The sequence below is a fragment of the Mus caroli genome, unplaced genomic scaffold, assembly GCF_978045245.1.
Source record: "Mus caroli unplaced genomic scaffold, Mus_caroli_1 scaffold_4, whole genome shotgun sequence".
NCBI classification, from domain to species: domain Eukaryota; kingdom Metazoa; phylum Chordata; class Mammalia; order Rodentia; family Muridae; genus Mus; species Mus caroli.
In genome coordinates this window covers 119,543,401-119,605,233 of record NW_028227259.1, presented here as the reverse complement: position 1 = coordinate 119,605,233, position 61,833 = coordinate 119,543,401, and the positions used below count along the sequence as shown (strand labels likewise).

The 61,833-nt window shown below is 50.7% G+C and overlaps 1 protein-coding gene and 1 long non-coding RNA gene across 5 annotated transcripts; one reads left to right on the top strand and one right to left on the bottom strand.

Annotated features, from left to right (window-relative positions):
- Positions 1–1,795: 1,795 nt before the first annotated feature.
- Positions 1,796–28,562, bottom strand: Msi1 (musashi RNA binding protein 1). 4 transcript variants are annotated; one of them, XM_021162672.3, is made up of 15 exons: positions 28,361–28,562; positions 28,150–28,190; positions 27,463–27,544; positions 27,279–27,363; positions 24,287–24,328; positions 22,589–22,681; positions 19,375–19,423; positions 17,558–17,640; positions 16,708–16,825; positions 12,108–12,188; positions 10,466–10,522; positions 7,349–7,417; positions 6,587–6,774; positions 6,058–6,121; positions 1,796–3,674 (listed from the first exon to the last, which is right to left on the bottom strand). In XM_021162672.3, exons 1-14 carry the CDS (start codon positions 28,417–28,419, stop codon positions 6,080–6,082), a joined length of 1,089 nt encoding a protein of 362 aa, XP_021018331.1. In that variant the 5' UTR covers positions 28,420–28,562; the 3' UTR covers positions 1,796–3,674; positions 6,058–6,079. The 4 variants fall into 4 exon arrangements, with proteins under 4 accessions (XP_021018331.1, XP_029332787.1, XP_021018335.2 ...); XM_029476927.2 differs by having other exon boundaries at positions 6,587–6,741; XM_021162676.3 differs by lacking the exon at positions 10,466–10,522.
- A 78-nt stretch (positions 28,563–28,640) lies between these two features.
- On the top strand, positions 28,641–37,948 carry LOC147005341 (uncharacterized). The gene is made up of 3 exons (XR_015046853.1): positions 28,641–28,857; positions 34,524–34,763; positions 37,488–37,948. It is a non-coding gene; the product is annotated as an uncharacterized LOC147005341 (long non-coding RNA).
- The last annotated feature ends 23,885 nt before the right edge of the window (positions 37,949–61,833 follow it).

The following is a 61,833-nucleotide window of genomic DNA, read 5'->3' as shown; positions in this document are numbered from 1 at the left end:
CCACTGGGTTCTTCTTCTCTCTTCAGCGCCTCAAGAAACTTTTTATTATGGGGGGGGATAAAATCATCTTTGTTTCTAGTTTGATGGCTCAATTGTATGAAATATATTCACATTGTTAAGGTTTCACCCTATACCTCTGAAATGCTGAACCCATTAGCCACTGGCAACTGTTGTAGTCTTGGAGGGGCTTTGCTTCTGTCTTTGTGAACCTGGGGGACGAGCCCACATACCCCACATGGTAGGCAAGACCTCTGTCACCGAGTTATATCATGGGACCCATTACTGCAATTTAGTTTTGTTTTGTTTTGTTTTGTTTTGTTTTGTTTTGTTTTTTTTCGAGACAGGGTTTCTCTGTGTAGCCCTGGCTGTCCTGGCACTCACTTTGTAGACCAGGCTGGCCTCGAACTCAGAAATCCGCCTGCCTCTGCCTCCCGAGTGCTGGGACTAAAGGCGTGTGCCACCACGCCCGGCTTGTTTTGTTTTTTTGAGACAGGGTTTCTCTGTATAGCCCTGGCTGTCCTGTAACTCACTTTGTAGACCAGGCTGGCCTCAAACTCCCATTACTGCAATTTCAAAAGTTTGATTAAGATCCTTCATATAGGATCCTCCCAAATAGGCTATCCCCCTAGCCCAGCCACTGACTGGGCTGACATTCCTGTCAGTTATGTGAACAGTCGGTCCAGGGCTCATCTCAGTCTCCTTCATCCCTCTTTGCACGTCCTGACCAAGATGCTGGAAACAGAGTTGGGTCAAGTTGGAAAGCAGGACCATTCCCAGGAGGAAAATAGGTCAGGATAAGTTAAGAAATGGTGTGTTGGGGGCTGGAGAGATGGCTCATGGGTTAAGAGCTCTTCCAGAGGTCATAAGTTCAAGTCCCAGCCACCACATGGTGGTTCACAACCATCTGTAATGGGATCCGGGTTTCTTCTTCTGGTGTAAGCCTCATGGGGTCAGTTCTCCCTCCATCTTTCCTCTAAGGGATCTAACTCAGGTTACCAGGCCTGTGTCACAACTGAGTGTCATTTAATGTTTTCAATTGGGCAAATGAGATGGCTCACAGAGTAAAAGCGCTTGGCTCATTAGCCTGATGTCATTAGTTCAACCGCCACAAACCACGGGAGTTCAAAACAAGACTAACCAACCAGAGCCGGGCGTAGTGGCGCACGCCTTTAATCCCAGCACTCGGGAGGCAGAGGCAGGCGGATTTCTGAGTTCAAGGCCAGCCTGGTCTACAAAGTGAGTGCCAGGACAGCCAGGGCTACACAGAGAAACCCTGTCTCGAAAAACCAAAAAAAAAAAAAAAAAAAGACTAACCAACCAGGGGTTTTATTTTCGAGACGGGATCCTTAACATGTAGACCAGGTTGGCCTTGAACTCAGATTATCTCTGTCTCTAGAGAGCCAGAACCAAAGATGTTGTACCACCATGCCCTAACCCCAAAATGTTTTATGGTTGGGGCTTTTGTTTGGAGTGGGAGTAGGGACCTGTGTAGCTCTGGCTGGTTTGGAACTATGTGGCCCAGACCTACCTTGAATTTGCAGGGAGCTTCCAGTCTCAGCCCCAAATTCTGGGACTGTGGTCGCAAACCATTTGCTGGCTTTTTCATGTTGGTTTGAGACAGGGTTTCACTATGGAGTCCTGCTAGGTTGGAGTTGGATTCTTTTGCTCTGGCCCTGATTGCTGGGATTACAGGCACACACCACACCTGGCCCTATGAGTTATAAACATTACTTTTGTATTATTGTGTGTGTGCCTGCACTCTCGTACACACATGAATAAAGGCAAGTTATTTTCAAATAATTTATTAGGAATTTAAAACAAAATAAAACCTGGAAAAAGAAGTTACAGATGCGGAGGGAAAAAAGACACCAAGGGTGGAACTTGCTGGCTTCAAAACGCCATGTAACATCTTCAAATGAAAGTTCGTTTTTTTTTTTCCTCAAACGAATCAGAAGTGTAAATCCAGGTCCACGAACCCACAGTTAGGCCCAGTGGGGTGAGAGGGTCCAGGGAATGGGGGGTGGGGGGAGAAAGGAAGCCAAGGTCTCCTGAGGCTTCCCTCAGATGTGTAGAAAAATTAAAGATAAAATCCAGTAAAATGTAGCTTCTCTTTTATTAGGAAATATTAAAAACAAAAACCGAAAAAAAACCAAAAAAAAAAAAAAAAAAAAAACCAAAACCCAAAAAACAAAAACCAACAACAAACGCTAACAGCCGCGCATCTTGGTAACGAAGATTATTGCTTTGAGTTCTTGGGACTTATTGGTTGAGTGAGTGCCTCACACAGACAGTTAACTCTCCAAAGGGGGCTTTGAAGGCGGGGAGGGGGGGTCTCTGCTGGGGAAGGGAGCTTGAGGCCCCTCCCCAGCCTCAGGAAGGACAGAGAGGGGCTGACAGCAGGTACGACTCAGCCCTGCCATGCCAGGTCTCACCTCATGTTCACACCCTGAGCCCCCGTCTCTTCTCCCCTCCCAAAGGGGCTCCAGGGTGGGGGGGTGGGGGTTACCAAGGGCTCTGGTCACGGGATCATCCTGGTGGGAAGCTTCAGTGAGGATGTGGGGGTTCCCTGAGAAGCCCTTTGCTTTCCTGGTATCTACTCCTTGCTGAAGCGCTTCCCGATGCCCACTCCTGGGTGGGGGGTGGGGGGGCTCAGAGCAGAAACCATGAAGGTCCCACCTAGGTGGGGGCCAGGAGGGGCCTTTGGAGAGCCAATTCCTTCCCAGCAGTGGCTCTGGGCAAGCCCTCCTCTCCCCTGGCCCCTTGCTCCCCTAACCAGGGGGTTTCTTGGGGGAGAGTCCACCCAAGGCCTTGAACTCGGGGAGGGCCTGAGAGTATGGGCCTGCCGTGGCCAGAGCTGAGGTCTGCAACCTTACAGTAACGGTGTCTGAGGAGGAAGGGACAGAGACAGGGAGAAGGGGAGGGGGGAGGGACTTTTGCCCTGTGGGGTCAGACAAATGCTGTCACCCCAAGGGGGTCTTAGGGAAGGGTTGGGTAGGGCTTTACCTCACAGTATTTACATATGATACAGGATGGGGTGGCTCCAGGGGCTCGGCCTGGCCTACCCCACAGCCCTGCCCTCCTCTCCAGGGTTGGGAGGGAGAAGGCCAGGAACCCACACCCACAGACACTACGTTCTCAGCTGGTGTGGGGGGCACCTGGCCCCTTGCCCCCTGCGGCCTGGGGCTTCACATTCACAAACCTAGAAATAGTTTAAAAACAGTTTCTTAAAAAAAAAAAAAAAGTAAAGAGCAAAAAGAGGGAAAAGCCAGAATTAAAAACAAACAAACAAACAAAAAACCGGGTTGGGGCCTCGGTCTGCAGCAGGCCCCTTCTGCCCGCCCTCCAGCTATGCCTTTCTGGGGGGGGGTGCCATAAAGGGGGCAGCAGGAAGGGATGGGGCAGACCGGAGAGGGCAGATCTGGTGTGGGGGGAGGGCAACTGGCTAATCCAAAAATAAATAAAAGTGACCAGGGAGAAAGGCAGGTGGGAGCGAAGAGACAAGGTCAGAACAGGGAGGTTAGTAGGGGAGCCAGATGTGAGGGGGCTGGGCCCAGGGGTTGAGGGACAGGCAGTAGCGGTCCGAGTGGCAGCCAAGGGGCTGGGCTGCTGCGGCTGAGGTGTCCCAATCCCCTTGCTGGCTCAGTCCGGTCCTCAGTCAGATGCAGGCTGGGGTGCTGAAAGACAGTGTGAAAGATAGTGTGGGACCCGGCAGAACAGGCATGCCCGCTGTCTTTCCCAACCCCTTTCTTTCTAGATGAATTTTGTTCAGATTTTGCACTTCCTGTTACATGTTGGGACGACACTGGGCACTTTCCCCAGATCTTGAATAACTCGATTTCCGTTCCCTGCGAAGCTTTATCTGAGTCCCCTGAAGATTTCATTATTTTATGCATGAGACCACTGTAGCTCTCTTCAGACACACACCAGAAGAGAGCATCGGATCCCATTACAGAAGGTTGTGAGCCACCATGCGGTTGCTGGGAATTGAACTCAGGACCTCTGGAAGAGTGGTCAGTGCTCTTAACCGCTGAGCCATCTCCCAAGCCCCTGAACCTCACAGAAAACGGCACCATCTCATGTTAGTTTTATTCTTCTTATGTTTTCATCCCCTCATTATTATTTATTATTGCGTGTTCAACTATGTTTACTGCCGGGCGTGGTGGTGCATGCCCTTTTAGGCCGAGGCAGGCAGGTCTCTGACCTGAGGTCGGCCTGCTCTACACAGCAAGTTCCGGGCCAGCCATGACTTACACAGTGTGATTCTGTTTAAAAATAAAAATAAAAAAAATGCTCATTTGTGCGTGCGTGTGTGTACATGCACACACAAGGGTGGAGGAGACTGTAGAGGAGAGAGCACTGTTGGATTCCCAGGGGCTTGGAGTTACAGGTTTTGAGCCGTCTGATGTGAATTCAGCCCTTTTCAAGAGTTGTGTGCGTTCTCTATCACTGAAGCAGCTCTCCAGGACCCAGGTATTTTTACACCTTTAAGAAGATTTACTGTGTGTGTTGTGGGCTGGACTCAAGGCTGTGGCACTCCTCCACCATCAGCCTCTTGAGTGCTGGGATTACACATGTCAACCTAATTTATATCCTATCGTATAAGCTGTCTAATTTCCTACAGTATCCGTATATTCTGTCTAGCTACACTTTTCTTCCTCTTCCTCCTTCTCGTCGTCCCCTCCCCCTTTCTTCTTTGAGACAGGGTCTCTCTGTGCATCCCTGGATGGCTTGGAACTCGCTCTGTAGATCAGTCAGGACCCGGGTCCCCAGCACCTGCATGGCGGCTCACGACTGTCTCTGACTCCAGCTGCAGAGGCTCTGATACCCTCCTCTGGCCTCAGCAGGACACACACACACACACACACACAGAGTGGGCACACACATTCACAGGTAAAGCTCAGTATAGATCATGCCAGGCATGCAAAGCCCTGCCTGGGTTCAATGGCAGCACAAATTAAAAATCTCCACATGTAACACTGTCCCTTGGGAACTTGGAGCCAGTTTACACAGAGAGCAATGTTGGGCGTCATTAATTGTAAAAAACAAAACAAAACAAAAATAAAAGAACAAATCTTTGTTAGTCCAATGTTATATGATTAATTAGTATTTCATTTACATATTAGTTAATATTTTGTTTCTTTTCTCTCGATCTTGTTTTTTGAGACAGGGTTTCTCTGTGTATCCCTGGTTGTCCTAGAATTCACTCTGTAGACCAGGCTGGCCTCAAATTCAAGGGGATCTTCCTGCCTCTGCTGACCATGTGCTGGGATTAAGGGCTATAACACCACCACCACCGCCGCCGCCACCACCACCACCGCCTTGCCTTGCCTTGCCTCGCTAATATTCAGCTTTTTAACACAGGGTCTTGTTATGCACATCAGGCTGACTGGCAGCTCACTTTGTAGCCCAATCTGGCTTTGACTTTGTAATCTACCTGCCTTTGCCTCCCGTGTTCAGGGCTAATGTATAAATATTATTTGTGTAGATGTGTGTACTGTATGCATGTATACGGGAGGATATAAGTACACGTGTGTGTACGTGCACGTGGAGGTCAGAGGTTGATGGCAACTGCCTTCTCCAGTCTCACTTTTTGAGACAGGTACTCCCAGGGAACGTGGGCTAAATGGCTGGCTAGTGAGCATCAGGGACCCAGCCACCTGTCAGTGCTGCGGGTCCCAGGTCCGGGACGCTGTGCTCATCTTTCTGGGGGTCTAGGGTTCTGAACTCAGATCCTTGTTGGTTAAGCAGGTACTTTACCAACTCACACATCTCCCCCAGAGCCTCACTCTGTAGCCCTAGCTGGCCTAGAACTCAAAGTAATCCTCCTGCCTCGGCCTCAGATCATAGACAGGCAATGTGCCACCATGCCTGGCTTAACTTAAATCGGACTGTGGCAGGCTAAGCATCTTCTCTTGTGTCTGCTGGCCACTGCTGGCATCCAGGCCCGCCTCTTGTCCTGGTCTGGGAACTCTATGAAGTGGAGATGGGGCTGGCATTCGAGATAGCATAGCTGAGGGTTGGCGGCCCAGTGCCCCCCACATCCCCCCATCTCCTCACCTCCTGCTACCTCCTCCCTGTTTCAGTGGTACCCATTGGTGAAGGCTGTGGCAATCAAGGGACCCTGAAAAGAAAAGAGTTAGACTCCGAGGATCCTGGGTTGCATTCAGGCAAACCGTGGGGGGGCTCCTGCTCTCCCCGTGGGACCCCTATGGTGAGACACAGGTTCTTCTGGCTGGCACGGGTTGCCCTGGTACAGATGGGCTAACGGGGCACAGATCTACTTGTGTACAAGGCGGGGCCTGGGGACCTGTGTAGAGCCAGTTCCCTGGTTAAAACTGGGATGCTCCTGAGCTGGACTCTGACCACACAGAAAGGAGATGGCATTGCATTTGTACAGCACCCTGGGGCCGCTGGACAGAGTCCAGGATAGAGCTTATCACAGGACACCCTCTAGTCCTTGTGGATACTTTCTTCCTGTCACCCTCCCTCAAGCCCCGCTCGCCCCTCCCCAAGATAGACAAGGCCGCTCCCTCCCGCAGTTTCAGACATCTCCCAGCGTGAAGGGGGTGAGGTGGAGGCCACTCACCCCAAGACTGTGGCCGAAACCAGTGCTGGGGGCGGGGCTGGCGGCACTGATGTAACTGCTGACCCCTGAGTCCTGGTTGGCTGCCCCGTAGAGCTCAGCCATGGGGCCGGGGCTTGTGGTCCCTAGGAAGCCCCCTGTGCGGCTGGGAGTGGAACCTGGAGGGGGAGCCATCGTCCAGGGGTGAGAGCCTGGCAACCCAGAAAGAACAGAGTGATAGCCGGGTGCCCAAGGCCACCCCACACACCCGCTCCAATTCCCTCCCACCCAGCCCTGGACCGGAGACTACCCCCACCCCCACCCCCTGGAGATCGCGCTGGCTCCCGTCATGTCCCGTGTGACCTCTGAACAGCCTCCTCTCCCTCTGAGCCCATTCAAGTCTTCCTCAACCTAGTACATTTTCTAAGGCTGGCGTACGTCACTATTGCTTCACACTCTGTTGGCCCACTGCCCATTCCTGTGCAAACTGGCTGTCCCCCTGGGCTACAACAACCCTTGTTCCTTCCTTCATCCTCCTCCTGTAAGCCCTTCCTCAGCCTTTCTTAAAGCAGCAGCTGACAACTAACTCTTCTAGTGCCCAATGTCCCCAGAGCGGCAGGGTCATGACCCTCTGCACTCGGACACCCAGCAGCTTGTATGCTCTGGGGGACACAGCATCACTCTTGGCTGGCTCGTACACTCAATTCAGTGAATGCTTGTGTAATAGACAAACACCCTCTGGACTCCTCTGTCCCCTCCCTGTGCTCCCTTCCCAGAAGGTCTCACCTGTCCCTCGAACTACAGCTGCCGCCGCCGCCGCCGCTGCCATGGGCCCATAAGCTGTGAGAGGGATAGCTGGAAGACAAAGGGCGTGCACTGAGCTGGAGGAGAAGAAAGGACCCTACCGTCCGGTAGCGCTTCTCCCACCTAGACCTCGTGTGGAGGGGGGGGTTGTCAAAGCACAGACAGGGTGGACAGCCATCCTGAACCCGACCTAACGCGTCCCAGGGAGCAGCTGCGCCTCAGTCTCCATACCAGACCCTAGGACACACTTGAGTAATATTCCTGACCCGCTGTGGATAAGGCACCAGTACTTTCTCCACAGGGCAGGACAATGGCTGTCTGGCTACAAGGGGCCTGGGGCTGGGGGGTGAGGTTCCTTTTCTTTTCATTTTGAAATTTATTTATTTATTTATTTTATTATTTATTTATTTATTTATTTATTTTGTTTTTCGAGACAGGGTTTCTCTGTATAGCCTTGGCTGCCCTGGAACTCACTTTGTAGACCAGGCTGGCCTCGAACTCAGAAATCCGCCTGCCTCTGCCTCCCGAGTGCTGGGATTAAAGGCATGCGCCACCACGCCCGGCTGAAATTTATTTATTTTTAACATATTCACTTTACATCCCGCTCACTGTCCCCTCCCACAACCCTTCCTCATCCTCCCTCTACTCCTCTGAGTGGGTGACCCCCCCCCCCCCCCGCCCTGAGCATCCCCCCACCCTGTCACTTGAACTCTCTGTGAGGCTAGGTAGTTCTTTTCCCACTAAGGCCAGACAGGCAGCCCAGCTAGAAGAACGTAACCCACGGACACACAACAGATTTTGGGATACCTGCACCCCTGTTTCCAGTTGTTCGGGACCCACATGAAGACCAAGCCGCAAGTCTGCTACATATGATGGGGAGGCCTGGGTCCAGCCCGGGGTCTGCTCTTTGGTGATGGTTGAGACTCTGAGAGCCCCAAGGGACCAGGTTTGTTGACTCTGCTGGTCCTTAGGGCCTCCCTGACCACCAGGCTAAAAATGACCAGTGTCCCCTCCAAGTCCCTCAGCCCATCTCCTGTCTTCCTGTTTCTTTTCTTTCTGTTTTTGTTTTTTTGTTTTTGTTTGTTTTCAAGACAGGGTTTCTCCGTGTTAGTCCTGGCTGTCCTGGAACTCACTCTGTAGACCAGGCTAGCCTCAAACTCAGAAATCGACCTGCCTCTGCCTCCCAAGTGCTGGGATTAAAGGTGTGTGCCACCACAACCGGCTTGTCTTCCTGTTTCTATTCTGCAGTTCTGTATACAGTAGGTCCTTAATAAATACTACACTATCCTCTACTTTTTGTTTTTTGTTTTTGGTCTTCTTTTTGAGACAAGGCCTTGTTATGTGTAGCCCAGGCTGGTCTTGAACTCACTTCTAATTCCCCTTTTTCCAACTCACAAGGGCTGGGATATAGCCATGTTCCATTGTAACTGACTGGTACTATATATACAGTGCTGTGGCCTGAAACCAGGCTTCTGTGCATATGAGATAAGCAGACCACCAGATAAACGCGACACCCCCGACTGTCCATCCCCTGAAAACCTTTAGTCAAGTTGTGCTGCAGGAGACCCAAACCCGTGACACTGTGGTGTCTGAGGTTTGGATTCTCCTTTTTGTAACCGGCCATCCAACTGGCTTCTTCTCACTGAGACTCCGCCCCCTCACCTTCTCCTTCTCCGTTTAGTTCTTCCACCAGCTTGAAGCCCTAACCACTCAGTTCAGCCTTTATCTTCCCAGGGATCTTCCATTTACTTAACTAATCCATGCGCCTCTGTTAGGAACCAGCTCCTGCTGGGTGGGGGACCTTATCTGTGTCTGTGCCCCTTAACCTTCCACCCCAGTGCCTGGCCAAGCATCGGCACAATAAATATGTACTGAACACATAAAAGAAATACTCTGATCTCCGTTCCAAGACAGGAAAAAAAGTTCAGACGCCACATTCCAAAAGGGCTGCAGAAGCTGGAGTCCATGGGCCCCTCTGCCAAGACACCTTTGGCATTGACTCAGGCCTACAGGGTGGACACTGGGCACTAAGGTCTCAGGGGTTCTAGCCCTTCACACGGCAAACTCTAGCCAACCTCCATGAGTTCTTATCAGAAAGAATTATTCTTGGTATAATAAATATTTGCTAGCCTCGCTAGCCTGTACATTTGGCTATGAGTAGGTAAGGTCTGGGTATACCCCTGCTTTCGTGCCTGGTAGCCTGGTGGTACATGCTGCACACAGTAGGTACTCACACAAGGGTCTTACATGAGGAGAGAGGAAGCCCTGCCCCCTGCCCCAAGTGCCAGACCCTTTGATCCTTGCGGTCCCTTACATCCACCACCGCCAGGACCCTGCTCCCTCCCCTCCCCCCCTTCACCCCAGTCTCTCTTCTCCCGCTGCACCCTTGGAAGGAAGATCTGAAGCAGTTTCCCCACACATAGCCAGGGTGGGGGGGGGGGCAGAGTCCGCAGGTAGGGTGGAAGAAAGCGGGTTGGACAGAGAAGCCCCTCATGGCCCACCTCATGTGCACAACCACTTGGCCTGACCCAGCTCCAGAGCTGAGTTGCGCCTCCCTCGTGGCCAAACGTTTTTGTCCTTATTTTCCTAGGAGGAGCCCACGGGCATCCCTGGGGTCCAGATGGGGCCATCGGAGGTATGTCGCTTGGGCCCCAAGTTATCTGGGTAACTTGGGGTGTGTTAACGAGACAGAACGAGGACTGCAAAGTTCTTACAAGATGAAAGTTGGGGGGTTCTAGTTTCTTGGGGGAAATTAGATGAGAATGCTGCACTGGGTACAGGCACCCCCAGTTCTGCGTATAAAGTCCCTCTTAGCCTGCTGTGCTCCAAGTTCGTGACCCTGGCCTGTTCACCACTGGGCACCAGAGCCTCCACGGTGCCTGGCACACAGGAGACACTAGATAAGTATTAGATGAGTGACTTTACCTCCGTCTGCCTGGCTTGGCCTCCCGCCCCACCCTCGAGGGCCATTAGCTGAAGCAACTGGCCAGTGCCCAGGTACAGTCGTTCTGCCAGCTTTACCCTGGGGAAGGGGACAGTCCCTCTCCCCTCCTTTCTCCCCGCGTGGCCTATGAGATGCACGGAATCTGAGCCACTGACCTGTGAGCTCGGGGAGAACTGGGGCGCTCGGGAGAGGGCTCCGCTCTACACGGAATTCTAAAATGAAACGTAAGACAGCTTAGGAAATCGCAGGGGAGCCCCTTTGGCATGGCCCCTGGCAGGGGACGGGGGGGGGGGGGCGGCAGGGAGAAATGCACCCACGGGGACCAGGGGCGAGGGGACGGGTCATGCATGGGACTCAAGAACTGGGAATGGAAAGTGCACAGTCTCAGTAGGTGAGGTGGGGCAGAGGGGTGAAAGAGAGAGAGAGAGAGACGGACAGACAGAGGATATGAAAGGGAGAATGAACGAAACTAGAGATGCCGCCTAATCCTGCGCACGAGGCACCACCAGCAGTGGGATTCCTGAGGTTTGGTGCTGAGAACTGAGCCCAGGGCTTTACACAGGCTAGATCAGTAAGAGAAGCACCTACTCATCTGCACCCCGGGGCCCCGTTTCTGTTCCGTTTTTTAAAGGCTTATTTATTTTATGTGTATGGGTGTTTCGCCGACAGGTGTATATATATATATATATGCATGCCACGTGTATGCCTGGGGCCTTTGGAGTTCTGAAGGATGTTTTAAATGCTCTGTAAATGGAGTTACAGACAGTTGCAAGCCACCATAAGGGTGCCGGGGACTGAACCTTTGTCCTCCAGAACAGCCAGGATTCTTAACTGGGGTCAGTCCCTAGTGACACCACTTCCCAGTCGAATCTTTGTAGCAACTCTCCCGTCCTCTGAGCAGTTTCTCATCTCTACAACAGGATCCCCGAGAGGGCTAGGGGTCTGTGGTGTGTACCAAGGACTGCAAGCTAAACAAACAGCCCAAGGGCAGGGGAGGTAAATGCTTAGGGACCCCTCCAGGAAATAAGACCCAAACGGACTGGGATGTGTAGCTCAGTGGTAGAGGCCTTAACATCCCTGAGGCCCTGGGTTCAATGCCCGTAACCAGCCACAGCACGGAAAAGGAGTAGGTGGCTACATGGTGAACTTGAGGCCAGCCTAGGCTCTACCTCAACAACAGATGAACAACACTTGGGACGTGGCTCTGGCGGAGCACATGTGAGGTCCAGTCCACTCCCAGCACTACAGAGACAACCAACCAAGGGTCTGGAAATGATTTGATACTTAACAGGAAACAATGCTAAATACTGACACAACAGCCCAGGGTTTTGTATTTCTGTTTAAAAAATAGGCCTAGTGTTATCTTTATGTTGCAGCTTTAAGGTTCAGCAGGTAAGCTCTCAGGCTCTGTACAGCACTTGGTACCCCGTGAAGACTTAGTACAGCACCTTTAAGTACCTTTGTGAGGACGTGAATCCCAATAGCCCTTGGAGAACCCCCCCCACCCCCAAGTCCAGGGCTGTCTTTGGAGGGACTGGCAATTCTGAAGTCGGGCAGGGATGGAGAAAGTCAGAAGACAGGCAGAGAATGGATGGCCTGGGCAAAATTGTACCATGCAGGGCTACACCAGGATCCCCATACTCTTGGTGGAGGGGGTGGGAGAAAGAGACTCCTCGGACACGCCCTTCCTTCCAAGCATCTGGCCATGCACTCTAGATGCCCGCCATCCTGAGGAGGAGTCACACTGTCTGGAACTGGGGACATGCTGGTGGTGGAGAGACACCCAAGGGGACTTACCGGGGAACTGGTAGGTATAACCAGGGGCAAGGCCTGTGTAACTCCGGCTGGCGTAGGTCGTGGCTTGGAACCCTGGGTAACCTGATGGGACAAAGGGGCGGTGTCAGAAACCTTGTTGCCCTCAGCGGGAGGGGGGGGGGCACGGCCAGCTTGGATCTGAGAGTGCTCATAGTCTTCCTACAGCTAGCTTGTCACAGATAAGCCTTAGGTTTCCAGAAGTCTTCTATGCACCAAGCCCCAAGCTGGGCACTGCGTTTATTATTTTACGAGACCTCCCAAGTGCTGTATCAGGGAGGCCTGGCGAGGGGCTCACTGTACAAACATGGAAACTGAGGCACAGAGAGCTGAAACTGGTTAAGAATAACACAACCCCGCTACCCAACTCTTCCCACCCGGGCTCCCATCTTCCTCTGCTCCCGATCTCTCACACAGCTTTCTCTTCCCGCCTCTACGCCCCGACTCGCTGTTTCTCATCGTTTGCAGAGATCAGACCAGGGCCCTTGCACACAATGCCATCTCTGCCCGTGGCACCCACACGAGACCACTGAGGCCTTGTTACACTGGTGTCAGGCAGGTCTCTCCTCTCTCTGCACGGAGGCTACAGTTCCTCCTGTGTCGTCCCACGATTCCTCTGAGGGTGGGCATTCTATTACCCAGAAAGAAGAAAGCCCTCTGTCAGTGCTCATGGAGCACTGGAATTCGGGTTCAGATCCGATTAGCTCCCTGGTTCTCCCCCACCAGCCCTTGCAGGCTCAGCATGTGTGGTGCATGGGTGTGTATGCATGCAAGGTCTCAGTAACTCGAGAGTGTCCTTTCCTGTCGCTCTCTGCCTCATTTTATTTTGAGGCTGGGTCTCTCCCAGAGCCTAGAGCTTCCCCACTGTCTACACTGGGTGACCAGGAAGGCTCCAGCCCTAGGTTCCAGATGTCGCTTTCACAACAGCGCTGGGGATAAGAACTCTCTGTGACTGGGTAGTGGATGTTCTACCCACTGGGCATCCCCGCAGCTCCCAACTGACTGCATTATTTATTACTTTTTTCTATAGTTGTTCGAAATCACTTAAGCCAAAAACAACTGACCGAAGACAAAGGTGTTTCTCAAAGTGCTGGATGGGTAGACAACAAAAGAGAGGCAGTGAACCACCTCATTCCAGCCCCAGACGGTCTGGGGAGGACCAAGACCTGCTTTGAGAGAGCTCCACCTCCAACACACCCTAAGCTGGTCACCTCAGCGAGATTGAGAATTCATCCTTGGTTACGAACCGAGTTCTAAACTATCCTGGGCTACATGGGTCCATCTCAAAAAAAAAATAAAATAAAATAGAGCCAGGCATGGTACCACATACCTTTAATCCCAGCCCTTGAGAGACAGAGGCAAGTGGACCTCTGTAAATCTGAGGCCAGCCTGGTCTAGTACAGTTAGGGCTAAGAAGTAAGATGCTGTCTCAAACAAACAAACAAACAAATAAGCTGGCAATAGCAAAAAAATTTTCGGTCAACTAATAATAGTAGGAAATAGTACATTAGATCTAAATATTTCATCAATATAAAACTATAATGCAAAAAAAAAAACCAACTATAATGTGCTAACACCCCCCGCATGTGCCCACAATTATAAAGATTAAAAAATACGTTAAGGCAGTTGAAGGGAGAGGCAGAGGCAGGCAGATCTCTGTAAGCTTAAAGCCAGCCTGGTCTACAGAGCAAGTTCCAGGTTACCCAGTTACCAACAGATCCTGTCTTTAAAAAAAAAAAAAAAAAAAATCATAGTTTTAAGGAAAAGAGCTTTTCCTCAAAAGACCCAGAAAAAACTTACACATACTGGGCTGGAGAGATGGCTCGGTACTTCTTTATAAAATTTATTCTATTCCTATTACTATTATTTAATTTTTTGAGGTAGGGTCTTACTATGTAGCCTTGGTTATACTGGAACTCACTCCGTAGAGCAGGATGGCCTCCAGCTTACAGAGATCTGCCTGTTTCTGCCTCCTGAGTGCAGGGATTAAAGGCATGCGCCACCACCACCAACACCTGGCATAATTTATATTTTCATATTTATACTTACACTTTATATTTTAAGATTATAGTTTAATTAGCCTATGTGTGGTGTGACTGGGGGGAGGGGAGCTCTGTGATCTCCACAGACGTCCCTAGGGAGGTCAGAGTCACAGGCATGAGCTGTTAGACAACCGGGAATCGAATTCGGGTCCTCGGAGAGAGAAGATTTAACTCATAGGCACACACCCATCTCTCCAGCCTCGTCCTGGAACAGGCTAGCCACTAACTCCCCCTGGCCGTATGTTCATCTTCTCAGTGTTTGTCTTTACCCTTGATTATTTGTATGTATATGTTTATGTGCATGTCTGGTCTATGCATATCGCCTGCATGGAAAGTGAGGAGCTACAGGATTCCCTGGAACTGGCGGTGTGGGTGTGGGCAGGCATGAGTCCAGGGAGTGAAACCCCGGTTCTCTACAAAGGCAGTTACGACTTTTAACTGCTGAGCTGGCTTTCCAGCCCGTTGTCTGTGCGTGTGTGTATATATGTATCTGAGTATGTGTGAGTGTGTGTGCCTGTGTCTATGTGTATGAGTCTATGTGTCTCTATGTGTGTATGTATACATATGTGTATCTCTGTATGTATGTATATCTATATGTGTATATGTGTGTATGTGCTCGAGTGCCCTCTCATGTGTGCTCCCTAAGGAATGAGCATACATATAACACCTCATGATCTAGGTACTTTTCTTTGTGAAATTCACCTTTGTTTAAAAAAAAAAATTAATGTGGCCGGGCATAGTGGCGCACTTGGGAGGCAGAGGCAGGCGGATTTCTGAGTTCGAGGCCAGCCTGGTCTACAGAGTGAGTTCCAGGACAGCCAGGGCTGCACAGAGAAACCCTGTCTTGAAAAACAAAAAACAAACAAAAACCCAACCAAACAAAAATTAATGTATGAGTATCTGCACATACACCTGCTCGCCAGAAGAGGGCATCAGATCCCATTACAGATGGTTGTGAGTCACTCCATGTGGTTGCTGAGAATTGAACTCAGGACTGCTCTGGAAGAAGACACCAAGCATTGTCTTCTTTAATCCCAGCACTTGGGAGGCAGAGGCAAGCGGATCTCTGAGTTCAAAGCCAGCCTGGTCTACAGAGTGAGTTCCAGTCCAGGACAGTCAGGGCTACACAGAGAAACCCTGTCTCAAAAACAAACAAACAAACAAAAAACAACCCAGCACTTGCAAGGCAGAGGCAGGTGGATTTCTGAGTTCGAGGCCAGCCTGGTCCACAAAGTGAGTGATTTCCAGGACAGCCAAGGCTACACAGAGAAACCCTGTCTCGAAAAACCAAGAAAAAGAAAAAGAAAAAGAAAAAAAAAAAAAAACCCTCTGGAAGGGGCTGGTGAGATGGCTCAGGGGGTAAGAGCACCTGACTGCTCTTCTGAAGGTCCGAAGTTCAAATCCCAGCAACCACATGGTGGCTCACAACCATCCGTAATGAGATCTGACTCCCTCTTCTGGTGTGTCTGAAGACAGCTACAGTGTACTTATATATAATAAAAAAATAAATCTTTAAAAAAAAAAAAAACCCTCTGGAAGAGCAGTCAGTGCTCTTAACTGCTGAGCCATCTCTCCTGCTCCCCCTTCCTTTAATTAAAAAATATTTTTATGTAATGTGCACAGTGCCATGCAGAATAGGAGCCAGAGCCTCTAGAACTAAGGTTGCAGGTTGTTCTGAGCTGCCATGTGGGTGCTAGGGAATTCAACCTGGGTCCTTCAAAAGACCAGCTAGTGTTCTTAACCACTGGTCCATCATCCCAGTCCCTTGGATGCTTTTCAAAGCACAGCTGACTCTTGGCTGATTTCAAGGCTCATGGCCAGTCCCATCACCTACTCCAGGGAACCTCCGTGGTTGTTTAGGTGGCTCCTTGGACCTCCATGGCCCCCCGGATCCCTCTATAGAAGACACTCCTGTCTTTCAGGTGAACCACAGCCCAGTGACAGCAGATCCTACCCCTCACACAAAACACAACAAAGACAACAATAACAACATGAGAATTAGCTGAGTGAGACAAACAAGCCGTCCTCAAGCCTCTGGACCTCTGTCAATGCTACTCTCCCTGTTGGTATGCTTCTCCCTACTTCCCCATGACTGCCCGCAGACCCAACCTACAGGCTCAGTGTAACTCTTGTGTGGTTCCTGGTTCTCCAGAGTCTTGGTCCAATTATCTCTGCCCACACTCTCTTGGCAGCCTATACTTCACCCTGAACTCAGGAAAACTATGGCTGGAAATCCCTAGCATGCATCAGGCGCTCAACGCGGGATGGATACACATACCCCAAATAATCAGGAGACCAGATACTATGGAACGTCTGCAGTATATCAGAACCACCACAAGAGGGCAGTGTTCCACACCAGTCTGCCCACTTCGGGCAGGTCTGTCAGATTGGAAGCACAGTTTTTGCCTTTACTCTTGACTCAGACAGAAGGGCAGACCACGAGGAGAAGTCACACCCACCCAGCCTGCCCCCCTCCACCCCCAGAAGCCTCAGGGGCAGGACTAGGCAAGAAAAAAAGCCACAGGTGTAGGCCTGGCACGTACCCAGCATCCCAATACCCAGCATGAAGGCATCCATTCCGTAGGGCATGACCCGAGACCTGCCCCGGGCCGAGCCCGTCGGGGACATCACCTCCTTTGGCTGGGCTTTCTTGCATTCCACCTGCAACGAAAGCTGATGGTCAGAGGCTGCTACAGCAGGCCTCCTTCTCCTTACTTCAATGACCGGTTAAAGAGCGCTCACTATGTCTGAAGGGCTTTACAGATGCTAGCTCGGTCACGGGAACGATCGCACCGGACCAACCGTGAACATGCATTATGATTCCTACATGACTGATTTTTAGTTTTAACTCATTTTAATTTTCTTACGGTGGGGTCTTAGTGTAGCTTTGGCTAGCTTGCAACTTGCTATACAGATCAGCTATACAGATCAGGCTGGCCTTGAACTTGTGACAATCCTCTGCCCAGAGAGCTGAGATTATAGGCATGTTCCATGACATGGAGCTGAGATTCCCATCTTTCCATCCTCGCCTTTTCCCTTTTTTTTTTTTTTTCAAGACAGGGTTTCTCTGTGTAGCCCTGGCTCTCCTGGAATTCACTCTGCAGACCAGGCTGGGCTGAAAGGCATACCCCGCCATTGCCACCAAGGTAGGGAATCCCATATAAAAGTGGACACTTGGGCTTTGAGAGAGACTGTCCCAAGGCGTTCACTTCCTATTTGCATCCTGAACTGTTCGGAATGACAGACTGCTGATTTCTGAGAGAGCCCCACCTCTACCTATTTACAGAACCCCAGAGCTCCCCTGACTGCCTCCTCCTGGAGTCCCGGTCTCCCCGACCCCACCCCCCCGACCTCCGACCCCTGACCTCCGACCCCCGACCGATCCCAGCTCACCATTTTGTTGTTGATTTCATGGAAGTGGATCTCACACACTTTCTCTACGATGTCCTCGCTCTCAAACGTGACAAATCCAAACCCTAGAGGTTGGACAAGGGCGAGGCCAGGTCAGAAGCACGGGTGCACACATACCACGGCTCATCTCTTGTGGGCAAGTGTCTGAGAGTTAATGAAAGGCTCTGCCCATAGCCTAAGAGAGCAACCCAACTACTGTCTGAGTCAAGGTTTCAGGTCCCAAATTACAGAAGAGCAGGCAGAGGCTCAGAGAGGTGGACTAATGTGCCCAAGGTCGCACAGCAAGTTGGAGAGCGGTCACAGAGGGGCTGGGGCTGTAGGGGACAGTTCAGTAGCTAAGAGCACTTGCTGCTCTTCCAGAGGACCCGAGTTCTCATCCCCCATGATCCCATGGGGCAGCTCACAACAGCCTGTAGCTCCAGTTGTCCTCTCTGAGGGCACCCACACACATACGGCACACGTTCACACAGACACACATACATAAATACGAAGTTTTTGGTTTCTCAAGACAGGGTTTCTCTGGGTAGTTTTCTCTGTCCTGAAACTCAGTTCTGTAAACCAGGTTGGCCTGGAATTCAGAGATCTGCCTGCCATCTGCCTTCTTACCTCTGCTGGGATTAAAGCCCTGCTTGGCCACTGCCTGGCCAATCTTTTTTTTTTTAAAGTGGCAGAGCCGTCATGAAATGCCATCCTTGGGAATCGCAGCACTAAGGGTCCTAGGTGCTTCACTGTGACCCCCAAATCTGTGTCTATGCTGTGCTCAAGTTGCTTATACAGAGCCGCACATTTGCAATAGAATCCATGCCTACCTGTGAACTTCTAATCCCCAACACCAGTGCTCCATACAGCCTATTATTACACTCCACAGTTCAGGGAATGGATGAGAGAAAAACATCTGTACCTGCTTGGTACAGATGTGATTTAGGTCTCTGTCTCTGTCTCTCATTATTTTGGCTGAAGATAGAACTAGGGTCTAGCATCTCTAACATTCTCAGCCCTTTAGATACCATATTTTTGGGGGAAGGGGAGTCATTTCAAACCAAGGGTTTGCTTGAACCCAGAAGAGCAAAACCCACAGAAACAGGATGAGCTCACACCTAACAGACGCTTTATTCCCCTCAGCTGCACACGCAACCCCCTTTCACAGACACTGGGGGACACTCTGCAGGTATGCTTGCCCTGGCAAACCAGGCACATTTAGCACCCCACCCCACACACACTACACCTCTCACACACTCATAGCCACTCACAGCCCACACCGTTCTGCTCACAGAAGCTAAGAGCGCCGCTGAAGCCATTGAGAAACTGCCCCAACTGCCTGTCTCTTCAGGGAGTCCCCCAAGGGCTGGGGGGAAAACAACTAGGTAGGACACACAGGTTCAGGGCCAAGGAAGGGGTTTGTGAAACCTGGGCTCAGCTCAGAAGCGGTGGTGAACCAGACCGCCTGAGGCTGTAGAGCCAGCCTGACCCCAGGGCAGCCTGGCCCCAGCTCTGGTTTCCAGGGATAAGGTAAGCCCAGGCCAGGCCGGAGCAGACACTGGCCAAGGGAGGGGTGCAGGGCACCATTGGGGGGGGGGGGGGCGGGAGGGTGTCCTCGGCTCCTCTGCAATTGGCAAAGTTTCTGATGCAGGAAAGGAGAAGACAAAAGCCTTCTGTAAGGCCAGGCCCCGGAGAGGATGCGGTTCCTCAGGGATAGGATGTCAGGAGGCAACATGAAAGGGCAGCTGTGACCTGCAGCCCCCTGGCTGACCAGGGCCCTGGGCCCAGCCTGGGAAGGAAGGGGGAGGAGCCGCACTCACCTCTGTGCCTGTTGGTGGTTTTGTCGAACATCAGCATGGCATCATCCACCTGAAACACAGACTTCTGTGTTAGCCCCACAGACACCAGCCTCCCCCCACCCACAAAAACCAAATCAAACCAAACCAAACCAGAACCTACAGCCCTCTTGTCTACTCCCCGGAAGCACACCAGAGACAACCATCAGATTCTCAGCAGCTCAGTCTGTATTTATTAAACTCCGAATGTATGCCCCACACTCTGCCTCTATCATCCCAACATTCCCTATCTCCATGGTATAGCTTAGGAAACGGAGGGGCTCAGGGAGGTGGGGTCACCTGCCAAGGTCATACAGCAAGCCCTGCACAAAGCCAGGGAGGAAAGGGCACACAAGTAGGTGCTAGGGAAAAGAAATGCAAGATTACGAGGTGGGGAAACCAAAGCCTCTCCTTCCCTTTTTGGAAAAGGCCAGCAGCCAGACTCCCTTCTGTTACAGCCCGGTGCTCTAATTGAGGTTTCCTTTGGCTAGAGGCTGTAATTAAAGCAAGCAGAGTTCACTGCCTGGGCTGCCTGCCTTGCACTGGCTGGGGGAGGGGAAGAGGGGAGGGAGGGGGAGGGTCTACATTAGCCACACTCCCCTGAACCCCAGACGGGGCTCCTTGCTACCCTCCCTCCACTCCCAGGCATCCTCTCAGACACAGGGACAAGCCAGGGCCTCCTGGGCCTCCTTCTTGGGCTACATCTGACCCTCTGGTCTCCACATCCCACTCCAACCACTGGCCTGACTCCCAATGGCTGGGGTGGGGTGGGGGTTGGAGGGAGAGGCACAGCCTAGCCCCACGGAACTCCGGGCTCCTCATCTGTCTTCTGTCTCTCATGCCTCATTAAGGCAGACCCAGAAGTAGATTGGGTCTCCTTAGAGAACCTGGAAGCTCTCCTTAGGGACTAATCTAGACCAGGCCGCCCTGATCTAAGAGGCAGTGGGGTTCCCGGAGAATCTTGGAGAAATGAGAGCTTCCTGCTGCAGAATGCCATCTTAGCTCTCAAACCTATGACCACAGTCTTATCCCTAACCCCAAAGAGGCAGTTAAGCCCGTTTTCTTTAAGGCCAGCACATCTCAAGCACAGGCTTCAAATAGGGCAAGCTCAGATACCGTGTGTGCTGGCTGGGTATCCTTGGGTAAATAAATGGCTTTAGGTTTCTGCGGCTTTGATCCCACAGTCTGTAAAATGGGTATAAGACTGATTATCGGCTACAGGCGTGAGGTGTAAGGCGTACGTAGAACGCTCAACTTCCAGGGCTGGGGGGGTTCAGGGTGCACTCAATAAATAGCAGCTGGTACCTTTATTACGGAGGGACTGGCCCACAAGTCCCAACAGGGGAGGACTCCCAGGTCCCACCAGGACAGCTGCTTTAGCTGTTAATAGCCATCACTATTCTACGGACCATCCTGACTTGTGCTCAATTAATTATTTTTTGAATGGATGAGTGAATGAACAGAAAAACCAGCCACACCTTCCTCCTTAATCCTGCAGCTTTGAGTTTCTTGCCTGACCCACAAACTGATTCAGGTCAAATCCAGTCCTTCCGGTTCCCTTCCACACACAACATCCCTGGTCCCCAGCATCCTTCAAGCCGGGCTTAGCTGGACAGAAACCCCATTGCCGTGGTGGGGTGGTGGCCGGGGTAGCCCCCCTCCCACCCGAGGAAAGTGGCTAGGGGTCCAGGGTACCCCCTACCGGTGGTGTCCCCTCCTGAGGCTGGCTGAGGGGAGGGAGGCTCCCAGCCCAGTGTCCTTAATAGGCTTTGGTCTCCATGGGAACCTGGGGGCAGGGGGGCTCCGGAGGGGGGGAGGGGAGGCGACCGAGGCCTGCTGACCAGTGGGAGCCGCCAAGTTCGGCGGCGGCTAAGCCTGAGTGGCAGCCATGGCGGCTGACCATTGTTCACCCCCTCCGTGGCGGCCCCTCGATCCGGGCGGGGTGGGGTTTGGGGGGGCAGCCGCGGGGCCCTTGGCATTCCCGGCTGTCCCCCTCGCTCCCTGGCAGCCTATTCTCCAGCTCCCCCTGGCCTCCCCGGGCCGGTTTCACATGCCAACGCCGATTTAGGCCCGAACAAAAGACGCGGCCGCTGACGGCTTCTCCTGGGGCCCGGTTGCCACGGCAACGCCGGCCCCGGGGGCAGGCGGCCTCCAATCACAGCTGCTGGATCAGATTAGTGCGGGCTCTAATGCTCGGTGCTCAGACACAAAGACACCCCGCCGGAGCCGAGCCGGGGCCTGCAGCTTCCCAGGAGCGCCCTTCCCTCTGGGGCCCAGGCTCTGCCTGCCCTGAGTCTTGGACCCAGATCCCCAAGGAGGCGCCTGAGCCAAGGCCTCTGGCCTCAACACGTCAGCATCCTCTGGCCTGCAGACCCCCCACCCAGCCACGGCTCACTGCCTATCTCCCAAGCCTGGTCCAGCTTGGCCTGATGGGGAATTCACATCCCAAGACAGAGTGGGCACGGGACCCAGACCACCTGAAACACTCAGGCGGGCATTCATTCCTCCTTCATCCTCACTCCAGACAGACCCCGTGAATCCTTGGGGGTATTCACAGCTTGCTTTTGCTTGGATGCCTTTATTGTCTGGGCGGCACCACACCCACCTCTCTTTCACAGACTACCCTCTCCCAAGGCCCAGAAATTAAATCTTGACACACCCAAGAGCTGAGAGCTAGTGACCTCTCAGGGGCTGGGGCAGACTCTGGGGTGTTTTCTTCAATTCCAATACCTGGGGGAATCAGCAGCCATCCCCAGCTCCCCACCTGCTTAAGCGGGGTACCCAACTGCAATAAGGACTCTTATTTATTGCTTTCTTATCATTCTCTCCAGGAAGGGGAAGAGGGGGGGTTGGTGGAAGGAAGGTGCAGCTGCCTGTGGTCTGGACAGGTGCAAGCTCCCAAGAGGGCAAGGGGAGGGGAGCGCTGGATTGAACTGGCTACTGAAGCGCCTCCTCCCCGGGGAGAGAGTGAAGAGCAGGAGAAAAATAGAGAGGAAAGGTAGAAAGGTAATGAGAGACTCTATTGAAGAGGCCCAGAGTCTGGGGCCCCACAGATGGGTCCAGATCCCCAAACTGTGACTTGGTCTGACCTCACCTGTGGGGTGATCTGACTGCCTGCCACCCACCCCCTGGGCCTGCTTGTTCCTCCTGATCTATATACTCTGGGCTTTCCCAGGAACACCCACAGTGCAAGACCTACCTTTCCGAACTGCTCAAAATAGTGTTTCACATCTTCCACCGTGGTGTTCACAGACAGCCCCCCCACGAAGATCTTCTTCGTCCGAGTGACCATCTGTCAGGGGAAGGAAGGAGCGAGTGGGCATCTGAGTCCTGTGGCCTCCCCCTCATCAGCATGGGCTGTGGCGGGAGGGGGGGTCCCCTCCTGCCAGGATGGCAGCTGACAAGCTCTCGGTGGCCCCAGCTTCTCCAAGGCCCCCTTCCCAGCTCCCCCTTGGACTCCTGCCTCTAGGCCTGCCACGGGCAGCTGTGTGCCCCACACTCTGGCTGGCTCTAGTGCGCCTCCCTCCCTGGGGTCTGTGTATGGAAAATGCCTCCCCTACGTAACCTTACAAGGATGGGGGCAGGGGAGGCATGCCAAGGGCCTAGACTCACTGCCTAGCATGAAGACCCCACCACTTCTCCTGGGAGACACCAAAGATACCACGGGGGTGTCACCGAAAGGAACACCAACAGTTTCCTCACCAACCTTCCTCCCAAGCCAACCAACCTCAGGCAGCTTCCCTGTGGCCCCCAGCCCTGTTTTAGGAAGACCACATGGTCCTAATTACCCCAGGAGCGCATGGCTAATCCAGGGCAATTCCCAGCCCCATCCTAACACTGAGGCACCTTCTGTCACCAAACTGCTTAATGGAATTAACCCAATTCTGACCATGCGCTGCCTGGTGTGGCTTCCTTCGGATACCTGCTCCATAATTACTTTCAGACCCTAGGCTGGATCCTTTCCAAGGATGCCCCCTCTCTTGTCTTCTAGATTTTGTTTCTCTCTCTCTCTCTCTCTCTCTCTCTCTCTCTCTCTCTCTCTCTCTCTCTCTCTCTCTCTCTCCCTCTTTGCCCCAGCAGGACCTGGCAGCCTTGATGGAATGCAGGGCTCACAGTCTCAGAGCACCTTGGTTGCCATCAAGGGAGAAACTGAGACCTCCAGAAAAAGGAACATCCAGGGTTTGGGATGATCTCAACACACAAACGTGGAGATCCAGGCTCCTGGTACTGCTGTAACGGTGGCCTTTCTTCCAGTGCCCATAAGTCAACTGCTTAAAACCTAAGGTCTGGCCAGCTGCCACAATGCCTGGAATCAAATCTAAGGCCCTTGCCCCGCATCACAAATCCTGATGCATGCTCTCTGCTCAGCCGCTCCGAAATCTGCTCACACGGCCACAGAGCCTCAAGTGAAAACCCAACAGGTGAGAAGTTTGAAAGGCTCCCACCTCTCTTCGCCCTCTGAAAGCCCAACACATCTCAAAACAGAGACAGGAGAATGGCCTAGAGTCAAGAGGCAAGCTCCCTCACCTAAGCCTGGGACAAGCCCACTATGGGTTTGCCCCCATCCCCAAGGCTTAGCATCCAGAGGCTGTGATCCAACAGGTCAGAATTACACTCTGGGTCCAAACTGTATTTACTTCATATACTGTACAACAAAGCAACTCCCACAGCCCCGTTATCCGCCATCCACCCCAGCACATGGGTGGGAAGGGTAGTGTCTTAATTCTATGCACCAGACATCCTCTCTCCTTACCCCTGCCCATTCGAGACACACACCAAACAGATGCTCCAGGAACATCTGCCAAAGAAGAGCTCGCTGAGAGAACCACTACCCCAACTTGCCCAGAATAAAGGAACGTTCCCAGCAACCCCCTTACCATTCCCATCACACACCTACCTTAGGCTGTGCTCTCCGAGGAAAGGCCACCTTGGGGTCAATCTGCGAGAAAAGGGACAGATTAGGAGTCTTGGGTATCATATATAGCCTTGGGTGGTCACACGACCTTCAGCTTCTTTCATCCCAGGGCACAGAGAAGTAAGAGGAGCTACAATGGCTTTAGGTAGGACTACAGAGTGGTTAAAGCAAGTAGCAGGGTTCAACTCTCTCACTCTCTCTCTCTCTCTCTCAGACACAGACACAGACACACAGACACACAGACACACAGACACACAGACACACACACACACACACACTGCTTTCTAGCTGTGAGACCCTGGACAAGTTATTTAACTCCTCAGAGCTTCAAGGTCAAGTTCACCTGCTAAACTGACAACTAACAAAGGTCCATCTGCAGCTCTCTTCAGATCACGCTCACACAGCATGGGACGTGGTTGGTGTCTAGCTCACAGCAAAAACCCCCAAAACTGTGTGAGCTAAAGCCTGATTTCACCAAGTATCAGATACACCGAAGGTTTCGCTAAACAGACTCCACAAGGGTGTCAGCGTCAGTGCCTTACCTGCCTAAGTGACTCGTGTTATTCTGACTTTGCAAAACAAGACTTTTGCCAGACTATCTAGCCTTTGCCTGAAAAGGATGTGAAGGTCAGAGTCTGGACCCACCAGGAATAGGCTCAGTACTGTCTCCCTACTTCCTCCAGCCGCTGACAACCCTCCTTAGGAGCTGAAAGCGAATGGCTCCTATTGGAGAGCGAGGCTCCAGGTGAGGCTGAGTGTAGTCTTTCTTGGTGTGAGAGAGAATGGGACTTAAGAAATGGGCTACAGGACAAGGTTATTAATCTTCATAGGCCTCTCTAAGCCTCAGTCCACGCATCTGCAGAGTGGGGACAATCACACCCACTCCTCCGGAGGGCAGCTGCGGGGGATTCAAATGAGATAAAGGTTGAAAGCGGCCCTTTGTCAACGTCCCTCCGCTGCACAAACAAAGGTGCCATTACCAGGTTACCTTTGCCCTTGACGAAACCGGGACACACCTGGGTACCATTCCTAGGTGCTCTAGCCCTGCTGACAGACAGTAAGAAACAGAACACCAGGTACTCTGCGACCGAGACAGGACCCGTGAGGCCTGGTCGTGACAATTCTTGCTGTTCACACAGATGGACATCATTTAGAAGTTACCAGCCAATCACAGACGAGATCTCTCTTTTTCCTAAAGTTCCTTCTGTTCAAAACTCAGGATTCTAGACAACTGGCCCCAGCTTCCCTCTGCCCACATGGCATAAACCAGGAAGCCACCTTCTGCCAGCTCCCCTCCAGAATCTGCCCAGAGACGGATCTCCAAAGCCCGCACTAGGGCAATGTCCCTCCTACAGCCAGGTCCTGTGATCTCAGGGGAGACCAAACCCACCTAAGTGTTCATCTGAGGTTGTGATTTCATGCAACCTCACCCTCCTTCTTCCAGAAGCAGCCACCTACCTCCAACAGCCCCCTGAACAGACCCTGATGGAGAGACGGCCATACTCCCCCAGACCCACACACAGCAAATCTCCAACACACACACACAAACACCTCCACTCTGACTCACAGCTGGCAACATAAATAAGGCCCAACAAGTAAATAAAAGGTGAAATTCAGAACCCAAAATAGACTCTTTCCCGCCCCCTTTCCCCAGCCCAGAGATGCTAAACACAGACAAAGCCCTTGCGGTTGGCAGTCTCCATATCTTAAGGATGTCCCCCTCAGCATCCTCCCCCCTCCAACCCCCTTATCAATCTTGGACGCCTCCAGCTCCCCACCACCCCAGCACTCAGCTTCCTGAGAGCAGCAGAAGCCATCGGTGCATTCTGAGGACAGGGGACGGTAGGAAAACAGGCAGCTTGACGGTAGATAATCGTCAAAAACAATAGGCCACTGTCTCTTCTCTCCCCAGCCTGGGTCACTTGGGCTGAGCCAGGAAGAGCCTTTCAGAACAGGCAAAGTCGAGGCCTGGCTTCATTTGCTCATTACTGTGTGCGGGAGTGGGAGCCACTGGGCAGAGATAACAGGAGCTGGGGACAGACAGTAATTTAACAAATTCTTGGGGCACAACCAGCCATTGTTGCAGGTAAACAGGAGCTAGTTACTGGCCCAAGCAGGGAGGCCCAGGGCTGGGGAAGAAAGAATGGGGGAGTGTGGAGAGAGGTCACATTGTCCCAGTCCTCCCCACCCTTGGCAGACAGACACCCCCATCATCAAGTGAGCCTTCCTCTGCTTTTCTCCTTTGCCTTCTGGAACCCCTGAGCTGGCCTCCGCCAGCGCCCCCTGCAGGGTCCAAGACACTGGGAACACTGGGAAAGAAGCAAAATGTTCCAGGAGTTTGAATGCCAAACAGGCAGGGTCTCCTAAGATCTGGTCGACAGAGCACTTTTTTTTTCTCTCTATTTCCAATTTCCTTGCAAGCTAGCTCCCTGTTCATAAATCCCCTGTAAGGATAAAGAAGGTTCGTGTCTTCTACAAAAGCAAGGAGCTCACTGACCAAAGTCCGGGAAGGAGAAGGGGTGGGGGGAGCGGGAGGGCTCTGTGATGCTTTGCCATTGGTCTGGAATGGAAAAGGGGGTGTCACAGAGTCAAATAGTAGTTAGATTTCAGAGAAGCCACCGTGGGTAACTGTAGCCCTGACTCATTCAATCTGGGGGTAGGAGAGGGACCCGGCTCCACCCCAAAGCCAGAAGTACCAAGATTAGTACTCACAGAGAAAGGGTAGCAGTTGCTGCGTCCCTCACCAACACTGGAGGTGGGGCGTGTGGCATCTTATCCCAGGCCTGAGATTTTTTTTTTCTTTTCTTTTCTTTCCTCCCTCTGTCCCTAACTCCACTGACAAACTTTCAGGGCATGACAGCTCTCGCACTCTGCAAACTCCATGCAACTGTCCCCACGAGAGAGAGTCCCGGATCTCTCTCCTCCAGCAGTCTCCCTCTCCCAAAGGACCCCCGAAACCCCGAGGGCCACTCACTGTTTTGGAGTCGAGCTCGTGTCGCGATTGCGCCAGCACTTTATCCACCCCCGCCTGGTCCATGAAAGTGACGAAGCCGAAACCCCTGCGCCGGTAGTGAGGGAGAGGCAGATGGTTACAAGGACAGCGAGTGGCCTCGGCGGGAGGGGCGAGCCGGGTGGCAGGAGAGGTCTCCGGGACTCACCTGGATCTTTTGGTCAGGGGGTCCCGCATCACCAGACACTCTTTCACCTCCCCGAACTGGCCGAAGTATTCGCGCAGCCCTTCTGTAACCACACACTCGCCTTCGGACCAGCCCAGGCCCGGAGCCCTTCCCCCTCCTCCCCCGTCCTTTGCCCCTGGTGACCCCGGCGCGGCCCCGCCGCCCCCGCGCCGAGCTGCCCGCGCGCGCTCTCCGCGGCCGGCCCCCCCACCCCTGCCCTCGCCGGGGATTGGGGAAGGGGGGTCCCGCGGAGCCTTCCTGGCGCCCACCGGGGCCTCGGCAAGGCAAGGGCCGGGGCCGGGCTGGAGTAGGGGACCGCTCCGGTTGGGTTCCCGCCGCTCCGGGAGCAGCCTCAACAAAAGTTTGAGCCGCAGGTGCGAGCGGAGTTGGAGCTGCCGCTGGCGGGTCCCGGGGGCCCAGCCCGCCCCCCCGATGCCCCCTCAACCCACCCCCCACCCCCCACAACTGCTCCCCAACCCGCGCCGGGCCGTGCGCGCTCGCTGAGCGTGCTGCGCTCTCGGGGTCCCCGGGGCGGGGCGCGGAAGAGGGCACGAGGGCGCCCGGGGTCAGCGGGGCGCGGGGCCGGGCAGGGGCGTCCGGGCTTGGGGTGCCGCAAGGGGTGCAGGGTGGCGGTGCGGGGGCCGGCGGGCGATCCCCGGGCTGGCTCACCCTGCGTGGTCTGCCAACTGAGTCCTCCGATGAACATCTTGCTGCGGGAGGAGCAGAGACACAAAGGGCCCGCGTGAGCGCCCGGCGCCAGGGAGCAGGGGGCGCGGGCCCGAGCCCCGGGGAGGCCCCGGCCCGACCCGGATCGGCCATGTTGGCGGGGCCGGGACAGACGCGGGTTGGGCAGGCTGGGCCGGGCCGGGCCAGACCGTACCAGGGGTCGTGCGGCGAGTCCGGGGAGGCGAGGCCGGGCTGGGGCGCGTCAGTCTCCATCGGGAGCCGCGGGCGGCGCGGGCAGCGGAGCGGCGGCGGCGGCGGCGGCGGCGGCGCTCGGCGCGGGGCAGATGAGGAGCGCGGCGAAGGGGGCCGGACGGACAGGCCATGCTGCCCCCTCCCCCGACCCCGCTCGGGCGGGCGGGCGGGGACGGCCAAGGGGAGGGCCCGCCGGGGGCCGACCTGCCGGCTCCTCCCCCCGCCGCCCTGCGCGCATAAAGCCCGGCGCGCGCCCGGGCGCCCGTGGAGGCGGCGGCGCTGGGACCCCCCTCCCCACTTCCCTCGGGGTTCCTGTGTGTCCGGGGGGCGAGCGAGCTCCCCTGATTCCTGGTGCCGGCTCGGGCCTGGGGCGCGGCCGCACCCCTCACCCACAGCGGCGTGGGGGCCCAGCCGTGGGGAACGCCCTCCCGGGATGAAGCGCTTCCCGGTGCGTTCAAGGTAGCTCGGCTTCGGATCGGGGGAACCCTCCCTAGTCCTTCCTCCCAGGTCCTCGCTATTGAGAATTTAGAAGGTGCCCCCAATCTTCCTGGGTCGGGTTGGAGATAGCTCAGTGCCCCCCAACCCCCAACCCCTTCCAACTGGTAAGAAACCTCTCCTCCCAGTTCGAGCGAGGAGCTGCCCTTGGAGACCCCCAGTTTCTCCTGAACCTAATTTAGACTGCCTTGACGACAGTCTCCAGTCCACTCCTAGTTTCCCACGTCTAATTTGGGGAGCCCTCGTAGTGCCTTGCATCCCGAGTGGGGAGCATTTATCAGCAACACTAGTAGAATCTTTCCCAGTTTTGTTTGCCCCTCCTCGGCCCTTGCTGTCCAAATTAAGTGTGCCTTGGAACTCCCCTAAACCCCCTTTCTCCACACCTGGGACCCCTATGGTCAGCTGAGAGAATGCCCAGCCTCGAGCCAGGTTTCTCAGGTTGTCACCTCCCGGGCCTTCTGTGGGCACCTTCTCCTGTCTCACTTCCAGCCCCTTTCGGACTGTCTGGAGTGGGGGAAACTAATTCTAGACACTCGCCCGCTGGCAGGGTCCCCAATGAAGTGGAGAGAGAAGTGGTGTCTCAGAGATTCCAGTGCAGGATCCCGGTGACACGGCTGTACACCCTCCAAGTGACCCCCTTTCATCTGGGGTCCTTCCCTTTCATTTGATTTGGAAGAACCTGGGCTGACTCTCCACCAGGTTTAGAGTTAAATTCCCTTGTAAATCATTTCCTTCTATGAAGCCAAACTCCTGTCTTCTTCCCTCTAACTCCTGGCTCTTTAGCATCATCTCCTAGTACTTGAACCCCATGTCTCTTCTTTCACCCCTAAACTCCTTCTTTCCAGTCTGGGAAGACCAAGAAAGTCCCTTATATATGACGAGAGGCAGATTCACCCTCCTCCCTCAAGACCAAGGGATGCCTTCACTTCCCTGGTTGAAACCACGTTAGAAATAGTCCAAACAGGAGGCTAAGGTGCCTTTACAAGCCCCACCCTACCACCTTACCCTGAATCCCTATCTCCTCCCTTCCTTACATCCACCCAGGGTGACCCAGTAGCCACCTGTGTGCAGGACCAATCCTGCACTCTTTCTCCTTTGTGATAAAGTGTGCCCCCTGGCCCTGGCACCCCAACCTAGAGGTGCTTTCCTGTGCCTCCTAGCACGCACCCCTCCCCCCATCCATCACACCCCAGAGAGAGAGAGTGAGCCCCTTTTAAGTTTCCTTAGGAACCTTGTGGGAAAGCTCAGCAGGTATATCCGGGCCATCGGGTACAAACAAATTTGCCATTTCCCTATTTGTCTCCTCCTACTCTCCCAGGTTCCCAGTGTCCCCTAGATTGGGAGGTGGGGTGGGGAACATCCTATACTTAACTACCTTGATCTAAGCTGGAACTTGAGGTGTGTCGTGTGTGTGTGTGTGTGTGTGTGTGTGTGTGTGTGTGTGTGTGTGTGTGAGAGAGAGAGAGAGAGAGAGAGAGAGAGAGGTCAGCAGGTAACCACTCCCTGTGCCCAGTGTTAGTGACTTGATTCTTCCTAGAACTTCTGGTTCTTTGTGTATAAAATGTTCTGAGACATGCAGGGAAGGGCAGATCTGTGTGTGAGTGCGTGTGAACACTGGCTTGTGTGCTTATGTTTTTGGCAGGTGGCTCAGAGGCTGGCAGATAGTAGGCATGGTTTGTTCAGGGCCAGCCAAGACTGTAAGCAGTCACTTAAGAGAACATCCTCTATTGGTATCTTCAGTACCCTGGAGCAGAAAGCCTGTATCTCTTTGTATCAATAACTAGCTTGTAGCACCCCGGTACTGAGTGACTCCAGTCCACTCCCATAGCAGGTTTGTTGCTACCTAGCTGGTTCAGTTGGCTCTGCTCACAAGGGACAACAAATCCTTGTCAGGGTGGCCCTCCCGGGACAATGCATGATCCTCAGAGTAAATTGAGGATCTGGACAGTATTGGGGGGGGTAATCCTTCGATCACAGGGGCACAGACTTGAATTGGGAGATTAGAAGACGTAGCCCCAGCTCCTTCTCTCCAGTACTACATACACGAGTTCACTCCATGAATGAAAAAATTTTGCTTTATAATGCCTTTCAATCCTCTTGAGAAAGACATCCAGGACAAGTGAGTGACATTGCTCCCAGCAACTGACCGAGATGACATAGCCTGGGTCAAATAGTCACAGAACACCTACCTTCTAGCCACTACCTCAGAGGTACAGTAATCATCGCAGCCGCCATGATGACGGTTGATTTGTGCCAACAAAAATCTGATGTATGTGTAGGAGCACTGTTAAGTGTTGTAGAGAAGGGATGGGGAGGGTGGGAGGTAAGGGGAGAGCTGCAGATGAATCTATTTATGTAGCTCAGCCTGCCCTGGAACTCTTGATCCTCCCGCCTCAGCCTCCTAAGTGCCAGGCTTACAGGTATGAGACACCAGTTTTGATTTCTATAGTTGGTTTAGTGTGTTTGCTCACACACTACGTGGCCCACAGAAGGAAGCCGAAGGAGGACAATTCTCAAAAAGTCAGTTTCCTCTCATCATGAGGGTCCTAAGGACCAACCAAGCTGGGAAAGTCAGGTCTGGCAGCGAATGCTTTTGCCATCTTCCTGGGTCTTTCTACTTAATTTTAAGTCAGCAGAGCACTCACGAGGAAGGAGATGACTACATGAATTCACTGTGTTATCCAGACTTTTTGGGTTACTTGGTTTTGTTTGCTTTCGAGACAGAGCTTCTCTGTGTAGCCCTGGCTGTCCTGAAACTCACTCTGTAGACCAGACTAGTCTCAAACTCAAGGCAATCCTCCTGCCTCATCTTTCAAGCGCTGGTGTTACAGACATGTAGCACCATGCCCGGCAGCAGAAGTCTGATATCAGCATTTTTTTAAAAAAAGGAGGTCACTCTCCAACAAGTGCCGATAACTCAGGTCTCCCTGGGCAGGTTTTAGGGAAACACTACTTTAAAACAAACTAACTTGAGCTTTTGGGAGCAACTGCAGAACCGGAGGCTAGATTTTAATATGTTTGCTTTTCGTTGGTATGGGATTTAGTTTAAAACGTTTTGATGTATTGTTGTGTCTTGTGGGAGCATGAGGGGCACACCATGCCATGCCACACATGTGAAAACTGAAGGACAACTTTGGGGGTGGGTGTTCTCTCCATTGCTACCCCAGGGGTTATACCCCAACATCTGGCACCTTTATGTGGTTCTTAGCTGGAACTCAGATCCTCACAATTGTGACAGAGCTCAGGCTAGCCTTGAGCTAGCTCATCAACCCATCTCTGCCTCCCAAGTCCCGGTATTCCAAGTGTGTTCTGGCACCTATCTGCCCATAGAATCGGGCCTTTTTGCAACCTCCCCTCATTTAAAAAAATAATAAAAGCGGCATGACTTTTAGAGTGGTTTTGGGTTCACTGCAACACGGATCAGAAGGTACAGAGACTGGCATGTATGCCTGGCGATTACCCACCCATAGCACCGCCCACAGCAACATGGCTACCACCAGTGGCTTCATTTGTAGCCACAGTGGCTTCATTTGTAGCCACAGGCAAATGTATACAGATACAGTATCAGTGAAGCACCAGGATCTCCCTTGGTGGTTGCTATAGAGTTGCACTCTAGAGATATAGAATGCACACCCCCATGGTGCCTGTGTATCCTCCTGCATAGTATGGAGTAAGGTAGTTTTGCCTCTCTGAAGAATCCTTCAAGTTCTGCCTCTTCACCCTTCCCTTCTTGACACCATTGATCGCTCTACTGCTTCCACAGTACTTTCTCCTCTAGAATGCCTAGCGCTTTTTAGGAGGCATACCATACATTGCCATCCTTGGAGTAGTAGTATGCATTTGAGGTCCCACCATATATTTCCATCCAGCCAGCCAGCCAGCAACTCATCCATCCACTCATCCATCCATCCATCCATCCATCTATCCATCCATCCATCCATCCATCCTTCCCTCATCTACTTGCTTACTTATAGACAAGGTCTCATCATGTAGCTCACCTCACATGAATTTCTTTGTAGATCAGGCTGCCCTTGAACTCCTAGAGATCTCTGCCTCTGTCTCCTGAGAGCTTCCAGAAAGGCGTGTGACACCACTCCCGGCCCACTCCTTTTCAGTGCTGAATAATATTCCATTTCTTGCGTGTCCCTGTTTATTCTTTGTGGCTGCTTTTAAGTTTCGGCAATTTATAAACGAAGCTGCCGTGACAGCCATGTGCAGTTTTTTCTGGTGTGCAGACATAGACTTTTTTTTTGTTGTTGTTTTTTTGTTTTTTCGAGACAGGGTTTCTCTGTATAGCCCTGGCTGTCCTGGAACTCACTCTGTAGACTAGGCTGGCCTCGAACTCAGAAATCCGCCTGCCTCTGCCTCCCAAGTGCTGGGATTAAAGGCGTGCACCACCACCGCCCGGCCAGACATCGACTTTTAATCTGCCTTTTATTGTTGTTGTTCTAAATTTTTCTCTCCTTTTTTTTTTTTTTCTTTTCTCAAATTTCTGGACTCCACCAGAAATTAATACGCCAGAATAATAAGAGCAACTGACTGGGGGTCAGATGACCCCATAGCTTGGTCTCAGGATCTCCACTGCCCTGGATGGGTCTAGAGCTTTACCGGAAGTCTGAGCACGGTGTCTTCTCAGATTTGCTTTGGCAGTGAGATTTGTGTGGAAAGATAAGGGCACTCTCTGTGCCTTCCCTGGTCCAGTGAATTTGGTCCAGTTCAAATTCAGTTGTCGTCAAGACAGAAGTGGTCAGCTCTCAGGAGTCCTAGAGTGTACAAGCAGCCCTCTGGGTTCAGTACCCAGCGTGGAGAACAGAAAGGAAAAGAAAGGGACTGTGTGTAGTGTTAGCCTACCCAGAGATATACAGATCAATAGGAGAAAACTGACAATTTAGCAATAAGCCCTTGTGGGCCGCACAGAGGGCTCATCTGTTAAAGGCGCACTGCTCTTTCAGAACAGTTAAAGTCAATTCCCTGCACGCTCACAACTGGCAGCTTATAACCACCTGTAACTCCCACTCTAGGGCTCTGACTTCCCTGGACTCTGAGGGCACCTCCACTCACATGTATATAACACACACACACACACACAGAGGCACACACTTTAAAAAATAAAATAAATATTGTTTAAAAGGAAATAAACCCTTGCATTTATAGTCTGCTCATATCTGACAAGGGTATCGAGATAGGGATTGTCTCATCTATAAGTGATGCCGGTGGCGCACACCTTTAATCCCAGCACTCGGGAGGCAGAGGCAGGTGGATTTCTGAGTTTGAGGCCAGCCTGGTCTACAGAGTGAGTTCCAGGACAGCCAGGGCAACACAGAGAAACCCTATCTTGAAAACAAACAAACAAAAAAGAAAGTGATGCTGGACAACTTGGTATCCATACGCAAAGAAATGAAGGTGTGCCACCCCACTCCACCCTCAGATGTTGATCCCAAATGGATTGAAAACCTAAATGTTGGAGCTAAACTCTAGGCAGAAAAAATAAATCAATTGGACAACATCAAAAATTTAAATGATATACGTGTGCCCCGTGGCAGACACGCATGAAACTGTAGGAAGGTACATAGCTGTGCATACCCACAAGTACATAAATTTAATTTCACTTTTTTTTCTCCCTGAGACAGGGTTTCTCTGTGTGATACTGGCTGTCCTGGTTCTTGCACTGTGGACCAGGCTGGTCTCACATTCAAAGATCCGCCTGCTTCTGCCTCCCAAGGCATGCTCTACCACTACCCGGCCATGAATTTCACGTTTTGAAGAATGTGTGTGTTTCAAAGAACTCCATCAATGAAATGGAAAGACAGTGCGAGGGGCTGAAGAGATGGCTCAGTGGGTGGACCTGAGTTAGGATCACTGGCTCCCAGGTAAAAGCTGGGTGCAGCAGCTTGCTTCTGCAACCCCACCCCCACCCCACCCCACCTCCCCGTGAGGGGATTAGAGATAGATAGCAGCAACCTGAGGGCTCCAAGTTCAGAGAGAGACCCTGCCTTGAAAAAAGAGGTGACTAGCAGGCAAGGCATGGTATCACACACCTTTAATCCCAGTACTCAAGAGGCAGAGGCAGGCAGATCTCTGAGGCCAGCCTGGTCTACACAATGAACTTTAGGAGGACAGCCAGGGCTACTTGGAGAAACCCTGTTTCAAAAAGAAAAGAAAAAAAGAAAGAGAGAAAGAAGGAAGGAAGAAGGGAAAAGAGAGAGAAAGTGAGAGAGAGAGAGAGAGAGACAGAGAGACAGAGAGTTAGAGAGACAGAGAGAGAGGTGAAGGTCAATGAAAAACATCCTGTTATCAATCTCTAGCCTTCATACGTACCCACACCTGCACATACATGTGTGCTTATGCTTATGCAAACACTACACATATACACACACTGAATAATTATGGAATACAGGATTCATGGCTAGAGTACATATACAATCCAGGCAACTCATTAACAAAAGAGTAAACGGCTCAATTAAAAATAGGCAGGACCCACCTAGGATGGCCTCTGTGTGCCCCAGGGTGCTTGCAGTTTCTGTCGCTACATACTGTCTGCCCCAACACGCCAGCAAAGCATAGCAGCTACGGGCTGAGGAGTGGGGCCAGCTGCTGTCAAACTCCAGTGCTGTGAGGAAGGTGCTGGAAGTTCACAATGCCATTGCCAGGCAGTTTTACTTCAGATAGCATCTGGGCTTTGGGGCTCTTGAGGACAGTGGTGGTCCTGTAGGCTGAGAATTCAAACAGCCATCCTGAATGATTTAATGTGGACAAGGTCTTCAAGCCCCTGAGCACCCGTTAGCATGCAGACATTTCAGAATGGATCACAGACCCAGCCCACATCACCGAGCCTAGGGTCCACAACAGCCTTTGAGTTCCTGGGGGGGCAGTGAATGATGGAAATGGGATTCCAGGGAGGCACCGAGGGGCTGGGCTACTGTCAAAACAGCCTAGTTCAGGGCTCGAAGCTCACTGCTACAGCACTGGCTCAGCATGGGTGGAGTCCTGGGTTTACCTCAGCATTAAAAAGCAAACAGAGCCGGGCGTGGTGGCGCATGCCTTTAATCCCAGCACTCGGGAGGAAGAGGCAGGCGGATTTCTGAGTTCGAGGCCAGCCTGGTCTACAGAGTGAGTTCCAGGACAGCCAGGGCTACACAGAGAAACCCTGTCTTGAAAACAAGACAAAACAAAAACAAAAAAGCAAACAGAAAAACCCCTGGGTCAGTGAGGTGGGTCGGCAGGTAAAGATGCTTGCTGCCAAGCCTTAAGGCTGAAGTTCAATCCCTAAGACCTAAGGGTAGGAAGAGAACGGATTCCTGCAAGTTGTTCTCTCGGTCTCTGTCTGTCTCTCTGTCTCTCCATCCATCCATCCATCCATCCATCCATCCATCCATCCATCCATCCATCCATCTATGGCTGACACTAGACCACCAGCCCGTTCATTTAACACAACTACTCCGGGACGGGACCCTTATTTTACAGACCAAGAGACAGAAGCACCGAGGAACAAATGTACCCCTATTGCTCTGGCTGGCCAGTTGTGATGGTTTACATCTGTAGCATCTGTCCTTTGGGGACAGAGACAGGAGGATCATTAATTTGAGGCCAGACTGGGTTACCTAGTGAGGCCTCATGTCAAATAACAACACACAAATGTCAGATTGACAGCAAGTGGGTGAGCTGAGGATGTCATGTGGAAAAAAAAATACACTTTCTATATAGTTCTAGCTAGCCTGAAACTTATTATGTAGATCAGGCTGGCCTTGGATTCAAAGAGTCCTGCTACTGCCCCTGAGAGCCGGGATGTGTGACACATTTTTTGTTTTGTTTTTGAGACAAGGGATCTCACTATATACCCTTGGCTGGTCTAGAACTCACAGACATCCCACCTGCCTGCACTTCCTTAGTGCTGTTCTATCTGGTTTTTATAATTTTTGAGACATGGTCTCATGTAGCACAGGCTAGCCTCTTGTTTAAAATTTAATACGTTTCATGTGTGTGTGTGCACATGCGTGCGCGCATACACATATATGTAGAAGTAATTTCAAAAATTACTTCTCTCCTGCCTTGTGGGTCCAGAGATGACTCACAGTTTATCTTTGGCCATGGTGAGAGGCACCCTTACGCACTGAGCTGCACCTCTGGCCCTCAGGCTGGCTGGCCTCTTATCCACTCTGTCCCTGAGGGTGACCTTGGAGTGCTCCTCCTTCTCACACCGGAGCACTGGCATTCCAGGGATGTGCCACCATACCTGGCTTCAGCATCCTTTCTGGAATCATGAAAATGTCCTGAAATTGATTAAGGTGATGTTTCAAAACTCTAGGAGTCTATTTTAAGAAGTGAAGTAGGTGGATCGGATAGTATGGGAATTACATTGCAGTGAAGATGTTGCCAAAAAAAGGTTGTTTTAACCTAGGGTGACCCTTTCCCTAATCCAGTGCCTATCAACAACAGAATGGACGTGCGGCACCCTTACCACAATACACTTTTTTTCTTCATTATTATCTGAATGTGACTAGAACTTGCTCACCTGCGAGACACTGTACTAAGCACCTCCCAGGATTTTCCAGTTTGGTCCTCCTGGCAAATCTATTTTTTATTTTACTGAACAGGAAAACATAAAATGCAAACAGCCATATAATAAATGACGACGTTTCAATGCCAGGATGTCCTGGGCCATCACAAGTTACCAAGCCCTGGGCTGACACCTGGACCACCAGCCCGTTCATTCAACGCTGACAACTACTCCGGGACGGGACCCTTATTTTACAGACCAAGAGACAGAAGCTCCGAGGAGCAAATGTACCCTTATAGGTCTGGCTGGCCAGTTGTGATGGTTTACATCTGTAGCGTCTGTCCTTTGGGGGCGGAGACAGGAGGATCATTAATTTGAAGCCAGACTGGGCTACCTAGTGAGACCTCATTTCAAACATGTTGACACAAATGTCAGATTGACCGCAAGTGGGTGAGCTGAGGATGTCAGACATATTCATGATGTCATTATTTCTATCATAAACCACTATACCATGTTACCCACCTCTTTAAAGAACACACAATAAACCTATTAATTATAGATGGTTCTGGGTTGTCTATTTATTGTGCTAGGGACTCTCACTGGGCTAAGCCTCTTTGAATTTCCCTCCATCCCCCTCTCCATCCTTTGGACCAAGTGCACTTGATTCGATATACTTCATTAAGAATTAGCCCAAGCTGGGCTTGGTGGCGCACTCCTTTAATCCCAGCACTCAGGAGGTAGAGGCAGGCAGATTTCTGAGTTCTAGGCCAGCCTGGTCTACAAAGTGAGTTCCAGGACAGATAGGGCTATACAGAGAAACCCTGTCTTGAAAAACCAAAATAATAATAATAACAAAAATAAAAAAAGAATTAGCCCAGAGGCCAGGCATGATGATGATTCCTGTAATCCTGACACGCTGAAGGTGCAGGCAAGAGGACCACAAGTTCAGGGTCAGAAGCTGTGGGTACAACTCAGTGGGTAGAGAACCTGTTTTAGGTTTAATCCCCCAGAACACACAAACAGGGCATGATGGCACATGCTTGCCATCTCAGCCCTTAGGAGGTGGAGGCAGGAGGATGGGGAGTTCAAGGTCATCTTGGGTAACATGGGATGGCGAGTGAGCCTGCTATCGCCACGCTCCCAAACGGAAGCACAGATTTTTTTTTTTTTTTTTTTTTTTTTTTTTTTTTTTGGTTTTTCGAGACAGGGTTTCTCTGTATAGTCCTGGCTGTCCTGGAACTCACTTTGTAGACCAGGCTGGCCTCGAACTCAGAAATCCGCCTGCCTCTGCCTCCCAAGTGCTGGGATTAAAGGCGTGCGCCACCACGCCCGGCGGAAGCACAGATTTATGTGTGTTCACATGTCACTTAACAATAGGGATACATTCTGAGAAGTGAGTCGTCAAGGAGTTTGCTGTGTGGATGGCAACGTAAATCAGTGGCTCTCAACCATCCTAACGCTGCGAAACTTTAATACAGCACCTGGGGCTGTGGCGATCCACAACTATAAAGTTATTTTCATTGTTACTTCATAAGTGTAATTTTTGCCACAGTTACAAATCATAAATACTTGATATGAGACCCCAAAGGGGTTCGAGACCTACAGATTGAAAACACTGATCTTGGGGCCGGCGAGATGGCTCAGTGGTTAAGAGCACCAACTGCTCTTCTGAAGGTCCCGAGTTCAAATCCCAGCAACCACATGGTGGCTCACAACCATCTGTAATGAGATCTGATGCTGTCTTCTGGAGCGTCTGAAGACAGCAACAGTGTACTTACATATAATAAATAAATAAATCTTTTTTTTTTTTTTTTTTTTTTTTGGTTTTTCGAGACAGGGTTTCTCTGTGTACCCTTGGCTGTCCTGGCACTCACTTTGTAGACCAGGCTGGCCTCGAACTCAGAAATCCGCCTGCCTCTGCCTCCCAAGTGCTGGAATTAAAGGCGTGCGCCACCACGCCCGGCTAAATAAATCTTAAAAAAAGAAAGAACACTGATCTTAGTTAACGGTATAGCCGATTACTTTGTGAGTTTCTTTGATGTGATCAAGACAGTCAGGCACTGTGCAGGTGAGGGTCCTGATGGCTTAACACAGCCATCTGGGGTTCACGGGAGTGAGCAGAGATCCTGAATTCAAATTCCCAGCAACCACATGATGGCTCACAACCATCAGTACAGCTACAGTGTACTCACATACATAAAATAAATAAATAAATACATCTTTAAAAAAATAGTTAATGTTCATATATGTGTGTAATTTTTTCTTTCTTCTTCCTTCTCCTCTGCTTTCTCCTCCTCTTCCTCTTTCTCCTCTTCTTCCTCCTCCTCCTCCTCCCTTTTTTGGTTTTTCAAGACAGGGTTTTTCTGTGTATCCCATGGCTGTCCTGGCACTTGTTCTGTAGACCAGGCTGGCCTCGAAGTCACAGAGAGAGATCTGCCTGCCTCTGCCTCCCAAGTGCTGGGACTAAAGGCGTGTGTCGTCACCACCACGTGTGTGTAATATTCTTTAATCAAACCCACTTCCCATTTCTTCTCTTTCAATTCCTCCCCTCCCCCACTGATCTCATGGGCTCTCTCTTAATACCTACTGGGTCCTAGTGCCTCAGTTCTCAATCTGTGGGCTCGACCCCTTTGCAAACCTGTCTTGCAAAATGATTATATTATGATTCAATGAAGCAATTTTATGGTTGGGGGTCACCACAGCATGAGGAACTGGATTAAAGAGTGGACACCTACTGGGTGTGGTGGCGCACGCCTTTAATCCCAGCACTCGGGAGGCAGAGGCAGGCGGATTTCTGAGTTCAAGGCCAGCCTGGTCTACAAAGTGAGTTCCAGGACAGCCAGGGCTATACAGAGAAACCCTGTCTCGAAAAAACCAAAAAAAAAAAAAAAAAAAAAAAGAGTGGACACCTTAGGAAGGTTGAGAACCAGTGGCTTGATGCATGACTGTGTGACTATCCACTGCAGCACTGGACCCTCTTAGGGTACACATTCCATTACCGTCACCATCACCACCATCATGACAACACCCCCACCCCGGCAGCCATCATTGCCAAAGCTCCTCAGATAGTGCTGGGACTTCACCAGCCCTGCCTGCACTGTGCAGGGGTCTTGGCCAGCTTGATTCGGCACATGTCTTGTGCGTGCGGTCACAGGTACTGTGGGTCCATGAAGTGGCTTTGGCCTGATGCTGCCTGCACTCCCTCTGGTTCCTACAATCTTCCTGCCCCATCTTCTGAGATGATCCCCCCGAGCCTTGGAGGATGGAGGGGTGATACAGGTGTCCCACTTAGAGCTGAGCACTCCACAGTCCTGTCTGGTCTGCACATCGGCTGGCTGTGGGTCTCTATACCATCTATGCAAAAAGAAGCCTCTCCGGTAAGGAGTAAGTATGGGTCCATACATCCTGGGTCTTCAGCTTCCACTGGAACCTATTCATTCATTCATTCATTCATTCATCCATCCATCCATCCATTCATCCATCCCAGACAGGGGTTCTCTGTGTAGCCCTGGCTATCCTGATACTAGCTCTGTAGACCAGGCCAGCCTTGAACTCATAGAGATCCATCTGCCTCTGCTTCCCATGTGTTGGGATTGCAGGCATGCACTACCACCACTTGACCCTAAGCTGTGTCTCTAACCTCCTTAATTATAGGCGTGTTTATAATGTGTGTAGAAGGAGTGCAGTCTGAAATATCAATTGTGGGGGAGGGGATACAAGGAAGGGAAGAAGGGGAAATACGGGAGATGGAAGGTTTAAGCAAGGATGGGATGGAGGCAGGAGGGTTCAATGGAAGTAAGGATGTATAAAAAAGATGTATGGACTTTGTATCCTGATATATATATATATATATATATATATATATATATATATATATATACACACACACACACACACACACACACATATATATATATGTGTGTGTGTGTGTTACTAAATGCATGTTGTCAAACTTCAAGACATAATACATATATATGTATACACACACACATATATATACATACATATGAAGAAATTTGAAGAGAAGTTTCCTGTGTGTGTGGATACTGTTTATAATTCACAAGTTATTAAACAAAAATTTCATTATCAAGTCCGGCTACCTTTCTATGAGTTGTCAACCAGGGAAACAGCAAAGCCTCTGAAACATTCGGACTACTGCTGTCGTTCTGGGTCACCCACCAGAACCAGATGGTAAGACCTTGCTGCTGAAGATACATTTGTTCACAGAGCACAGAGAAGTCAAGCCAGAGCTGACCCAGACGCCTCCTCCCCGTTGGCTAGCTGTATCGTGCAGGGAAGAGGAGTCGTCCGTGGTCTCACTCACAGGTAGACCCTGCAGGCTCTGAAACTGACCGCTGAGCAGGCAGGATGTGCAGGCTGGGTGCGGGTGCGGTAGTGGTTCCACTGTCTGAGGAGCAACCAGTCACATCCTGATTGGCTTTGAGGCCTGTTCCACAGGAGGGCATTTATGCCTCGTGCTGTGATTCTGATCAAAAGTCCATAGCTGGGGAGGTCACAGTCCTTAGAGGGAAACTGTTACTGGTGTTTTACTAAATGCATGTTGCCAATCTTCCTTCAAGATGTGTATGTTTATATCCATAGATCAGTGCTGTTCTTAGAAAAGTTTCTGTTTTCCCCAGTCAGCAGTTAAAGCAAGAGATTCACAACTAGTCAAAGTGGTTGTTGAGTCAGTACTTGTTCCTAAATGGGACTTCTCTATCTCACACATACACACACACACACACACACACACACACACAGGCATAAGCATGTACATGCATACACACACAGACATATATACATGCACACACACACATACACTGACACACAGGCACAAACACACAGGCACAGGTACATGTACACAGACAGGCAGGCACACACAAATAGACACACACATGCACACACACAGATACACAGGCACAAGCATACATATGCATACACACACAGACGTACATGCATGCACACACACACACAGGCATCCCAGCACTTGGGAGGCAGAGGCAAGAGGATCTCTGAGTTCAAGGCCAGCCTGGTCTACAAAGTGAGTTCCAGGACAGCCAGGGCTATACAGAGAAACCCTGTCTTGAAAAATAAAGAAAAATCAAAACAAAACAAAAGCATAAATATAAATAAACAAACAAGCAAATAAACAAATAAGCAGAGCCTTAGTATCTCAATCCTCCTGCCTCAGCTTTAAAAATCACTGTAATGTAGTAGATACAGTCTCTCTCTCTCTCCCTATTTTCCTCCCTCTCCTCCCTCCCTCCATCTCTGTCTTTCTGCCCCTCTCTCAAAGTGTTTACATTATTTTATTGGTTCTGGGTATCAAGTCCATAGACGTACACACTCAGGGCATTCTTTGTCCCACCAAGATATCCCACAGACCCGGGTGTTGTGTGCACATCTAAGTTTGCTTGAGGAGGAGGTGGTCGCATCCTATTGCTCAGAGGACTTTTAACTCCTTGGCTCAAGTAAGCATCCTGCCTGAACTTCATCCGTAGCTGGGATAAGCACACTATACCATCACCACCGTCAGTGACCACCGTCCCCAGCTCCATAACTTTAGCTTTAATTGATACATGGTAATTGTGCATATCTTTTACATTTATGTGAGCGTGCTGGCACATGTGTCACCATGTGCACGCAGAGGTAAGAGAACAATTTTCAAGAGTCATTTATGCCCTTCTGTCGTGTTGGACCTGTGCATGGAACTTAGGCTGGTCAGACTTGGTGGCAAGCAACTCACTGGTTTAGAGTCACATATACCTATGGGACCTAGCACAGCATACAAGTTATGTTCTGGTGCCCATCCTACAGGTGAAGAAACTGAGGCTGAGATGCCTAGAATGACGAGCCAGGTAAGGTCATAAAGCCGGGCCCCCCATGTGTACCAGAGTCAAACATCACAAATTTCATTTCCCCCTTTGCTTCTTTTGCCCCGTCCTGACATGAAGGAATTAGAGGATTCTGCTTGCCCAGCTGGGGACACCCAGTCTGTCCAGACCTGCTGACTCTCCCGCTTCCTCACCGTCACTTCCAATGACAACCAAAGCGAGTGTGATGTGTTGGTGAGGGTGTGTGTGTGTGTGGGGGGGGGGGGGGCGCACTTGAGAATGTGAGGTTTCAAGCAACTGAAGTTGCCTCCCGCCTGTAATTAACTATTTCATTTTGTCTGGTCAATTAATAATCCCACAATTCAGGGGGCTGAACACGAAGATGCTAAAAGCACACTTCCTTTATCAAAAAAAAAAAAAATTCAGTGTTTATTTTGGGAAACTGAACAGAAACCACAGGTTTGTTGCCGGTGCCTGTGGGGGAGGGGCTGCCAGGCTGTTTGTTGGCAGGGGCTTCCGTGACACTTCAGGCAGGGCACAGAGATGAAGGGGCCGGCTAGAGGGCAGGGTCCCCAACTCTCTGCCTTCTCCCTAGAGACCAGGTTTTCAGTGGTCCCAGGGAAAATAGCTTTTGGAGTCAGTGAATACAGTGGAAAAAGCATTTGACAGCGAGGCCGGAGCCTGGGGCTCTATCTCTGACCTTGAAGCAGGGCTCTTCCCCTCCCAGAGTCCTAGTTTATTCATGTGCAAAATGGAAAGTGGCCAAATTATACTCGAGATGGGAAATTGAATTCAGTTTTTCTACTAACTGGCAGTGGCTGTGGCTGGGCGGGGATGGAGATCTGTGATGGATTATCAATGTCTGCCTTGGATCCAGGATGGAAATCTATGATGGATTATCAATGTCTGCCACAGATACAGGGAATTGGGGAATGGGGCAAGATATGCCTAATACGGTAAGCCCTCAGTAGCTAAAGGTTTTACATGAATTTAACGGACCATAGCCTAAAAGTGTATGTGTGCGTGTGTGTGCGTGTGTGTGTGTGTGTGTGTGTGTGTGTGTTGTGTTGCTGGGAATTAGACGCAGGGCCTCATGCTTACTAGGCAAGCACTCGAATGACCCGCACACATCCTCTGTACTCCATTCTTTGTTTTTGAGAAAGGGACTCATTCTATAGCCCAGGCTAGCCTTGAACTTGCAATGCAAGACTCTCCTGAAACTCTCTGCAGTCTTCCTACTCAGCCTCCCAAGTGCTGGAATTATAGGCAGGAGCCACCACACACAGCTCCCCTAGGGGGGAAATTACTTACATGGTTAGGGCTGGTAAGATGGTTCAGCGGTGTCATGGTTTGAATAAACTTGGCCCAGGGAGTGGCACTATTTGAAGGTGTGGTCTTGTCGGGGTGGGTGTAGCCTTGTTGGAGTAGGTGTGGCCCTGTTGGAGTGGGTAAGGCCTTGTTGGAGTAGGTGTGGCCCTATTAGAGTAGGTGTGTACTTGTTGGGTGGGTGTGGCCTTGTTGGAGGAGGTGTGGCCCTGTTGGAGTGGGTAAGGCCTTGTTGGAGTAGGTGTGTCCCTGTTAGAGTAGGTGTGTACTTGTTGGGGTGGGTGTGGCCTTGTTGGAGTAGGTGTAGCCTTGTAGGAGGTGTGGCTTTGTTGGAGAATGTGTGTCACTGTGAGTGTGGGCTTTAAGACCCTTATCTTAGCTGCCTGGAAGCCAGTCTTCTAGCATCCTTCAGATGAAGATGTAGAACTCTCAGCTCCTGCACCATGCCTGCCTGGATGCTGCCATGTTCCTGCCTAGAACTAGACTGAACCTCTGAACCTGTAAGCCAGTCCCAAATAAATAAATAAATGTTGTCCTTTATAAGAGTTGCCTTGGTCATGGTGTCTCTTCACAGCAATGGAAACCCTATCTGAGACAGAGGGTACAAGCCTTTGACCCACAAGCCTGATATCCCTGGAATACATGGCAGAGAGGGGAAATCTGCTCCCAAAAGTTGTCCTCTGACTTCAACATGTGCAGTGTGGTGGTTTGAATATACTTGGCCCATAGGGAGTGGCACTATTAGGAGGTGTGGCTTTGTTAGAGTGGCTGTGGCTTTGTTGGAGTAGGTGTGGCTTTGTTGGGGTGGGCTTTGAGACCCTCTTCCTAGCTGCCTGGAAGACAGTCTCCTTCTGATTGCCTTTGGAACAAGATGGAGAACTCAGCTCCTCCTGTGCCATGCCTGCCTAGACACTGACATGCTTCCTGCCATGATGATAATGGACTGAACCTCTAAAGATGTAAGCCAGCCCCAATTAAATGTAGTCCTTTATAACAGTTGCTGTGGTCATGGTGTCTCTTCACAGCAATGAAATCCTAACTCGGACATGCACTGTGGTGCACACATGCCCACGCACACACAAACAGCTAATAATGATGAATCAAGCAAGCGTGCTTCTGTAGTGAGGCAGGGGGACATGCTCCTGTAATCCTAGGGTCTGGATGCAGAGATTGGAGAGTCAGAAGGTCACGGTCAGTCGTTCTCTTAGCTATCTGGTGAATTTGAGGTCAGCCGTCATGACATGAGCATTTGTCTCAAAGGAAAAATCCCCAAAGCTACCAAACAAAAAACTATGCAGTATCCCCTGGAATCGCACAGCCAAGGGAGGAATTGCCAGAGCAACCATTTCATTATTACTGATCATGTATGACTCTATACCCAGTGGAAGTACCTGGGAAGATTTATATTGACTGACAAACCATTACCATAGGGCTGCAGAGGGTAAAATGGACTTATTTTGTGTTAGCATGAATATGAATTTTTTTCCTGTAAATATGAATTCATCTTTTTTTTTAATTCATCTTAACAACCAAAAAAAAAAAACCCAAAAACATGGTGAAGATGATTTGAACCAGGCTATTTAAAGACTGTCTAAAAGCATTGATAGCAGCATTATTCATAAAAGCCAGAAACTAGAAACAGTCCAAGTGTCCATCGGCAGGGGAACAAGTAAAGAATGATATTCTTACACAATGGAGTACTACACCAAAGGAGAAAGAAACCGTTGACTGGTTCACATAATACAGATAAATCTCAAAAGCGATATGTTTAAAACAAAAGAAGACATACACAGACAGACAGACAGACAGGCGTGCGCGTGTACACACACACACACACACACACACACACACCAAAGAAAGAGAAAGAAAAGAAAACTTGCAAAAAAAAAAACCTCAAGTGGACTGGAGAGATGGCTCAGTGGTTAAGAGCACTGTCTGCTCTTCCAGAGGTCCTGAGTTCAATTCCCAGCAACCACATGGTGGCTCACAACCATCCGCAACGAGACCTGGTGCCCTCTTCTGGAGTGTCTGAAGACAGCTACAGTGTACTTACATATAATAAATAAATCTTTAAAAAAAAAAAAAAAACCTCAAGTGGGGCTGGTGAGATAGCTCAGTGGGTAAGAGCACCCGGCTGCTCCTCCAAAGGTCCAGAGTTCAATTCCCAGCAACCACATGATGGCTCACAACCATCTGAAATGTGATTCAATGCCCTCTTCTGGGGTGTCTGAAGACAGCTACAGTGTACTCATATAAATAAATAAATCTAGAAAAAAAAAAAAACCCTCAAGTGTATTTTTTACACTTTCATAGTCTGGTTAAAATCATTTTTACTACTTTTTTTTTTTTGGTTGTTAAGATGTATCTATATTTACAGGGGAAAAATCCATATTTATGTTAACACAAAATAAGTCCATTTCGTCCTCTGCTGCCCTATGTTGATGGGTTTGTCTGTCATTATCGATCTTTCTAGGTACTTCCTCTATGTATAGAACCACACATGATCAGTGCCAATTGTGTGTGTGTGTGTGTGGTTCTAACACAGACAAAACTAATCTATGAGAAGAGAAGGTGAGGTACTGTTTATCTCTGTAGAGAGAAGAACAGCTTATCATAGGCTTGGAAGCAGGCAAAAGTTTCCATCAAAAGAAAACATCTGAAGCAGGAGCTTACAATGTAGTCCAGGCTAGCCTGGGATTTACAATCCTTCCCCCTCACTTTCCCAAGAGCTGGGATCACCAGCATGAACCACCTGTGGGTGGGGAGTAGTCTTACATAACTAGACACCAGGTAGTATTCTCCACCAAGCAATGAGGATCTAAGCTTGGATCATCTGCACACATAGAAAACATTGTACATAAAATTCCAGGACAGGGAGACAGTTAGATCCCTGACACTCACAGATCAGTCAGCCTTGTCACATCAGTGAGTATAAGTCGGGGGTGGTTAAAGAAGACACAGATGTCAACCTCTGGCCTATCCACATACACACAGGCACAAGAAAACCTAGGCAAAAGCCGGGCGTGGTGGCGCACGCCTTTAATCCCAGCACTCGGGAGGCAGAGGCAGGTGGATTTCTGAGTTCGAGGCCAGCCTGGTCTACAAAGTGAGTTCCAGGACAGCCAGGGCTACACAGAGAAACCCTGTCTCAAAAAAACAAAACAAAAACAAAAAAAACAAACAAACAAAAAAGAAAACCTAGGCAATTCACACACACACACACACACACACAAAGGTGGGGTGTGGTGGTGCACACCTTTAGTCCAAGCACTGAGGAGAAGACAGAGGCAGGTGGGTCTCTGTGAGTTCAAGGCCAGCCTGGGCTACACAGCAAGCCCCAGGTCATCTAGAGATAGGATACATAGGGAGACTGGCTCCCAAACAAAAAGACTGTTTATTTTTATTTTATGTGTATTAGTGCTTTGCCTGCAGGCAGGTATGTGTGCCATGTGAGTGCCTGTCTTGGTCTCTTGGAGGCCTTAGATCTGACTGTGTCAGATCTACAGGGACTGGAGTTACAGGTGGTTGTGAGCCAGGATATGGGTGCTGGGAGCTGAACTCTGGTTCTTTGCAAGAGCAGCCAGTGCTCTCAATCCTGAAAAAATCTCTCTAAAGCCACTGCCTCCACTGAATATTGAAAAGGTATGGAAGAAGGGAAGAAAGAAAGAAAGAAAGAAAGAAAGAGAGAGAGAGAGAGAGAGAGAGAGAGAGAGGGAGGGAGGGAGGGAGGGAGGGAGGGAGGGAGGGAGGGAGGGAGGGAGAGAGAGAGAGAGAGAAAGAAAGAGAGAAAGAAAGAAAGAAAGAAAGAAAGAAAGAAAGAAAGAAAGAAAAAGAAAGAAAGAAAGAAAGAAAGAGAGAGAGAGAGAGAAAGAGAGAGAGAAAGGAAGAAAAAATCAAAGGAAGGAAAGAAGGAAGGAAGAAAATCAGGCTGACAGACTGACAGAGGGAGAAGGAAGAAGGGGGGAGGTGTGGCGGTTATGTCCACTAATGATGTCACTACTGTCTCCAGAGCTGCCTTTAGACAGCTCTCCTAGTGGGTAGATGGATCTGGGGTTACTTAGAACTTCAGGTTCCTTTATTGGAATACGCAGGGGCCTGTGTCACAACGACAGTTGTTGGTCTTCAGTGTACCAGTTTCAAAATGGTTGAGCCACGGCCATGGGCGAAGGCTCTGGCACTACTACTCAGGCAAGAATGTCAGGGCTGGAGAGATGGCTCAGCGGTTAAGAGCACTGACTGCTCTTCCAGAGGTCCTGAGTTCAATTCCCAGCAACCACATGGTGGCTCAGGACCATCTGTAATGGGATCTGACGCCCTCTTCTGGTGTGTCTGAAGACAGCTACAGTGTACTCATACACATAAGATAAATAAATCTTAAAAATAATCATAATGTAAATATCTGTGTCTCCTGATGGTTTGGTGAGAACCCTGTGAAAGGATCTTTCAGCTCCCCCCCCCCAAAGGGGTCACAGTTCACAGGTTGACAACTGCTGGCCTTGAGCATCCTTCCCCATGCGGCATTCTCTTCCTGCTATGGACAAGCCCACCTTAGCCTGGGAATCCTACCTCAGCCTGAGGGTTTTGTTTTGTTTGGGGTTTTTTGGGTTTGTTTGTTTGTTTTGAGACAGGGTTTCTCTGTGTAGCCCTGGCTGTCCTGGAACTCACTCTGTAGACCAGGCTGGCCTTGAACTCAGAAATCCTTCTGCCTCTGCCTCCCGAGTGCTGGGATTAAAGACGTGCACCACCATGCCCGGCTCAGCCTGAGCTTTTTTCCCCTAGGCTGTGCCCTCCTCTCCTTCCTGTGTCTCACGCACACCCTCTGCCTTTTCAGTGTCCCCCATGAATGTCACTTTCTCCACAGACACCCTCCCCACCCCACCCCCACCCCTGCAGGCCCATCCTTCTGCTCCATTTCCCTTTGCCCCTTTGGTTTCCCAGGAACCTTTGTGGCAACTGTGTGTTTTGGTACCTGTGTGAGTGTGTGCATGTATCACATGGTCAGTGAATGCCCCACAGCTAGTGAATCTCTTCCTCCCTGCCTCTCCAGGTCCTCTGCCCTTTTCTTCCTTGAGACACAGTCACATGTAGCCCAGGCTAGCTTAAAACCTAATATGTAGCTGAAGATGAAATTGGCTGGAATCCTCCTGTCTCCATCTCCCACTAGAGCGGCAACCAGATTATGGACCACTGGCGGGTGGAACCCAGGAGTCGCATTAGACAAGCGTTCTACCAACCAAGCTACATCTCAACCTCTTTAAATCCTTCAGGAAACTTAGGACTATTTCCTCTTGTTCCCCACGGCGTGGGCTAGCTCGTGAGGCACTCTATCCATCTTGAATGCACAGTGTAGTAGACACATCACCTTCCTTAAGCCTCTGGACATAATAATAATGACCACTGTGGTTTATTGAGCTCTTGGAGCAGCCGAAGCAGTTTCTCATGCTCTTTCATTGGCTCATCGGATAACTCATGATGCTGTCTTAATTACTAGTATATCCATAGGATGGATGAGTATCTGAGATTCAGAGACATGCCACCCCTTGGCTAAAATGGCAAAGCATCTAAGGAGAAGACCGGAGCTTCTGCCCAGGGCTCTTCCACACCTTTACACTGGGCCAATTGTTTGGTGTTACGTCACAGAGGGTGGGGCTGGCTGCTTGGGTCCATGCTGTCCTCTCCTGCCCTTTCCCTTACTCCCTCTCCCAGGGGTTTCTGGGAGCTGCCATGGGGCAAGCCCGAGAAGGCAGCGCCTTAATTTAGTATCAGAGCACTAAGAAAGAGCAGGCAGCAGGGTTCAAACGCCTGCCCTTCTGACTGTGGCCCAGAAGACAGGGGCTGGACCCGAAAAGTGGAAATCCCCCCCCCAAAATTCTGCTTTACTATAAGTGACACAGCTGTCCCCACAGCAGTGCTGATCTTGCTGGGTCATCAGCATTAGCAGGCTCCAGAGAAGCCAGAGTCCCTGGGAGCCACTCAGAACAATCCAGCCAGAAAAGACTAGGTCATCAATATGGTTATATATATACACATACACAAAAACAAAAAAAAACAAAACCAAAAAACAGATACTTTTGTTGTTGTTGTTGGATTGGGCTGAGAGTGGGCACATCTTTAATTACAGTATTTGGGAGGTGAAAGGCAAGAAGATCAGGAGCTTCAAGGTCATCTTCAGCTAGAGAGCCAGTTTGAGGCTAGCCTGGGCTACACAGCAAGACCCTACCTCAAAAACAGACTGGGAGAGATGCCTAGCGCACAGATACGCCTAAGTGACAGTGTGAGGACCAGAGTTCAAGTCCACAGATCTCACATCAAATCTAGGAGTTTTTATAAGTATCTGTAATCCCAGTTCCTATGGAGGCATTAGAGGTACAGACGGGAGACTCCACGGAAGTGGAGATCCAGCCAGCCCAACACACACAGTGGGCAAACCACAAAGAAACCCTGTCTCAAACAAAGGGGAGGTGAGGGCTCACATCCAAGCTGTCCTCAGGCAAGCAGTGGCAAGTGGGTACCCATGTCCAAATACATCACATACATGCACACAGTATTCACACACACACACACACACACACACACACACGCACACACTTGCACACATGCACCTGTGCACGCAAAACCACTTCAGAATGTTGCTCAGTGGCAGAGGGATTATGCAAGAATTTGGGTTTGATTCAGACTGTGTTGGTACAGGCCTTTAATCCCAGCACTTGGGAAGCAAGAGGGAGGTAGATCTCTAAGTTCGAGGCTAACCCTGTCTAAAGAGCTAGTTCCAGGACAGCCAGAGTGACACAGAGAAACCCGGTCTCAAAAAACACACACACAAACAAAAAGAACTTAAGTTTGATTTCCTAACCCTTTCAAGGTTCTTCTTCCACTCACTGTGTTGTTTTGTTTTTAATTTTTTAAGATAACTCAGCTTCTATGATACCGGGGATTGAGCTCACAGCCTCACAACAAGTTTTGCTGATTTGAGTTCTATGTCCCTGTATGAGAGGGGAGAAAAGACAGGGAGAACAGTGTGCTGACACTTGCTACACGTAAGTGGGGGCTACAGAGATGACTCGGCCCAGGAGGTGTTTGCCTCACAAGCTAAGGCCTGACTTAGAGCCAGGACACCCATGTGAAGCTGGGCACAGAGGCTCAGGCCTGTAATTGGAGTGCCAGGGAGTCAGAGACAGGGGGATGCCTGGGACTTCCTGACCAGCATGTCTGGTTGAGTCAGCAAGCTCCTTGTTCAGGGAGAGACCCTTCTCGATGAGGCCTGGTCAGACAGCTCAGTGTGAAGACAGGAGGTAAGGTCCTCAGAGCCCACATAAAACCTGGCAAGCCAGGGCAAGCCATCTCGCTAGGCTAGCCAGAACTGGGCAGTTCCTGGTTCATGCGCAGTCCCAGACTCAGTAAATAATGCGCAAGAGCAATTGAGGGAGGCGTCTGATGTTAGCGTTAGTACACACACACACACACACATGCATATGTACACACACATACACATGCAGGCACGAGTACACAAACACAAACATGCAAGCACACACACACCGGTGCACACACACACAAACTTGTGTGTGCGCATACACTCATCCAGACATGAACACACACACACACACGTGCATATGCACCCAAACACAATATGTGCACACACATACACATACATTCACGCACTACATGCATACACCAAAAAGCCTAAACAAGCCGGGCAGTGGTGGCGAACGCCTTTAATCCCAGCACTTGGAAGGCAGAAGCAGGTGGATCTCTGAGTTCGAGGACAGCCTGGTCTACAGAGTGAGTTCCAGGACAGCCAGGGCTACACAGAAACCCTGTCTTGAACGCCCCCCCCCCAAAAAAAAGCCCAAACAAAAACAAACAGAAAACCACCAAATAAAAACAAACAAACCAAAAAAAAAAAAAAAAAAAAAACGAAATAAAAACAAAATGGTGACTGAGGAAGACACTTCACAGGGACCTCCTAGCCTACACATGTTTGATAATGCACACCTGCACACACATGTACACACACATAAACAGAAAAACCATGCTAAGTAAACACAGTTCTGCTTCCCTAGACAGGAAGCCACAGGTATCTCCCTCTACTTGAAATATCAAAAACTGGGCCGAATTCTGAGAAGCAGAAGGCAGGTGAGGAGCTGCGGAGACTGGTGGAGAGGAGAGGAGAGATGGTTTAATGAGGCATAGCTGTCCCCCAGGTGAAGAGAGGCAGGCCTGGAAGGAATCGGGGCTTCACGGCACTGGGGAGAGCCTCTGATGCACACTTTGAGGTGATTGACTCGGGGCTGGGCGCACGGCCCCACAGTAGGATGCTTGCCTAAGGGTGTCAAGACCCTGGTTCAATGCCCAGTCCCAGGAAGAGAGGAGGAAGTCCTGTATACAGGTAACCCTAGCAACAGAGGCTGAGGCGGCAGACAGGGGGAAGACATTACACTAAATAAAACAGGTACAATGTGATTTCAGGTGCCCACAGATGCCAGGGGCATTGGCTTCTTTGGCGGTCCAGGCAGTTGTGAACTGTCTGATGCATGTGCCAGAACTGAACCCAAGTCCTGCGAAGGATGCATCTCTGCAGCCCCTTCCTTGCCTTACACAGACGGGATGACACTATAACTTACCGACCTTTCTGGCAACGTATCAATTAGCATCTCAGATCAATATATTCCCCCCCCTTCCCTTTTTATTTTGGAGACCGGGATCTCACTGCATAGCCAGAGATGGCCTGGAACCTGCTGTGTGGAACAGGCTAGCCTTGAACTCACAAGAGATCCACCTGTCTCTATCTCCTAAGTGCTGAGGGTTAAAGATGAGCCAAGTATTGGTTCTTCCTGTTCTCCCTGCCTCTTCCACAGTGCTTCTTGACCGACCCACGATTTCTCTCAGAGATGAGGTTCCAACTTGTCTGCCTCAAAGCAGGTGACTGACCCCACAGGCTGCCTGCTTTGAGTTAGTCACCCTGTCTTGCAGGACCCAGCTAAGTGTCCAGACTCCCAGATGCAGGACTTCAGGCAGCTACCTAAACTCCGTGAGCCTCAAGTCTTCTCAGATGCCTTGAAGAGAGGCACAGAGCAAGCAGGGTACAGCTCTGGGCCAGCTGGTGTCATCTGATCTCTCGGGAAGAAAAGGTGGGCAGGGCCCTGGGTCTGTGGCCACCTGCTTTGGGTAGGGCATTAAAGCTGTGGCGGGGAAGGTGAGGCCCAAGCTAGGCGGCCCTGGGAACCCGGGAGAGAGGCGAGGCTGGAGTGGAAACGTTTAGCAGGAGAACAAACGGGCTCCTGAATGGGAGCTTTTTATTCCTGCCGCAGAGGGCTTTGTTCCCCAAACACGTGACACACAAAAGCCTCTGGTTGAATTCGGGAACCCAAATTGGTTCTCAGGTGGGGGAGGAGACGGGTGTCCGGATTTCGGGATTCCTTAAAGGGACAATGCCCTGGTTAGTTGGTCTCAGGGTTCAGTCCTCATTGTCAGGGGAGGGGAGGGAAGGGGAGGGGAAGGGGTGGGTGTGAACTGGACCTGTGGGGGCGGGGCAGTTGTTCAGAAGAGGATGAAGAGGGGTGGGGGTTGGTTGAGAATAAGTGGGGAAGACAGAAGACAGCCCTGGCCCCCTGCCTGAGAAACAGAAAGCATTGAAAGGGAGAAGAGAAAGGAGAAGACAAGTTTAAAAAAAAAAAAAAAAAAAACCTGGTTAGAAAGTTCATAGTGCGTCCACCCGTCCTGCCTGGCCGAGGCTCGCCCTATTTCTCAGCCCCACCGGCTGCCGCCTGCCCTGCAGTTCCTCCAAGCCCCAAGCTGGCTGTTGCCTCTGGGCCTCTCTGCCTTTGCCCTTTCCCGCCACCTGACCTGCTTCCCACCCACCCAAAGGATTACACTGATCCGGTAATCCCAGCCGCCACCCCCTCAGAGGAAAGAGAGAAACCTGCTGCTATGTATGTCTCATCCATTTTGTGCCTAGCTCTCTCCCTGGAGGTCACCGCAATGCTTCTCACGGCGGGGGTGACACACCAAGACACCATACAGGAGCCTGCCCGCCTGCCCCGCCCCGACTAAGTGGGGCAAGGGTGGTGGCCACCACTGGAAAAGCCATTGTTTTAGAGTCAGGTGAAACTTTGTAGGTGGGTGTCTTGGGCAAGCCTCTGACTTCATTTCCTCTCCTCCTTCCTTCCCCCCTGCCACTCGCCCTTGTTGTTTTGAGAAACCAACTAGCTTAATCTGGCCTTGAACTCCTGATCCTCCCGCTTCAGCCTCTTGAGTGTGGGGATTACAGGTATAGAACACCCTTCTCCGGCTTCATAGGTAATTTCTGAATCAGGTTTTTGTTTACCTATGGTGCTGGAGTCCCAGACTAGGGTCTTGAGTGTGCTAGGCAAGTACTCTAACATGTTAGCTCTACACCCAATCCCACTCCTGCTGCCAGCATAACTTGATAGATCGTATTTACAGATGATAAAATAGTCTCAAGAAGGAAGAGCAGACCCGGGATTTGCAGCCGGCTCTCTCTCACCCCAAAGCGTGTGTTCTGCTTCTTTGACTCTGGTGCCCTCTCTGGATTCTGAAACTTGGAACCCTGAGAGGCAAAACTGAAGGGGTTACCCCAGTTCCCCGAACCCGCATCCTGCCCCAGGCCTTGTTACATTGTAGGTAGAGAGCTGAGCTCTACCCCACTGGCTCTGTGGTTTCATTACCTTAAAGTTTATAACAGACCAAGTTTTGAGGTGTACACCTTTAATCCCAGCACTCAGAGACAGAGGCAGGAAGATCTCCATGAGTTCAACCAGCCTGGTCTACGGAGTTCCAGGACAGCCAGAGCTGTATAGTGAGACCCTCTCTCGAGTTTTTGTTGTTGTTGTTGTTGTTGTTGTTTTGTGTTGTTTTTTTCTTTCCACTTGTATATATATGAATTGAAATTTAAAAGTAAAAAAATATTTTTGAAAAATTATATTTGGGGCTGAGGATATAGATTGCTGCTTAGTGTGTACAAGCCCCGAGTTTAATCTCCAGTGCCTCACAAACCCAGGGGTCCTGGGGACACATTCTTGCATTCCAAGCATTTGGGAGGATCTGAAATTTAAAAGCCATCCTCGGTATTATTGAGAATTAGAGGCCAGCTTGCAGCTACGGACACTGTGTCCAAAAAAAAAAGAAAGGAAGAAAGAAAGAAAGAAAGAAAGAAAGAAAGAAAGAAAGAAAGAAAGAAAGAAAGAGAAAGAAAGAAAGTTTATTTTAGAGTCTCCTCTGTGTTATCCTAACTGCCTAGGAAGCTGAGGCAGGAGAATGCCCACAGTGGGGGCATGTCTTCAGCCGGGGGGGGGGGGGAGAATCCGGGGTACACCACACTGTCTGGGCTGAAGGAGAGAATCCTGGGTGCCCCATACTATCCAGGCTGACGGAGAATTTGGGGTGCCCCATATTGTCCTGGCTGAAGGGGAGACTCTGGGGTGCCCCATGCTGTACAGGCTGAAGGGACTGTCAACAGGTCATTCTCAGCCCGGAGCTCCAGACAGGGCCTTGGGCACAGAGGCCCTCTAAGAAGGTTGTGCCCCCATGTTCCCTCCCTAAGTAGCTAAAGCAAGCTGGCTTGAGACGGGATTGTGCAGACCCAGCTTGGGACGTGGGATCGGGTTGGGATTGTTCCGCTAATCCGCTGAGGTCATCAGTTTCTGTGCCCTGTGCTCTGTGCCCTTCAAGTAGCAATTCTGAGCAGCTGCCAGTGGGGGGGGGGGGGTGCGGGGGGGGCTAGCTTCCATAGGCTTCCCTTCCTCTTCCTGCTTCCTCCTCTCCAGCCAGTCTTCCCACCTACCTGTTGTCCTAGAGTCTGGCTACCCACCCCAAAAAGTCTATCTAAGCTATACCAACCTTCCAAATAGCCACTCACCTTTGAGGCCTTATAACCTGCTCTATTCTGGAAGTAAGAGCCACATCCCTCTGGTTTTGGGGACCACATTGGGAGGTACCTTTGCCCTTTATCATGCCTTCTTAGCAAGTGACTTGGCCTCCTTCTGCCTCTGTTTGCCCATCTGTGAAATGGGAGTGTGAGAATAGTATCTACTACTTCAAAGGCTTGATGGGAGAAAGCAGGCATCTAACGAGGCCCAGCTCACCAGTTTGGGATGAAGAACTTGATATGGGGGCCCTCGAGATGACTCAGCAAGCCAAGGCTCTAGCCACCAAGTGTGACAACCTGAGTTTCATCCCCCCAGATCCCGGTGGTGAGAGGAAAGAACCAACTCTGGTCACAAGCACACCACAGCACGCACATGGGTGTGGAAGCCCTCCTCCCCCCACGATAAGTAAACAATGTAAAATAACATAGAAAAGCATGATAATGAAAACTTAAAAAAAAAAAAAAACTTGGTAGTGACTCCCATGCGGGCTAGCCTTGTCCTTTTTTTTTTTTTTTAAATTGCTGTTGATTTGAGACAGGATCTTATGTAGCCCAGGCTAGCTCAGAAATCATCACTGCCTCATGTAGTCTAGGATGGACTTCTTCAGCTTCTGGGCCTCCTGTGAGCTGGGATTATGGTAACCCCATGCCCTGCTGTGCATTTCCCCTCTTACTTTCTAGCCACCTAGAGGGATAATTAACACCATCACTCAATGGACAAACCCAGGAGCAGAGGGTCTCTCTTGCTCGGGGCTCACTCTAAGTCACCCTGTTCTGTCTTCTCCCCTACATCCGTGCCAGCCGAGACTCTGTGCACCTTGGGCAAGCGCTCTAACGTTGCATCTCCCTACGGATTTGTTTGTTCTAGTAACTTCTAATCTCCAGTCAGGCTTAAGACTGTGGCTCTACGGAAGAAGGCAGTCTCAGAACACACAATAATCTATTAGTTTCCGGCAGAGTTCGTATGCAGGAGGAGAAGGGAAGGCAGCATCTGCAGGCTTTGAACTGCCGTTTTTTGCTTTGGTGAAATAGATTGAAGTCCTTGTGGTGACTCTTACAGATGCAGTCATAGCCGAACTGGGAAGGGCTGGCGGGGCTGTAGCGCACACCTTTGATCCAGCAGGCAGAGAGGCAGGCAGATCTCTGAACTTGAAGCCAGCCTAGGGTAAGCACACTGACACCCTGTCTCAAAAAGACAACTGCCCTGGGAAGAGCTCTAAGGCTAGGCGTCCCTCACCTGGAGAGTGGGAGAGCAAACCGTGGGACACAGGCCAGAAGCAAAGACTGCTCAGCCAGTGGCAAAGGCCGCTCCAACCCACGGCGTGGAAAAAGCCTCAGATGTGGCTGTGGGAGGAAAAACAGCGAGACTCACGGCACAGACTGGACAATTCCATCCAATGATGTTCAAGAACATTTACTGAGAACTTGGGCACAGACGGCACGCTAGTGACTGCTCTCTGGGAAGGGAATGCCAGTCAGTTCATGAGAAACTTCTGGTACAATGGGAACATTCTATATGCAGTCTCTCAGCAGTCCCCGTAGGTTCAAAACTTGCCAGCAAATTTATCCAAGTTTGGGACAAGAAAACAGACTCCACAGTTAAGAGTGTTCGCTGCTGTTTCAGGGACCCAAGTTCAATTCCCAGCATCTACACTAGACTATTCACAGCTGCCTATAGCTCCAGCTCCAGGGTATCTGATGTACTCTTCTGGTCTCTGTGAACTTGTCTAGGTCCTAGAGCATTTGTGTGAGCACACACACACATATGCATAAATGAAGAATACATCTCTTTTTTAAAAATCCATTCACATTAACGTATATATATATGTTACTATGTTATTGTTGATAAGCTAAATTAAAAAATATATATTTCAGTCTAGCCAAATGTGGTAAGCATTCACCTTTAATCTCCACACTCAGGAGGCAGAGGCAGGGGGATCTCTGAGGTTAAAGTCCAGCCTGGTCTACATAGTGAGGCCTGGTCTCAATAACAGTCAAAACAATGATAATAATGACAGTTCCGGTTGTTGTTATATCCCTTCTATAATTTTAGCCCTTGGGAAACTGAGGCAGGGTGATGGAGGATCATAGGCTACCCTGGGATACATTGTGAGATTTTGGTTTTTTTTTTTTTAAGATTTATTTATAAGCCAGGTGTGATGGCACACGCCTTTAATCCCAGCACTTGGGAGGCAGAGGCAGGCAGATTTCTGAGTTCGAGGCCAGCCTGGTCTACAGAGTGAGTTTCAGGACAGCCAGGGCTGTACAGAGAAATCCTGTCTCAAAAAAACCAAAAAAAAAAAAAAAATTATTTATTATTATATGTAAGTACACTGTAGCTGTCTTCAGACACTCCAGAAAAAGGCATCCTGTCGTGAGCCACAATGTGGTTGCTGGAAATTGAACTCAGGACCTTCGGAAGAGCAGTCTTAACCGCTCTTAACCGCTGCACCATCTCACCAGACCAAAATTTTGAGATATTGCCTCAAACAGCAACAACCATTTTTTTTTTTCCCCACTTAAACTTGGGAAATGGAAACATGAGGACCAGGAATTCAAAGACAGCCTTTGATATGACCATGCTAGTGCACGGTGCTTTGGCACGGGGGTGGGGGTGGGGGTGGGGGAAAGAGGGAGAAAGGGAGCTAGAAGGAAATGTTACATAGTAGCTCATATCTCAGGGTGTGGTTCAGCCCTAATATATAGAGTTCAGTCCCCAGCATAGTAAAAAAAATTGAATTCAATTTAGTCTAGCTAAGTAATATTCGAAGGCCTGTGGTCCTAGCTTTTGGGAGACCGAGACAGGATGTGGAATTTGAAGCCAGCCCAGGCCACACTATAGGTACCAGGCCAACCAGGGTTACAAGGAGTGGTCTGGCGGGGAGGGGGTGGGAGGTGGAGGGGATGAGGGGGTTGGGGGGAGTGAAGGTGGAGTTCAGAGGGTGTGTGCCCAAGCGGTTAAACAAAAAGCAAGCTCACAAACAAAAATCCCACAGGATGATGGTAAATGTCGGCCTCCCTGTCTCCTGGGGAGCCAAATAAGATCCGAGATACTTGAGTGAAGTTTGAATGTCAGACCAACAACACGTGGCATAAGCATCCCCTGTACAGTATTTGGGACCTTTTTTTTTTTTTTTTTTGCTTTTATTATCTGTCGTAAGCAGGAATTTAATCGGGCCTCCTTGATTTTCGCTCACTAAATCTGGCGATCGCCACCCTCCCGGGACCCCGCCAGGTCGCAAGCCCGTGCCCACCGCAGGGCGAGCGCCCCGCGCCGCGCAGCGCAGCAGTCACGCCGGGGCCGCAGCCTGGCAACGCGGCCACAAAGGGAGCCCGGGAGGCGGAATCTTTCCACATGCCTGATCAATGGGGGCACAGAGACGGCGGCGCAAACAGGCCCGAGACAGCCGCACAAAGAGGAGGCCCCTCAGCCGCTCCCGCCTCGCATTGATCCCTCTCCTTTGTGGCTCGGACAACGGGAGAGGCGCCTCGTGGGGACTCGGTCTATTCTCATTAGGGGCGAAGGCCCTCGAGGACCCTTGGCCCCCAGCCCTTAGCAGCAATCCCTTCTAGAGCCTCCAAGACAAGGGTCTGGGGGTGGGGGTGGAGGTGGGGTCCCGGGTCTATCTGGGGACAGGGTGGGGTCGAAAAGTGTCAATAGTGCAAGTCACCCAAACCCGCCTCCTGAGGACCCCCCAGTCCGCTCTAGCTGCTCTGTCCCCCCTGGTTACTGGCAAGACCTCCTCGAATCGTCTACTTTTATTTATTGAGTAAATATTTATTGAGCGTTTGCTCTAAGCTGTTCCCATTCCCTCCCACCCCAGAAGACCACTTGAACTAGCCAGTCCCTTCTGAAAGTATCATCTCTCTGGGAAAGCATCTTTGGTCCATCTCCCACCTCAGGTTGGGCAGATTGGGCCCCACCCCCACCCCGGGGCCTTTTCTAGCTCCCTGCTCGCTCTTCAATCACAACAGGAGCAGCTAACAATTACCCAGCACTTACTTTGCCTACAGCTCCCAAGCATTTGACATGGCTGGCTCCTTTTTTAGGTTTGTTTTTAAGATGGGACTTCAGTGTGTATGTAGCCCAGGCTAGACCTGAAGTCTGTAGCCCAGGCTGGCTTCAAACTGGTAAGCTCCCTGCTCCAGGGTTCCTATAACTCATAAAACATCCCCCCAGATTTGGGCTGCTATGACCTCCATTTTTGAGACAGAAATGAAGGCTGGTATACTGGGGATTGGGGCGGGGGGGGCGGGTACGGGACCCAAAGCCACATAGCTAATAAGGGGCATATCTGCTATAATTAGCCGGGCAGCTAATCCATTGGTCCATTTTTGTCTGTTTCTCCAACAGAGGCAGTGACCTTGGCATCCAACAAGACCAGGGTGGCTGTGAACTATTTCCTAATCTTAACAACTTAGATTTAAGAACAAAACTGAGGCCCAGGGGCTGAGAAGATTTGCCTAGTAGGCTCTGGGTCTGGGTCTGTCCCCAGCACTAAAAGGGGCCCGGGGAAGGGGTTAAAATTGTTGCTGAGCCTGGAGTGGTGGCTCACACCTTTAATCCTAGCACTGGGGAGGCAGAGGCAGTTGAAGCTTTGTAAGTTTGAGGCCAGCCTGGTCTACACGGGGAGACCCTTTCCTCCTCAACTTGCTTTGCTTTTTTGGTCATGATATTTTATTGCAGCAATAGAAACCCTAGCTAACACACACACATGAAATAAATATTTAAAGAAAAAGATTTTTTCTGAGCAATGAGAAGAAATTAATATAGTTTCTGCCCACAAATGAGGTTGAAATCTGACTCTCAAATAGTGTAAAATGCATTGTAGGGATCTGGAATCACAGTTATATACTTCCTTGTTGAAGAAAAAACAAAACAAAACAAAACAAAACAAAACAAAAAAACAGCAACCAACCCAGCTTCACTGAAGTATAATTTACAAGCAAGGAAAGATACCCACTCTGAGTGTCCAGTTCGATGAACATTGACAAGTCCATCCTCCGGAGTAGCTCACTGTCAGATGAAAAACGTTTCCATCTCCTTGAAAATACCCACGCACCCCTGACAGCCTGTGCCCTTCCATCCTGTTCCCAGGCAACCCGTCATCTCTCTTCTGTCACTATAAATTAGTTTGCATGTTCTAGAACGTTGGAGACACGAAATACTACAGGAACTCCTTCACGTCTGGTTCATCCTGGGAATTCGGTGTGGTGGCCTGCCTGTGCTTGTTCAGTTTCAGCTGCTTCATCCGGACAGCGAAGGTGGATGTGTCCTGATTTAGCTGAGAACAGGCTCGCAGGGAACACTGAACCTGTACACGGGAGGTGCTCGATAACTGTTCTTGCTTTCTATAACCCTTCTGCTGAAGACTTGGAATCAGGGAAGAATCATGGTT

Bases quoted from the DNA above. Each gene is read 5' to 3' on its own strand.
- Msi1 (XM_021162672.3), bottom strand. From the start codon at position 28,419: ATGGAGACTGACGCGCCCCAGCCCGGCCTCGCCTCCCCGGACTCGCCG. The intron at 19,424-22,588 runs GTAGGTCTTGCA...TCTGTGTTTCAG, and splicing joins ATTTTGAGCAGTTCGGAAAG to GTGGATGATGCCATGCTGAT. The intron at 17,641-19,374 runs GTGAGTGCGGCT...TCCAACCTCTAG, and splicing joins AACCACCAACAGGCACAGAG to GGTTTGGATTTGTCACGTTT.